This window comes from Gallinula chloropus, assembly GCF_964237585.1.
Source record: "Gallinula chloropus genome assembly, chromosome: 5".
NCBI classification, from domain to species: Eukaryota; Metazoa; Chordata; class Aves; order Gruiformes; family Rallidae; genus Gallinula; species Gallinula chloropus.
Window position 1 is genome coordinate 55,532,067 of NC_140090.1, and position 64,598 is coordinate 55,596,664.

At 42.4% G+C, this 64,598-nt stretch overlaps 2 protein-coding genes across 2 annotated transcripts; one reads left to right on the forward strand and one right to left on the reverse strand.

The window, feature by feature from the left end:
* Window positions 1–9,462: 9,462 nt before the first annotated feature.
* Window positions 9,463–14,747, forward strand: TMEM254 (transmembrane protein 254; the record flags this gene model as incomplete). Its single annotated transcript, XM_084265117.1, has 4 exons — window positions 9,463–9,586; window positions 11,191–11,294; window positions 12,522–12,581; window positions 14,627–14,747. Exons 1-4 carry the CDS (start codon window positions 9,479–9,481, stop codon window positions 14,745–14,747), a joined length of 393 nt encoding a protein of 130 aa, XP_084121243.1. The 5' UTR covers window positions 9,463–9,478.
* Window positions 14,748–20,124: 5,377 nt separating this feature from the next.
* Window positions 20,125–52,276, reverse strand: LOC311192263 (L-threonine ammonia-lyase-like). The gene is made up of 12 exons (XM_084264703.1): window positions 52,059–52,276; window positions 47,990–48,016; window positions 44,890–45,232; window positions 40,458–40,574; window positions 39,340–39,581; window positions 34,671–34,836; window positions 34,113–34,209; window positions 33,112–33,187; window positions 32,283–32,408; window positions 30,889–31,056; window positions 30,518–30,575; window positions 20,125–22,767 (listed from the first exon to the last, which is right to left on the reverse strand). Exons 1-12 carry the CDS (start codon window positions 52,196–52,198, stop codon window positions 22,669–22,671), a joined length of 1,659 nt encoding a protein of 552 aa, XP_084120829.1. The 5' UTR covers window positions 52,199–52,276; the 3' UTR covers window positions 20,125–22,668.
* Between the last annotated feature and the right edge of the window lie 12,322 nt (window positions 52,277–64,598).

Genomic DNA, 64,598 nt, shown 5'->3' on the forward strand with positions numbered 1-64,598 from the left:
GCAATGCAGTTGTTAGACAGTGACTAGCCACAGTGGTCCTCAAAAACTCTAAAAAAAGGTTTGGATCTATCCTAATTCAGAATAGGGCATTGGGAGCTCCTCTCCTCTCTCCAGAGGTGGCCTAGTCTTAGGAGATGCAGAGGTGACCCCAAAATCACGCCAGCCTGAATGGGATGCTGAATTGTGCAGTACAGCAGAGGCTCTGTCACAGGCACAGCTTTCCAGAAATCCCTACAGCAAACGTTTTCTAGGGCAGTACAATGCTATTGATGTTTAAGCAGAACTTTCATCCTGAAGGAGGCAAGATCAATTTCACTAGTTGGTCTTCAGACATTAACACCTCATAAAAAGGATGTTCATTCCCTGCTTATCTGGAGTGCATCTTTAATTATCTTTCGGTACACCTTTCACAGCCCATTACTTACCAAGTCAACACTGCTTTAATTATGGGCTTGGCAATAAAAGCCAGCTCTTACATCACTGAAATAAAAATGCTACAAAGCAACCCCGGAGAAATAAGATTTCATATTCAAATGCAAGACTCTGAAAATCAGCAACACAGATTCTCTTCCACAAAGCTTTCTCCTTCTATGCAGTACTGTCATAGCCAGATGTGCCCAAGAACCTTCTGAAGAACACGAACAGACAACCGATGGTTCTGATCACACATGGTCTTCAGGAGAAAGAGCATTTACAGCAGCCTGTCATGTTTTGAAAATAATTCAGTGGCCAGACACACTTCCATGATGTATCAGGGCAAGCAGAATGGAGGCACATTTTCACCACTGAGCCTCCCCTTACAGTAAACGCCTTTATCATGCCCAAGCATTGCTCTACCCCTTTTTTTCCTACCCCAAATTAATGTTGTTTGTGACACCCAAGGGTGGAGGAAAACAACACAGTCCGTTAAATCTTGCTCTGCCTCAGTTTCCCATTAAAACAGCAGATTTTGAGGTGAAAGAGACATTGGGCCAGTTTCACATAACTTTCTAATAATCTCACATTTAAGATTTTCTTATATTTAACCCTTAAAATAATTAATGGCACTTATTTTAAGTATCTGGAATCTGGTGTAACTGTATAAAAAGTGCCATACCTGCTCAGACCAAATGTCTGGCTAGATTGATATTTAAGTCTTTCGCAATGGCCCAAAATGGATACCTGTCTAGGGAAGGGAGGTGTCTATAGCCAGCTTAGTTGGTGACTACTGGTACTTTTGCATAAGGAATTTTCAGCCCAGAGTCTTCTTGAGGTGGGTGAGAGTTTCCAAGTATAAAGAAAATACAATATGCTTCTGTTTTATTAATTTATCCAGTCTTTTTTTGAACCTATGTAAAATTATAGCTTCAAAAGCTTCTTCTAACATCATACTTCCACAGCTTCTACACGAAAAAAACAGCTTAGTTTTATTTGTTCTAAATGTGTTGCCTGCTAGAATAACTTCACGTTCACTGTCTCCCACACAAAAATGTGAAAAGACTTCCACTGGTTCCAGTGGTTTGTGCTGCCTGTTATTTCACTGAACCCCACCACTTTCCCCTTTAGCCACCTTTTTCCAGACTGAAGAACACCATCTTACTCACCATAGCTGGTCCACCATTACTCACCATCTGGTAATTGCTCCATAGCTTTGATAATTCATGTTGCCCTTTTCAGACCTTGGTCCGTTTCCACTGCGTTCTTCCTGAGATATGAAGCCTAGAATGACTCCCTATTTCAGATGTAAATGAATCCTGCTGTTTTAAGAATTATTATGGTGATAATGATTTTTTTTTCTTCATTGCTTTCTTAGTAACTCCTGATGTTTTGCTTTTTTGCCATCACCAAGTTCTCACAGAACTATCTATCAGACTCCAGGATATAATTTCCGAGTTGTAATGGTTATCTGTTGTCTGAACCTGAAAATGGGGCTTCACTTGTACTGTCATTACAGCCCTGAAATAAACTGTGATCCCTCTCAAAGACTGCCTTAACTTTTGAAAGAAATAATACCCAGGTAAAATTGAAGCCAAAACATTTGCAAACTTTGTGTCTTTTATTAAACAGTACTCTGGTGATGCTCACCACCATTCATTTTTCTTGTGAGCAGTATAAAAACATCTTGGGAGATGGCTGTAGGAAAGCACAGACTCGATGGTAAGGTGCTCCCATTCTTGCATATTAAAATGTCTCCTGCTCTGTTGGAGGGAAATCTCTCTTCTTTGGCATGATCTGCCTCACACAGACACACAGAACACTGATCTAGGGTTTGGACAGCCTGAGTCTGAGCCTGTAAAGAGTTAGCATGACCACAGGGAAGGGCAAATCAGCAGAGCAGGGGCCAGACCAGTGCAGGAATGGGCTAGAATAGTATTTCCATTTTTAATAAGCTTAGTGCATAGATTATCAGTATTCTCTGACCCCTTTGAATGCTGAGTAGAAAAGCTGCACAGGAGCCCACGTGATGGCAAAACAGTGTTCACTAAATCCTGCCTCAAGAAACATCCACAAACTGTGCACAAAATACCCTCCTGCAATCCAGCCTGGACCCCTGGAGAATTACCAAGTGTGGTTCAGTCTGGCAAGTCCTCACTTGCTCCAGCACGACCAAGATAAATACCACTTCGTTTAAATGCAGCAGTACTTCATGCCCAGTATGGTCAGGTCCACAATCTGCACTACTTTATGGTAATCCTTTCCCTTGTCCTCCCTGCTGTCTCCGTCCCTGTCTCCTTTCCTTTGTAAGAGACTGCCTGTCATCATCGTCACCTCTGTGCATAATGTAACTAGCCCATGCCATGTGACTGATTAGCTCCAGAAAAACTTGTGGACTCTTAGCACCTCAGAGGATCAGACTTATGTGCTGCAGATGTTTTAGGACAAGGACTATATCTTTTTCTTGTGCTAGCAGAATACAAACACACCCACCTAATACTATAGAAATACTACAAGTCACAACATCATAGTCTGCCGAACTTGATTACGATAACTAGTCACCTAAAGATCAGTGAATTTGGCCTTAAGGCTAGTCTGTTGGGACTGGAGACAAGTTGTCTGGAGTCCCCTCCTCCCTGTTCAAAGAACTATTGCTCTAACCTCCCTTGTCAGTCCTACTCCTCCTCATCTCCCAAGTAACATCCCCACCCGCATGTTGGAATGAAATGTGCTTCCCACCCATCTCACCCATCTGCCAGTGACCCATATCTTTGCTAGGTTTGTGCTGGCTTTTTTATACTGCAGTTAACTTTTCCATCACAATATTCCTATTCCAGACATGTAGGAGCTAGAAAACTATACCAATTGTCATGACTGGTTAATTAAATACAATAAAGATACATTAGTTGGTCCCACTAGACCCTCAAGAACAGTGAACTGATTGAAAACATTTCCTTTTTCCCAACCCTGCACTCCTGTGTTTACTTTCATGCATGCGGAGAACTTGGCAACCTAATCATAGAATCATAGAATGGTCTGGGTTGGAAGGGACCCCAAGGATCATAGAGCTCCAACCCCCCTGCCATAGGCAGGGACACCAACCTCCAGGTCTGTATCAACACAAGGCTGCCCAGGGCCCCATCCAGCCTGGCCTTGAACACCTCCAGGGACCTCTAAGGCAGTGTCTTCCCAAAAAGGAAGCAAAAATAAAGATTTAGGAATTCCTTCAGAGAGAAACAATTGAGATCAGATACCAAGCATGATGTATTAAAATACACATGCATCAAGTGGTTAAGAACAAAGCATCAAAATACTGATGGTTTGCCAGTGACTTACTCCTTTGACCTGTCTCATCCACTTTGCAGGATGCTGCAGGATGCTGCTATGCAGTCATGGCCCCTTACCTGTACGCAATACAGTTTTGAACAGTCTAAAGTACTCGTTTTTTTCCAGCGTCACCAACATGAACAGGGCTGTTTGGTTACATTTAATTAATCCTTGCAAGGTACACTCAGTATCCTTAAATAGCCTCCCCAAATGACATAAAATACTTCTTTTTTTTTCCCCATGTACCTTTACAAAAATCCTGTGGCGTATATACAACTTAAAGCCCACAGAATACTTGTAGCAGAAGTCCAACCTTTTTAAAACGAGATTACAAATGGATGTCACTTGTTGCCTCTTTAATTTTTTACCTCACACAATAGAAAAGTCATCAGAGTTGTCACAAAATAATTTTCATAGGACTAAAGTTATTGACCTCCAGCAGACATCGGTAAAAACAAATACAGAACTGTAAAACACCCAACTGTGATCAAAACAGAAGCTCTCTGTGCAACCTGGACTGCAGAGTGGTGAGTTTGACTGTCTATTTAGAAGGGCTTACCAATGCAACACTGGCCGAAGTGCATCAGGAGGAAAAAGTCTGTTTCACCTGTCTGTTCCTTTCTAGAAACAAAACCTCTCACAGTGATAGTGTTCAAATGAACATAGTGAACTCTGACATAAATTAATCTCTAAAAGACACAATCTGGATTTGCAGTAAAATCAACAAAAAATTCATACCTTTATAGCTTATAGGTATTACCTAGTTCTTAATGTTCACAAATAATACAGTATTCAGCTGGGACCTTTGTCTGTCAATTTCCAAGACTTGAATTATGCTCCCAATTGTGTTTAAAAATGTGATAGAAGAGAATTAGTTGTATCAAACATCCATGGAATCCATTTACCTATGAAAACAGTACACTACAGCACAGGTCTGTGCAAAGGTTTATTTACTTCCAGTCACAAAGGATATTCATTACAACAATAAGCAGAGTCACTATACCTTATATTGCTTCTTCTTATGCACATCTCATTACTCCTTCATTTTTTTATAAATACAGGAATCTGCTGAAGTTCTCGACCATTAACATCAAAACTGTAATGCTTGTCAAACTGCAACATGAAATATTTTTCAAGAGTGTAATTTTCCTTAGCTTCTCTAATCTTAGAAGATTAAAGTGAAATAATTTTAAAATCCCCGTTAGAAATGAAAAATGACAGAGGAAGAGTCACATGTTAACTAGTTACATTAGAATCAGACATTGCTTGCAATAGTTTCATTACAGCATTGTGTCATTTAAACATGATTAAAAATGTTTTATTGGTAACTCCGTCTCCTTAGGTAACTTTCACTGAATGCATCCCATCTCTTTCAAGCGAGCTTCAAATCCAGTTTAAAGTTCATTTCCAAGTAACTTCCTAAAAGAAGCCTAGTCCCTTAATCCTTACTTACACAGAGAGTTGCTGTTTACCCAAGTCATATCACTGACTCCAGTAAGGTGACTCATGCCATAAAGGTTGGTCTGAATTAGACTAATTCCACCACCACCACTCCCCTTTTTTTAAAAAGACACAGAAGAGCTAATGTGTCTCTATCTAGTCTCTGGCATCTACCAGGAACACCAAACAAAAGAGGCAGACTACCTGGCAAATACCCTTTGTACTTCCAGATGAAAGTGAGATAATCAATATCTCCGAGTTAGAGATAGCAAATGTTTCTGAACTGAAGGGAGAACTACTAGTTTTCTCCACTACAAGGGACAAGAGAAACTTTAGTATTTGTCAAATTTAAGAAGGTGATATACTGACACAAACTAGCTATGTCTTGGGGATTAGGAAGGGAGAATGCATAGGTCTGTTGTATTGTTTCAGTAGAACTAACCCATCTCCGTTTACATACCCAGTCACCAGGGAAAGCTCCGTGTGCTCTGGACACACCTTCAGTGGAAAAAACCCTTGTTAAAGTCTACTGTAGTTGTCTTTGAAATCTCAAAGAGGATCATAGTCCCTTTCTCATGTAACTGGTTAGTAACCTTACCTGCTGATCATCTCTTTTTGTCTCAGATTCTTAAAAAGTACTTGTGGCTTTAATTACCAGCCTACTTTGAAATTTAAACCAAGTGATGCCCATGGAAGTAAAAAATGTTTGTATGCAATTATGAGTGACTATTTTTTTCTTTACTATTTATTTTTAAAATTATGGTTTCACTGTCTTTGCTATGGCCTTGACTACTATAAAATAGATCCAGCCTGAAGCAGGGTAAACTGGATTAACTCATCTTCCTTAAATGCTTACAGAGCCCTGTCAGCCTGATGGCAGCTGTGCTGACTGCTGGCTACCAATATCTGCATGTTCTCTAATAAAGTGTGGCTGGAGCAGCTGGAGCTGGCCAGCTGCACTCGATATTTTTGGTGTGTAGTGTAGAAGCCACAGAGGTAGGTAACCTATTGGTCCAAAATATGAAGGCATAAATACAAATGTTTTGCAAAACATGACCAACTAGCTAGACTCCAGAGAATTACTCCCTCAAAATCATTTGTTATGTACATACTAAGAACACCTAAGAAACACAAGAAGAATTAATTGAAAGCAGCAGATTGTCTGCCTTTTGACATCTTCAAAGATAGAATACACTTTGAAAAGTATGCTTTAAGAAAGTACAAGTTACAGAGCTCAGTACAGAGAAATAAGGTAATATTTAATGGCCTGTGCTGGCCAGACTTGATGATACTTCAGGACTTCTGTCTTTAGATTATGAAAATTGGAACTATATTCAGCTTCCTAAATACTCCTTTGCCAAGAGAAACAGCCTTTTTTAAAAAAGGCAGGTCAAAGACAGTGCCCTGGATTAGAAATAGAACCGCAGAAAGTCCACTCCTACAAAAGGTCTGAGCAAGGACTTATCTTCATTAACTCTTTCACTTCCAAGTGCAAGGCTGGGGAGGTGCCCAGAGTTGGCAGAATTACCTGTGTCACCACAGCTGGCAGAGAGAGGGGGTCACACATGAAGACTTGTCCCTTTTGGTGAGCCACATGCCAGGCTTGCTGTTTTTGTGGTCTGTCTGGGCCGTGAAGAATATTGCTTGCTGTTAATGAAAAGGTAAATCAGTTATTGTTTGCACAAGAGAAAGAAGAGCAAGCCAGCTACCCCTCCGAGGTGACACAGCGTGGGCAGTCTTCTCGGGAGTGTGGCAGAAGGGGCAACATTGACCTCACCTGGCTGCTTTGGCCACCAAAGCCAATCTAACAAAGCAAAAGTCCACAGAGCAGCAGAGACGCGCGTGTCCCAAAGGGCAGCAAGAGGGATTTGACTCCCCGACCCCAGCTGCGGGTCACGCACCCCGCGCCCGAGAGAGCAGCACCCCGTAGCCCCCCGCCCGCCCCGGCCCCAGCACTATCCGGCTGCTGTCAGCCCGTCGCGTCCCGCAGCCCGCGGCCGCCCCCTCCCGCCCACTCCCCGCAGCAGCACGGACAGCCTTTTTCTGTCGTTTTTCGTACGAAGCCGGTGGCGTTTTGTTTACACCCCAACGCCCCGGTTCGGCCGTGCCCCAGCAGTGCCTGCGGGTGCGCGGGCAGAGCTCCTGGCGTGGGGCGCTCGGTGGCACTGCTGTCGCAGAGCTCGGGCCTCCGCAGCATCTCGGCGCTACTTCTGGGCGCGGGTTTACATCAGACAGAAACAGTGCTGCGGATAATGTCGTAAAGATTAAGCAACGGGCTACCAAAATAGGTTGAGTCTTATACATTTCTGCCAGGTATCAAGCCCTTGTAGGTAGAGCCACGCACATTTTCCCCCTGCATCAGCAAAGCAGCGCAGGTCGCCACATCATGCAGGTGGTACTCTGTGTGTAGCCAACCACAATGGTTTTAATAAATGGTCTCCCAGCAACAGTTTTACCATGGCAGGAATTCCTTCCCAAAATCTCCTGTCATCTCCAAGAACACCTTTGGGCAGGAATAGCTGGGAATGAAATACAGACACAGCGAAACAACAGTCTCGGGATGGAACAAAACTAACCCAGATGAACGTAAAGTCAAACCCCTCTGTAGCGACCCTTTTCTCCAACACAGTGCTCGTGCTGGGGAAATGTCAGCACTTGCATTAGCTGTTGAAGGAAACAGCTTTACAGGCATGTCATTAACCCATAGTGAAAAGAGCAGCTGTTTTTAGCCATCAGTCAAGGCAAGAGAACAGTCAACATTTCTCACCATATTTATCCGCTACCCTGTCAAAATGACTGTCAAGCAAGCGGGTAGCAAACCTCTAAGGGAAGCATGAGACACTTCCCCCCAACACTTCTGTCTGTGGGCACCTTTCCCAAGGCCCTAGTGACTTCTTTGAGCAAGTTTATCACAAAGCCCAAGGACCCAAAATGGCATAGAATAGAAAATACTGGATTTAATATGCTGTAAGTTGGTAGTTTTCAAACAAGAAGGTATTATGTGGTGTTCCAGGACTGTATCATATTTATACACTTATATTACGGTGAGGCCCTGGCACAGGGTGCCCAGAGAAGCTGTGGCTACCACCTCCCTGGCAGTGTTCAAGGCCAGGCTGGATGGGGCTTTGGGCAACCTGGGCTAGTGGAGGGTGTGCCTGCCCATGACAGGGGGGTGGAACTAGATGATCTCTAAGGTCCTTACCAACCCAAACCATTCTGTGATAATGTAACATTGTACTTATGCATACTCATACATATATAATTTTAGTAGTAGTTCAAATTATTTATTTTACACAAAGGATGGATCTCAACGTGCTTTATAACCCGTTGAATCTCATAACCGCAGTTGAAATTAACTTCATCCCTTTCGGCACCGTCCTAGGGCATGACGTGTTGGCTCGGGCCTCCCCAGCTCGGCTGAGACCCTCTGGACCGCCAGGAAATCTTCCGGGCTCCTCAGCCCTTTGGGTGCCCCCAAAGATGGGACTGCTGCTCACCGACAGCCACGCCACGACTCGCCCAGCGGCGAGGAGGACTGCGGGTTTGTAGCACGGGGGCGGGCTGCCGGTGACAGGGCGCACACCTGCCCCAGACGCGGTCTCTGCACCTCCCCGGGACCCGCGGCGCCCCTCAGAAGCCGCCTTTCAACCCCAGCGTCCGGGCCCTGCGGCCGCTCCGCCTCCGCGCCCCAAGCAGCGCCTCCGCGCCCCAAGCAGCGCCCCCGCGCGGCCCGGCTCCGGCATGAGGGACAAGGGGCGGCCCGCAGCGGGGAGGGCCCGGGCGCGAAGGGTGTTCGCCCCGCAGCACAGGCTGCGCCAAGAGTGGCACCTGTTGTACCCGTCCCGTTCCCTACGCTTTCTGCCCTTCCTCAGGCAGATCGGCGTACTTCGTTCCTAAGGGCTTTCATCACCGCGCTTCGTCGGCTGCGGCTCTTCCGTGCCAGGGGCAGGGCCGCCCCCGGGGAGTGGCTCTTTCCTGACGGGACACCTGCACGACACTGCTCGGAGCGCCGGCGGCCGCCGCCGGCACCGGCCGCATACCGCGGCGGGGAGAGGCCGCTCACCGGAAGGAAGTGACGGGGCGCTGGTGCCCTGCTAATGTCCGCCGCACCCGGAGGCATCCGCCACCCCGCCCAGGGGCGAACGGGGCCGACACACTCAGTCACACACACCCCCGCCAAGCGCAGTGGCACCGCCGGCCCGTCACCGGCGGGGCGGCCCCGGCCCCGCCCCCCCGCGCCGCGGCCTTAGCGGCGGCGGCGACACCTGAGGCGCAGAGCAGCAGTGTCCTCGGCGGGATGACGGCGGTGACGGGCGCGGAGCGACTCCGCGATGGCAGCTGCCACTTCCAGCGCTCCCGGCTCATCTGGATGATCGCCATCACCTTCGGCATGATCCTCCTCGGCGTAAGGAGCGGCGGGTGGGCGCGGGGCGGGGGGGACCCCGCGGACCTGCAGCAGCTCCCCGGCACCCGCGGAGCTGGAGCCGCGGCGCTCGCGGACCGGACCGGACCGGGACCGGGACGGCCGGGGGTCGGCTCCCTGAGCCGTCCCGGCGCCCGCGGGACGAAATAAACGGGAGAAAAAGGAAACCGAACGCGGTGCCGCGGCCAGGGCAGATTGCGAGGGAGCTGAACGCCCCCGCGAAGGAGGCTCAGAGGGAGGAAGGAACGAGCGCGCTCACTGTGATCCGAGCGGAGCCGGGCAGCGGTGCTGAGCGCAGCCCGCGTCCCCGGGGCGGGCCCGCTTGCGGGGCGGCAGGCTGCGCGGGCCTCCAGCGCTCACGCACTGCGCCGGGCGAGAATGAAACTCGCTCTGGGGCGGTACGGGCAGCGGCAGGTGCCCTGACAAGCGATGGCTTCAGGTGCAGACTGTGTTAGCTGGTGGCGCTGGTGGGAAGCAGATGGCTTCGGTCACTGTGTGGTCTTAGCTTCTAAAACTGGACATCAGATAAGACGGATCAGATTACTGGAGCGGGGAGATTAATGACAGTTTGGAGGTATCTGGCAAGTTGATGAAGGTCATCCATTGACTTCCGTGCGTGGTGGTTTCTCTGTTACTTGCGTGGGTTTTCTACATGACTGGAAGAGTGGCAGTCAAGGCCAGACAGCTTGCAGGACAGCTTTTGTACCACCTCAAGAAACAGGATGAGCTTTAAGCAGATTCCCTGTTTAAATCCACCACCTTCCCACAACCATGGCACAATCAAGTTTACATTTAGCTAGGAACTGCAGCATTGGTACCAGGGGAAATACACATGAGCTTTGGCCCGGCACAGTGTTTATCTTACATCCCCAGTGGACTCTGAAGCACACAGCTCTCCCACTCTCTGCCTCTCCTCCACAGCTTGGTAAAAAAGAAGGTAGACTGTGATAAACACAGAGGATGACTCAGTGACAGGAAAGATACCTGAACACTGCCTGCATTTTTGGTCTTGGGTTTTACACTCAATTATCTTGTGCGCCCTGCTCAAGCTAGGAGAAAACCTGACATTTGCTCTCCTACGAGACAGGAGAAGAAAGACTGATCCCCTGGTTATAGATAAAGGATTATTTCTCCCTCTCAGTCTAGTCATTGTTTGAATTCTTCAGGTCACTTTCATCAGATTAACTTCTTTAGGACAGAGACAACGTGGGGTTTGCTATTGTGCGTAATAGGTAATGAGCTTACAACTTAAATACCATTTAATGTGCAGGTGCACTCTTGGTACACAGCCAGCAACCTTAAACTTACCACCTTGGTGTCTCGGGTGTCAAGGAAAAAAAATTTCATAGGTTTGAATCTCCTTAAGCAAGTATGCTTTAGTGGGGTGGCCGTCTTCTTGAAGAATCTGGGTCTTGGACAAGGTTAATGGAATGATAGAGTTGAAATACTATGAATAGATGAGACCTACAGAATGTTAGATCAACATGGGGGGCGGGAGTAGCAAAAAGAAAGATAATTTGAAGGTTAAATTGATAATAATTCTACTTAAAGTGAGCTAACTCTTTTTTTTTTTTTTTTTTTCCAAGTGGGTAACACTTTGGCCTTCAACTATACCATATAGTTATTTGGGAATATTTGGTACCTTCCTTAATTATTTAGTGCAAAACCACCACAAATGGGTATGCTATGGGTAAGTTATATTTGACTGTATAATTATAATTATTTTGCATCTCTCCTGTTTCCTCTGTTTAGTCTGTGTTAACAAGCTTTCCTGTAACCCAGCTGTTAATTACATTTAAAGAGCTCTCCTTTCGAGCTTATTACAATTAAGGGTGTGGGGTATAAGTATGTAGAAAACTAGACAGGCAAAGACCAGTATGAAAATTTTAAAATTCCAATTAGAATTTGGTATCTGTGTTTTTATAGTGAAAAGAGGGGGAGGGGGGAGAACCCCAACAATGTACTACTTTTGGAGACAGTTACTAGTCCGTATGCCAAGTAACATTTGTCACCCCTCCAAAAACTGGTTGTTTTGTCAAATTGTTGCTCAAGTAGTCTAATGCTGGCTTTAGGAGTCTTTTCCAGCTTCAATTAAAGAACTGCTACTAACTTATCTTGAACCTTTCTATGTGAGAAATAACCTCCTGAAGGAACTGCACAGTGCTGAATTTTGCTGGGGTACAACACTTAGGTTTTGTTATTTTAATTAGCAGAAAAAAGAAAAAAAAAACAGGTGGAAAATGCTTCCTTGTAACCAGATGTCTCACAGCAAGACATTATTTTATCAGGCATCATGTAGAATATAAGCATTTACCTTTGCTCAGAGGATCTTTTGCTTAGAAAGGGACTGAATTGATCCTAACTGTATAGCCTGTGTTATGTGTTTTAAAAAAAAATCCTATATGAAAATTTTTAGACTAAGTTTTGGCAGATAATGTATTCTGAATCTGTACCCACAGTTGTTTTCATAGAACTAAACCTGTAAACACTTCTGTAACTCATTAGGACCACTAAATGTACTGGTGTAAGTAAAAAGATAGATTTTACATGCTTAATTATTAACCTGTGCTGCTTTCCCTAAGCATTCAGCTTTTTGGCTAAATCTAAGTGTTGACAGTTTTGGAAATGTGCAGTGGATACACAAAGCAGCAGGTACAGGCATGTTGCACAAGTTACAGTTACTCTGGCTACCTGGCTCTCTCAGTGGACTTCAGTCTTTCGTCCACTGGAGTGGACTTTTAATACTACACCTTTTTTTTTCCCCCTCTCATAAGATAAGAAACATGTCTCTCTTTCTAGCATAAAGTGATATGTCTCTGCTGTGCTTCCTATTTTACATTCTCTGCATAATGTAGCTTGGATACAACAGTCTAATCCCTAATTTTCAACAAAATAAAGCATGTTTTCTTTTTATTAGGTTCTGGGTATCCTGGTTGATTCATGTAGTAGAAGCCTTCTACGGTGTTAAGATATGCCAGTAAGTTGGTCTCTCCCCTCAACCCAACACAGATTCTCTGAAAAGGGTCTCTGATACCAGTAACAAAAGGCACAGACTGACTTTGGTTGTTCTCAGCAGCCACATGAGTTTCAGAGGATAGTGATGAAATTCTCTTTGCAGTGGTAGTCCGCTCTCTTGTGCAAGAGGGTGCTGCAGATTTTGCTGGTGGTTACTCTGCACAGGGTGACAAAAGCAAGGGAGGGCAGAACTGGCAGCAGCATCAAGGTTTGGCAGAGCTTGTCTGTCTGCCTCCAAGCTCGCTGGGTAGCATTGGGAAGCAAAGTGTAGAAATAGTCTGATAAGTTGAGGTGTTATAACTGCCTCAGATCTTATCATATCTCATCAGAACTGATTGTGTCTGTATCGTGAGATTACAATCAGACACTTCTATTTGGGACTGTTTGAGATCTACTTGTATCTGCAGGTTTGTGGGATAAAGCACCAACTAATCTGACTATAATCATAAGGCCAACTAAGCCTCACATTAGGATAACAAATAGTTTGGAAAGGTATGGTGTCTAAACATGCCGTCTTTGTGTTCCTTCCAATTTTGTTTGTGTAATAATTGAGAAGAACACTGGGTTTCATACTTTACAGAGTAGATGTCCGGTCTTGTTTGTGGTTTTCTCCTTAACTTAGGTCAGTTCACAGCTGTCTGTCACAGGCTTCTTAGGTAACATCTCTTAGAGGCAAAGGGATTTTGTTCCATGGAAAGTTAAAGGTGGTTCTTGAAATAAGAGATTATGGATTAGTATTTTCTGCCTTCAGAATGGGGGAGAGTAATGCATTTCTTCACCAGGCTCCAGTTTTAAGTTTTGTAGCTGTAAAGTTAAAACTGAACAGCTGTGCTTTACCCGAAGCACCAAATGCCATATACTTTTTACTGGTGTAAAAGTGACATCTGGTTACAAGTGTCATAAAGGAGGCATGAGGAGTAACTAGTGAGGAAGCGGGTAAGAACTGGTTAATCAGTAATAGTACTGTCATTGACTGTTGGCCTGTATTTCTCTGTATAGTCTCTTCAAGTAAGCTTGCTTTGTATAAACAGGGAAATTTGTTAATCCGCAGGTTTACAGTCTCTGCACTTGTTTGGAAGCAGTGCGGCAGGGATTTTATATGTATATGTATATATATATATATCTAAAGGTTTTCACAGCTGTTAAGACAATTAAAGAATGAACATTAAGAAATGTGTCAGTCAGCACTTGGTAGGCTACAGATCATTCTGTAGGTGTAGAGGCTGTGGAACAATTAACAGTGGAACTGTTCTAGCAAAAGTCTGCAGAGGGAGCTCCCTTGTAAACTAGTGAGCTGGAGCATAGTTGTGCTTGACAGTTTACTGGAAATGGGAAATCTGTTGGTTTTGCTATCATATTTATATTTATTCTTCTCTCTGAAAATTCATTAGCATTTCTCAACAACAATGAGGTGGAGGAAAAAGTGACATTTTCTGTCATACACTGAAACATTCACATATGCTAGGTCAAACCTAACTGACATAGGAAGGTCTCTGCTTCATCAATTATAAAGCCCTGTACCTGTATTTTTCTAGCCACAAATTCAGGTAAGAGTGCTTCTCCACATTGCATCATACAGTATTTGTCAGGCCTCTCTGGCCTGCCAGCACACAGCCTGAGTTCGATGTCTGTAGTCAGCAGCAAGTTACATACAGACTTCTGTATTAAGATCAGTATTATGCTTAATTTTTTTGTTCTTTGTACATAAACTTCTAGTGTAAGTCATTTTAAAAAGCATAGACTGAGATTGCAGTTTGTATATCATTGTATGCATGAGATCTGAAAGAAACCCTTGTTCTGTAGGTAGCTAAAAATATGCTAAAAATCACAGGAACCAGTATGTTTCGTTTGAAAAGGAACTAAGTCTCAGTAGGCTGAAATTAGTGTTCTAAGCTATAATGTTCTAATCAAGGATGGGAAGAAATATCTAAACCTACTTTGTAAGTATCACAGCATAGTTTGCCAGCAGTTTTTTTGATACATTTTATACTTTTGTTAATGTTACAGATCTAAAGGAATCACTGACCCAGCAATTCAGTTTCAATGGTTCCTTCAGACACTTTTATTTGGGTATGCTTCCTTTGGTCTTCTGGTGTCTTACAAACCTCCAGCCAAGAAGCACTACTAGAAGACAACGAAAGAAGTCACTTCTCAGAGTCTTCATCCTTGTTTTTCGGAAGATATCCTCACATGTCTAGGTGCTGTAATTAGCTAAATTACATTCCTGCTATGTGATGCAGTGTCCTTCTACCCAAGTAACTCTCCCCTTACTAAACAAGACAATTAAAATTCACAGGGCCCTTTGGATAGCTCAGTAGAGATTCAGCCCTTTGGTCATGGCACCAGCAAAGTTTAATCCCATTTATGATACGAGAAGCCAGAAGTTGCATCTCTGCAGTTTCTGACCTAGGCAGTATCCTGTTTGTCACTGAAAAGTCCCTGACAGCTGGTAGTACTGGTTGATAAATTACCTTTTGTGTGGAGGAATTTTCCTCTGCAGCAGGGAGTTAGTTTACAACTACAAGACAACTGCCACCTGTTCTGTGACAGGTTATATAAGTTTACCTATATTTTCTCTACAGGACATTTTACTGGCTTTGTTGTTAGTGTTAGAGCCTGGTCCTTATATTTTTTTTTCCCCACAAAGGGCAGATCACTGTAATTGCTGCAGGCACATTTAAAAGACCAAGTCTTAGTTCAGGTTGAGGTGCAGTGATGAGCTTGGATACATAAAGCACTTCAACTTGATTTAATACACGTGCCTTAAGTTTCATGCAGCAAGACTTCATCTTTTGAGCAAAAATTTTAGTCTTTGTTAGTGTGTCCTAATTTAGTGATCCTACAGCTCTGAGGGCAGCTTTTCAAAGAAGTAATTTTTTATCCAAGAAAAAAAATCAATTAGCATTCCAAAACCTATCTGAAAACTTTATATTTGTGAATGTTAGTTGGAAAGTTAGATGAGGTGAGCAAACATACACTACTGCTTTCCCAGATGCTGTTGTCCTGAAATCTGTGGTTGAGAGACCATCCTAAGCACCCCTCACCGTACTTACTGTATGCATCATGAGCCTTTTCTTACCTTGTCTCTTACTCTTGAATATTGGACAAGAGTTTAGCCTGTCTGGTTTTAGCACTTTTAAAAGTAGTAACTATTTAAAATACTAACTATGGTGTGGGGAGAAGTTTTACCACGCCACGTGTGGTGCTACTGTTCTGGAAGGATGGACAACGGAAGGTTGTTGTTCCTCCTCCTAACAAAGAGCTCCACGAGGCAGTAACAAACTTACTTATGCCTTGTGCACTACCTGAGGACCATCACACTGCTGACAGAGAAGTCTTATTTCAGCACAGGCACCTAAAGTTTTTGCTTTTCAGTAAGTAATAAAAGCACAGAGAACTGAAGGGTTTCAAATGGTGGTTGAATTTTGGTGAGTCTTTCTTTTTTTGGTGTTCTGGATTTTATTTTTTATTTTTTTAATGGAAACTGGTAAAATTAACACTTTGTAGTGAGGTAGCAACTCATGTTTAGTGTTTAGAAGTCCAACAGGAAAGTCAAGAGTCTGAGCTATGTTTTACTGTGTAACCTGTCTTAGTCTGTTACCCCAGAATAAAGATTAAAAAAAAAAAAGTGAGTTGTTGTTCTTGTTTAATTTATACTGGAAATAAATGTCTGTGCAAAAGATCATCTTCCCACCAGTATCAGTATTCACACTCGGAACATACCAAAGCAGCCGGCTGTGTGCTTTCCAGAGGGAGTCCCACAGAAGTCTAATATTTCTAACAGGGCAAGGTTTTGATGTGACTTGTCTCTAAAAAGAAAAAAATTCATTCTGCATGGCACTGAAACATGTAGAGGAATACTACTTCATGGTTCGAGACCAATAACGCTTAATGAGCACGGACTTCAAACATGCAAGGGGATATAAGGAATAACTTTGGTTCAACATTTTCATGACAATGTCCCTGTACAGAGGAAAAGGTGTAACAGTAACACCAAGGCTAGTTGAAGATTTGGGAAAGGTGGCAAAGGACTTTTTTCTTCTTAACAGATGTGTTTGTCCTTGTTGCGGGTATTCACCTTCCATCAGTGGAGCCCTAAAAACCTGCTTATCAAACTTTTTAGAAATGCAGCTACATTGCATGCATCTACCTTCAAACACTTTTTCTTCCCTAGCCACCCTTTGCAGCAGTTCAGGTTTTCCACTTTTTTCTTCCTTTTTTTTTAAAAAAAAAAAAAAAGGAAGAGAGAAAACAAGTGTTTTACTCTCAGCCTCTGCCCTGGAGCTGTAAGCAGCCTGGCTGTCTGTTTTCTGGTGCTTTTGAAGCCCCTGACATCCCCAGGAGGCATGGGATGAGCAACAGTGAGTAGCTTTCAAAGCAAAATAGCCTTGAGGAAAAGTAAGAAACCTGCAGAATGCAAAGTTTGAAAACAACATCCCTAACATAGCAGCAAGATACACATACCATAATGCTCTGCAAAATCCCTAGTTACAGACAGCCCACAGCAGCATGAGTCCAGGTTGGCAACTCAGTAAGCCCAGAGAGAGGCAGGTGTTGTGGCTGCGACAGGATCCTCAGCAGCAGCAGCGCTGGTTACACCAGGCACAAGCGTTTCTCCAGGCTATCCTGACAGCAACAAGAAAGGATTGCTTGTAATCACGTCGAGCGAGTCTTTCTGCTGCAATCAAAATACCCTTTCCACAACAGGGGAAAGCAAACTAAGTGCACCTTGTATTCTTATAGCAGCTCAAAGATGTGGCTGAGCTTCAAACCTTCTCCCATGTCAATGCCCAGCTCACCTGCCTGCCAGAAGAACACATCTGCAAATGTTAATGCTTCACTGTAAAAAAAAAAATATTTAAAAATCTCAAAATATTACCTCCCAGCAAAGGGAAAAACAAATCAAACCTACAGAAGGGCTTTTACCATTAAAGAACACCCCTGAATAGGAAGGTAAATCACCAAGAAAGCTACACTGATATCAAGGAAAGTTTTTTCAGAAAGGATATTTCTACTAACTAGGCCACTGACCATACCAAAGACATATAAATACCATCTAGCCATTCATTCCAATTGAAAGTGTAAGAAAAATATATTTGCTATGAAAGCCTATATGCAAAACTGGGTGTACTCTATGATAATAAAGTAGATGCCAAGAACATTTAAAACAGCAAGCCCTGTCTTTTCTAGGCATATATAAAATATTTGACCTGAATTTGTGATCAAATGAAATAACTTCAGACAAGTCACAAATAACCACATCACTTACAGAAGCACTTTCATGCTGTGCCTGCGTGGTAACCTTGTCGCAGGGGAAAAGTCAGCTATGTAGATCCATTTTCTTCTTTATATCATAATATATTGGAATATATGGAAATGAGCATGATGGACATAAGGCAAGCAATCCAGTGCACATGTTTGGTAAATCAGTGCTCAAATCAAGCTCTGTTGATGAGAACCTAGATCAGGAAATGCAGCATCCGCTCAGAAACTTTGCTGAGCCCGAACAGAGACAATGAGATGTCTCCCATATGTTTCCAAGAAGTATTTCTAAAACCGTAGCTCATTTCTGCCAGGGAGTTATGAAAAACCTCTCTCAGGTTCACAAGACACTGTCTTGCTTTGCCTCTCTTTTATGCTGACCTAGATTTTTCTGAACAGAGGAGTCAACTGGGCCAGCCTTTGGAAACAGCCAAGTGTTGGTTTATTAAGGACCTTTAATTTGCCCTGGGTCTGGGCAGCTGGTCTCCTGGATGGCAACAGAGCACAGGGGGAAGTGGGGAATGGCTTCCCTGGCTGTTCTCTGAGAGTCTGCAGGAAGTTTGACCACTATAGGCAAAGTCTTGAAAGTCCTGCTGTCTGCTGCTTGCAGGCTTTCTGCCAAGATCTCTGGGGTGGGATGGGTGTTCAGAAATTGCAGACCTTCCACAGAAGTACAGTGGATTTTAGAAGAACGCATAATGGAAAGGAACTTTTTTGTTGCTTATGTGTTCCAGGAAGCTCACAGATTTTAAGGCTTCCCGGCAAGTAACCTTTGCAAAGAAAAAGTACCTAACACAGTAATGTTTCCATGAATAAGAGAATCTGAACTATATGTTCCTTCTGTATTGATACTTCATGTTTGAATAGAGAGAGTGGAGCATAAAGCACATGTTTTAATTACTGTACTGTTGTACCTGAGCTCTCATTACTCAGCAGTCAGCCTCACTTCACTATTTACAATACTATGCAGTTTAAAAGAAACCTTTGCTTTTTTACTTGTTAATTACAAACTGTATGTTTTCATTCCCTTGCCTCCCAGGAGGTGATCTCCACATGGAAAATAAAGACATTTTTCTAGAAGTTTTTTTAATGGCTACACTCATTTGAGGGCTTAATGGAAACATTTGTCCAACAACCTATATATTCAGTTTACCTTGTCAGCAACACGTTTACTCAGACTGGTGCCTGTCTGCAAGACCTGCAGGGCCAGCTCAAGGAATTGCCATGTCTTGTCAAAAGCAAAAGAAACAACAACCCCCTCAGCATTTCCTCTGCTGTTGCTCTCCAGAGGAGCAGCAGTAACATGGCACAGTCCGCAGGCTGTACTAGAGCTTACAAGCCCCCTGCAACTCCAAGCACAACTCCAGCACATGCACAACAGGGAAAGAAGAGGAGAGAGAAGGAAAGAGAAGTATAAGGAACACCATAGTAACATTTACCAGCGCCGGTCTTCAAGACTTCTCTTGAAACAAAACCTCATAAGTGTCCCTTGAGGGAATAGAGAGACCAATATAAAAACTTAAAAAAACCCCACAAAAGTTAAAATCCCCTCCTAAAAATACTCTAGGCTTTTTATCAAAAGAATACACGCACACAAACAACACATATTCCACGCATTTCAGAAGCACAAAGGATTAAAAAGTTCATAGCTGCAAAGAGAAGAAAAAAAGGCACAAAAGAGTACCTGCATCTTGAAGATCTTTCAGAGGACAGCACAGCTGAAGCCCCTCACAAGCCAGTCCTTCCCCCAGCTGGCCCCTCATATCCCTCCCGTGCAGGCCCTCAGGTGTAGCTGGTCTGGCTCTGCCCCGTAAGGACTTGCCCAGCTCTTACCTTCTTTCAGAGACAGGTTGCATGGGTTTAGGAGCCCAGTTTTTATGGGTAATTGCCAGGGAATTACTCTAAAACACTCAGATTTTATTAGAATGCTTTCCAACCACATCCACCAATTTTTGCTGTAGCCTTACTTTAAATAAATCAAGTGTTTCTGGACAAGGGGAAATTAATCAACTCGGGAGGGTGTGACATTCAGTAGGACTCCCCCTCCATTAGGATGTAGCAAAATGTTGGGAGGGCATGAAAGCAAAAGTTTGTAACAGAAAAAACCTGCAATATCCTATACGCCCCAGATCCCTTAAACAGCAAAGAATGTGACAGGAGAACTGAGACCATCCAATAAATGAATGGCAGAAATTACAGCCTGAATGTTTAATGCAAGGCTGCTATCAATACTACGTGAGAGAATGAAAAATCTTTCATTGCAGAGGTGGCATAGAGTAATTTTAATTATTTTTCAAATAAATACAATGCCTAGGTTTATATTTTGCTGATTTAACTGTTTGTGAAAATTTTACATAATCAAAGTGGGTTTTTTCGAAGTGTATAAGAACAGTCTTATGTACAAATACTTCTTAAAATGAAACATTTAAAACATTATTAGATCTTTGAAATGCCATAATAAATTATATTTCATAATGTGAAAATGTTAGCAGCACAGATACTTCAGTATATTTTCCAGTTGCATATGTTCATTTCAATGTTTATTTTTTTTCCTTAGAAGCATTTCTGCTTAGCTTTAAAACCAATGGACTCCACAAAAGCAATACAGAATGCAAATAAACTCTGGTATCATTATGCTCACATGTAAAGTGTTTACCACTGAAGACTGATTTACAATTTATGCTTATACAAAAATAAACTCAAAACGCATATATAATGTTTGACATTTTAAGTAACTTCTGGATATCATGTCACTTTTTGGGGGGGGGGTGTTCATTTTTTTTGCCCCCAAAACACATTTGCAAAATCATGCTGGGATTTTGAGTGTATTGATTTTTTTTGGCTGCTCTATCTGCTACTTCTCTTGTCCCAGTTTTGTGAAGACTTGCTAAATGCAATTCCCATCAATTAGAAAAGTTGTTAATGCTCTGAGCATCTAAAAAACTAAAATCCAGGATAATGCAGGACAATAGACCAAGAACTCAGACAGAAGAATATGTTGGCCACTACTGAGAACACTGGTTCTTAAAGTCCTGTTTTCTTCTCAGATACATGAGACGTGCAAAATTTCTGGAGAGCTTTGCCAAAAGAGATGAGAGGATAATTAGATCTTTATTTATATTGGGTTTTACATCCCCAAATCTGCTCTTTGATGGAGTGGTTCATTGCTTCTTTCACTGTAAGTAGCACATACACAGTATATAGTCTGTTATCGCATATTTCTGTACAGATTTCTTAAACACTTCTGACCATGAGGGAAGGAGCTGTGACTGGCAGGCTGTGATTTACAGGACACATTCTGGAGTGCAAGCCCTATAGCCATCACTCTGGACGGCAATAAGGGAAAGAAACTAACCATCAGTTGGTTTTCAGAGACATCTAACAACAGGTCACCCAGCTCTGCATGTGGGAAGTGGAGACTTGATCTCATGCAGCCCGTGGAGATACCTGCTCTGCCCTTTGCTGGATTTTTAGCTGGGCTCTGCTAGGGCATAGCTAAATAGTTATTTTATATACTTAATTATCAGCTTGATACATTAGAGGCAGGAATAAGACCTCTCATTAAAATACCTACACCCAAAATTTGGGTCAATCCTGGTTATATTCAGTGAAGTGGAACAGTTGGCTCTGTTGCAGCTGGCCTTACACAGAATTTTGCGCAAGTGGGAAGGCGACTGTTGTCACACACTCAGAAGCAGGCCTGGATTTCTCTTACATTTCTTGCCATCCCACTCTGTCCCCTTATGCGCTGGCCTGTGCTTGTAGTGATGAAAATGGTATTTAGGTCAATGTGTTCTTTGTTAATTGCATTAACCATGAGCCTAAGACTCAGGCTTCCTCTTCTCCCGGCACTGCCTTCGGCTATTAACATGTGGTCTTTAAATATATTTCACTCTTAACAGTGTACTTAATCTGTCAGGTGAGATGGATAGAGTCTGTTTTAGGAAGACTAAGATGATCAGTGGAATGCTAATTACAAAATTCATATGAGTGGAGGGACCCCTTCTACACACAAGCCATTTTATATGCTACTTTTTATACCAAGTCCCCAAAAGCAAATGGAAGAATTATATTTGGGTTCTGCATATGAGGTCTAATTATATTCAGAATATATTTTGTTACTGTCACAATATCTTTTGGAACCTTATTTTAGAAATAGGATCATTTTCCCTTGGCAGGGGTGGGGGGGAAGGCAGCAGTATTGTTTTTTTGATCTTCCAAGGTTTTTGTTTGTTTGCTTTTAACTCATAGTTTATTAGCATAATTTTTCCTCACATGATAACAAAGAACAGAAACGTGTGCAGACTCACACCTGCACACATGTATATATCTCCCAAAGCACATTTAGCAAATGGAGAACCTCTCCGGGCCTGGAAATGGAAAATTATGGCAAAGTCCAGCGGAAGGAGCTGTGTTACTTTAAGTAGGGGCATCAAACCCAGATTACCTTTGAGAGGTCAGATGTAAAGAAAAACACCTTCTCCCTGTTTATTTATTGAATGCCATTGGGTGCTACATGACAGCCAAAATCCAGCCAGCCAGCTGATTATGAATTACTGAATTGCAACACCAGCAGAGACTAGAAGTTTCCCTTAGCTAAGCTAAAGTTTTGAGTTTGACTTTATTCTCAAGGACATTTGCTACAATTTGAGCAGGAAATAAATATCATGAAACTATTCACTAACTGTTCAGCTTTGAAAGATAATATTTGTTCTGAATGTCTCAAGACTAGGGTTCAGTAAAATACTTGTCAGGGGACCTCGTCCCTTTCCCTCGTGCTGTGCCCATCACCGCTCCACCCAGGCAGCTGTGGGGTATCGTTCCAGGAGTGCATTCCTCAGCTGGGCTGTGTGGATCTTGTCTCTGGTCTCCACGGTGCAGGTGACCTGGGAAAAGAATTAGGAACGCTCCTGACAGCGTGGCAGCAATCTCAGACAAAGGCATTTCCAACACAATCCTGAAATATGCTCGTAAAAGCAAAATGATCAGTTCAGCATAAAAACTGTGGACCTTGCCTCCCTATCTATGCAGGTAAGGAAACTGACACTGCAGGCATCTGGGGCTCTTCCAGCCCTTCTGCACAGTCTTAAAAAAGCATCCAACAGCCCTACTTTTTATTACCTTTACAGTCTGAAGAAGACTGACTCATCCTCTGCTGGGTCCTGGGCAAGTACTTATCTCCCTGAAGTCCCCTGTTAGCAGCTTCCCTTTTTCATTGCGTGGGGTATGTACATGGCACTGCTGCTAGCTCTCCCAGCCCCGATTCTTGCCTTGTCCAATTTCCCCTGTTTCTGGCAGTGTTTGTTCCCTCCTTCAAGCTTTTTCTATTCTCCTCCTCTCTCATGGAGTTACCCCCCAGTCCTTTGTTGTCTCTGCAGTATCCTGGCTGGTTTTACTGATGCATCTTTTTGCTTTATTCTGACATTGATTCACTTCTAGTTTTCTGTTAGTGTTTTTCTGCTGCTAAATCATATTAAACCCAGACAAACCTCATCTTGATAGCTTACTTTTTATTCTTCACATGCCTCCACAAGTATTATTGTCAGTCCTGTCATGCAGATGCTGAAGACAATAATTTCAATGTAATTTTTAAAAATTCTTCTTTAATCCTTCTTTTCTACACACATCCCTACTGCATCATTTGAAAATCTGGGTACTGCCAAAGGTGAGGCACCAATGCAGAAGTACAGAAGGACAATTGTACGTCACAATTTTAGACTGTTAACTTCCATCACCACTGACTCTCTGCTAGAATTATCATTGATGCTGAAAGTGCCACATGGAAAAAAAGACCTCACAGAGACATGGAAATCTTGTGAGGAAAGGATCCAAGATGAGTCATGGTGCAACAACAGCGAGTTTGTTGTAACAGGCAAATCTACAGAGAATAGAGACAAAACTGGTCATGGTAACCTTAAGGTGGACTAGTAGAGACAGATGCCATGTATGATGTTACTGTCAGAGCTGCAACCTTTACAGAAAGCAACAACACAAGAAATACAACTGTCTCTACTTAAATATGTTTATGAGGCCATTTTTAAAGGAGAATTTTGTGAATTCAGCTTTACGGGAATGAGCTGAAAATACCAACAAAACTAATTCAGCAAAACAATTGAATGAGAAGATAAAAATTTTACTCTAGGTTATTCTAAAAAAACATGTTAATTAGAAAAGTGGCTATAGCTTCTTAAGTATCCATCATGAAATAAGCCACAGTTCTGGTCTGTTTCCATAATTCTTCACCTCTTATCCTGAACACAGTTCTGGTTTCGTTTGGTTCTGTGGAACACAAACTAGATGCTAATTTGTTTCTCCTCTGAAAAAGTGGGATTTAGTCTCGAGAAGACCAGCCATAGAAGATAGTAATGAGGGAAGAGGAGAGAACACGAAGATTGGGAGAAATATCTAAAGGATATTTAGACACCCAAGTACCAAATATCCATTATCTGCTCCATGGCTTGTGTAAAATCCCTAAAGTGTTGTAGCCGTATCTTCAAGACCACACGCTCATCTCTCACTGAGTCTGTAATTAGACAAAGCAAACGTTTTCCCGTTCCACAGCAGTCATGCCTGTTTTGTCCCCAGCAAATCCATTGCTGCACTCAGAACCAGTCTGGACTTGCCAGGTTCAGCTTCAAATACTTGGCAGCAAGCAGCTGCTCTGCCCTGGGAGCATACATGGGAAAGAATTTTGATTTATGGAGCTAACTATCCTCCTCTCCGCCCTTTTCTTTCTGCTTATGATTGAAGCCAGACAGACTTGGATAGATTGGAGCCAGAGATCTTGCAAACAGCACGGATAAATGCTGCCTTTTTGTTCTGTGCATGCACAGCATCCAACATGTGATATGGCCATTAATATGCCATAGTGTACAATAAAAGTAGTAACAACTGCAGCAGTGGTAATAAACCACTCCAGAAATTTACCTGATTGATTATTATTTTTTAGGTTTTTTTACATTTGTCAACTAGAGGAAGGGAGACCCTTTCTTCATGGCAGGAGTGAGCAGAGAATCACACTAGGTTTCACAGCAGCATTAAACAGCAAGGCAGGAAGGCATTTTCTTTCTTGTGCAGATTAAGCTGCTTTCTGCTGCAGTTTTACCTTCACAGCACTCCTCTCTTCCACTTGCTTCACACAGGATGCATGACTTACAGGAGTGCCTGACAGGGCAATGCTCACGCTCTTGGGGAGGTATGTGAGGATGGTATTTATCTAGAATGAATAGGTTGCGTGCCTACAGAGGAACTAAGAGTAAGTGCCCCAAATTAGTCTTATTTTAGAACAAATGACAAAGCCTATTGCTCGATGTTTCTTATACTCCATGCAAGATAACCCACGACAGCTAGAGAAGGCTTCAAACTCGTTTCAAACCTGTAAGCCCTCGGTACTGGACACAGGCCTTTTGATCTCACAGAGCTCTCTGACTGCAGGACCATATTTGCACAGCAGACCATTCTTTTCTGTGTATCAAAACACCCCACAAAACCCCCAAACCAACAATGAGTATATTTTATGCTTTTTTCTTCTGCATATTACATCCTTGCAGGATTTAAAAAAAAAAAATCTGCTCATGTAAGACCAGCCAGACCTTCTGCAGCATTTACAGTCCCGCCCTCTGTGGCAGGTAATCTAAAGATTGATTTCAGCCCAAGGGTTCATTCAGCCTTCTGGGTTATTTTAAAGCTGTCCTTCAAGTTACGGAACACAGAACAGTACTCACTGAATATTGTGGAGTTTATTTAATGATTAGAAATAATTGAGGGAACAGGACAAAAACTGAAAGAAAGACAAAGGAAAAACTAATCACAAGTTCTTACTCTGTGCAGTGTCAAAATCAGGATACATAAATTTAAATATTCATAAGAATTAATTCAATTTCAAAGAGAAGAAATAACTTGGGCAACAGGATGGGCACCTCTGCTCCCCTTTAACTGCAGGTCCCACACTTTGCCTGTTAGCTCATATTTTCCTTAATATTAAAAATTAATTTGGTGTGCCTCTCAGCTCCCTGATGCCTGGTGTCTGTAGGTTGTGTTGTTATCTACAAATAAATATGCTGGGTGGATATGCCAAGCCAGTGCTACAGAGCAGAAGAAATGTGAGTAGCATTTCCCAAAGCAAAGTATTTCACTTTTGTGCTTTTCCAGGCTCTGTGTAAAGATAGGTCATAACCAGCTAGTTCAATTCCTTATGTCCCTGGCTTATCCACTGAGCCTTTGTATTCCACTTCTTTAGCCCTATATTCAACCACCTTCTTCTAAGTTGTTGGTCTCAGAGGACTCACATAACTTAATACTCATGACACACCATGCTCAGCAACAGTATAGGTTTGTTTGCAGAAAAATCACTGGAGTTAGAAATGAAAACTTTATTGATATATCCTAGTTCCAGTGTTATAAATAAAGCAAGATTTTTAATTTCTATTAAAAAGTAATCAACAACCAGGCAGTTTTCTGAATTATTCAGTAAACACTCAGTGTAAATTGGTGTACATTATGGATTATTTGGCAACAATACTCCAGTTTAAGTTATGGGGATCAGATAGTGCCAAGTCCAGTGCAATGCAATGCTTGAGAAAGAGCACAACAGCTGCCACAGCTGTTGCTTGGTTGTGCAACCTGAGCCCTTACCTTTTGGCATGCTCTTGCATTCAGGTCGGTAAGCCTGAGCACAAACAAGTTACTGTGGCATTGCTCAAGTCAGATAATAATACAACAGGTCTACTCCAAGCCTCACTGAAGTCAGGATCTTATTTCTACAACTAGGGCAGGCTGTTGTGTACAGTTTTAGTCTGCTGGGGAATGCTGTTAAAGAAAATGACCAAATTCTTCTGGGAAGCCTCACAAGAAATGTATTGTTGAACTTCCCACTCCAAACATCTCTGTTTTGCAGATGGGGAACTGAAGCATGGAAACAGTGCCCAGGTCATGCGGGAAGCACTTTAAGAATGATAGCATCCTTCCTGTGGTTGGACAGCTGAGTGCTCCTCTGTGTTCTCACAGGACAATAATAAGGAATATGCTAGCAATTGGGGACTCTAATCTGAAATATTCTCCTCTGGCCTTTCACAAAATGCAAGTTGTCCCAAAGGAGTTTACTCAAATTGATCAGAGCAGACTAAAATAATGCAATGAGTTCTGGCCTGAGATCAATAAACTATATGGAAAAAACAGGTTTTACACCACACAAAATGATACAGGAAACTCAGGACCACTGGGACAACATGTAATGTTATCTTAAAGAAAAAGCAACATTTGATTCATGAATTAGTATTTTGTTGCACAGTCAGATGGAGAAGTAAGGTGATGGATATTCTTTTTACAGGCGGTCTCTACTTTGTTATTTAAAACAACAGCAGAGTTAAACTCCTGAGAGGTTTAAAGTGAACAGACCAGACAACCCCATGACGTCAAAGACGGCCAAGGGCAGAGGGAAAACCCACCAGAGCCACTTCTCTCTGTAAAGCTGCCAAAGTACCTCAAGACCTTGCAGGCCCTCACTGCCCTATACCTTCCAGTCTGATTATGCTGCAGTTTGAGTGGTGAAGAGACTTTTCTAGAAACCTGATGAGCAAAAAGATCTTTTTCTTTCAGCTGAGTTGCCTGTGTCCAAATATGAGACAATAATTAAGCAGGCAAGCTGCTGATCTACAGCAGAGCCTTGCGTGGCATCATAGCAAAGACAGCTCTTACCTTATTAAGTTGCTTATTGATTTTGCTCATTGACTTCTCTCTGAGTCAATTATAATATGAAATTAAAGGGGTTGAAATGGTTATAAAGGAGTTTGCAGGTGAAAGCAATTGAAGCAATAAATCATCCCACACTGAATCTGAGGAAAACTACCGATAAAGAACAGGGAAAGTTCACAGCAGTAAATTGTAGCTTCCTCCCACAGACTGGGTAATCCTTTAACTCTCTAGTTAGCTGGTTACCTAGTTAGCTGGTGATACTAGATGATGTTTTCCTCAGCTCTGACCTTTATTTCTGTTTAGATATTTTTGGCCATCTAGCCTGCTTCAAAAACTGTGAAATGTGGAGCCTGCCAGACTGGTTGGTTGTACAATTTTCTAGGGGTTATCTATAGCAATACTGGGATTTTGGAAGGCATTTCCAAACCGCTCAGGTACAAGTGAATTAGGGTGTAGTCCTCTGCAAGGCAGAAATCCAGTATGGACCAAGGAAGAGAATCTAAACTGGAGGTGTGAGCAGCATCCAAAAGAAACTCCTGTATTGTTCCAAGGTGTCCAGCCAATTTCACTGCACAAGGCACTTCACTAAGAACCAGCAGAATATGATGTAGCCATGTATATGTATTTTTCTTAATAAAAAAGCCCACCTCTTATTTTGCCAGTAGAAATGTTTCAAAACTTCTTTTTCCATAAGTGTAGTTTGAACATAAAGCTTCCTTTCAGAAAGTCCTTGCTACTCTGTGCAACCAGATTATCAGCAAGGATCTTCCCACGGCCTGTTCCAAGCGTGTGCCAGATGCATAAACACTAACCCAGCAAGGCATTTCTTTAGAGGGAAGAAAAATGCTCTCTCTCTGTGACACGCAGTGACTAGAAGCCAAGTTTCTCTCCTTTGAAAATGAAGGGGTAAATCTAAAAGGATGATTAAATACTGAGATGACAACCCTGACAGGACTGATTTAATGTTTCAAATAAGCCACTGCACTCGCTGCTCTGTTCTGTCAAACATTTCACCTATATCCACAGTCTAAAGCGTGTGCTAAAGTTAGAGTGGAGTGGGTATAGCTGTAATGCCTTTCTTATTATTACTGCCACTTTAACACAGGAGAATTTTGGTTCTTGATCTGGATTTAAATCCATGCTTAAAGTAATGTGCTGTGATGTACACTGATGAAAATTATACAGAGTTCTTTGCAGGTCTGCTTGAGTGGAAAATACTTGAATTGCTTTGCTGACATGGGCTTTGGACCTCACCAAGCCACAAAGAAAAAAACAAAACCTCCCCCATGTGTATTAGCTTCTGTATGAAAATATGTACGCCTTTCTGTACCTGGTTAGAGCAAATTCATTTTGATACTTAAAGTCAATATTCTACTCCTTTTGATTACCCTTGATTTAGTTTTCAAAGAAAAGCTTCATGATTCAGCAGATGTCACCAGATAGACCTGCCTCCAAAATCACTGAGGTCTTATAAATCTGGATTGCTATTTTGTACTTCACATCTAAGTACCCAATAGCTTTTCCCAGCCTGATTAAATGTCATCATGCAAATCCAATATGCAACTAAATTATTCAGGGATGCAGGTTCCTCCCTTCAACCCCCTTGTAGTACAACACTGTCAGGTTCTTGAAGCGAATGGTCATTGAAAATACAGTGTTTAAAGTGCAGGCAACAGCGCATGGCCCTTTTCTATCCAAGGACTGTATTTACTACAGACTCTGATAAAACTGCCTCATTGTGAGAGGTTGCAAGAGGCACGGAAAATTGTTCTAACATTCTCAGTCAGAAACTAAGAGAGTGGATTTTAGTTCATTTTCTTAGTAACATTAATAAAAATTACAAACCTTACTTCATAAAAATAGTATTGAAAACTTTGGAAAAGTGACAGGGTTAGTCGAATCCAGCCTTCAGTAAGGTTTTTCAGAGCTAAGTTAGTCACTGAAATCAGAGGGTTTTGCCTACCCCATGCAGTGTCACATTGTCTTCAAGCTCCCCAAACCAGTGAGACGGCCTATGGTTACGGCAAACTGCAGAACAATGTTGGTTCAGGCCTAGACACTTGAGAAAACTGATAACTGTGAACTTCTTTGTAGTGTTTTGCTATAGTCATCTTTAATCTAACCTGTTCTTTATATCCCCAAGTGAAAACACTGAGCAGATTTTTGCATCCAGGTGAGAAATGAGATTTAAATGCCAAAATGGCAGAACTTGCTGGCTCAAAAGCATTGCCGAATTCCAGTTAGCAGCCCTTTTAGCCAAGATCCTTAATTTGACTTCCACCTCTGATTTCACAAACTAAGCCAGGTTGGACTCAGACAGCTGTGGCATGAAATCAGGGGAACCACACCTTTGCCAAACGAGTTGAAATAAGAGATAAGTTGAAATAAGAGACAAATGATCCTTTAAAGAGATGCCACTAACTGATAACACCTCCTCCCTGCTATTGTATCAAATACTTAACAAAAGAATAGCAATTCTACTTTGTGCCCTTAGTGGCTAAGGTACAAAAGTGAGTTAAAAATGAGGATTCCTTAAGAGTAAGGGTGTTCTCTGCATTGCTTTAAGGCAAATTGATCACAGATAGTCACAGCCAGCCTACACAGCTGGCTCTTCAGGTTTTGGATAGATGCCACAGCTGGCTCACCACCTCCAGCACACCACCACGCACGGAAGGAGGTTTGCAATAGTAACAGCTTGAGTATTTTGCCCCTGGTGTCACAATAGCAGGTAAAACAGGTCCTATATTATTTGTATGCCTGCTGAGTGTTTGGTGAGGCAAGATGCTGTATAACACAGAAGAAATTATCTATCATACTGCTCCCCAAATCACTGAGCACACTCTATTGGACTTCTTCAACACAGTCACATAGCAACACAGGAAGCCAGAATAAACCAGGGAAGGCTAGAACTGCTAGAGAAACTGAAACCACAACTCATCTTACCTCAACAGTGAAGAGCTCACATGTCACAAATATGCGTTCTTGTTTGATATCCAAAACTCTAGATCAAATAAGGCATAAATTAGAGATCACAACAATCCTTTGCCATTCTAAAATAGTTTCTGTAAGCATTTGGACAGTAGTCATATTTATTACTTTCTGTATGAGACGTTTGTTCTGCTCATAATGCTGCAAATTGCTCACACCTTGGAACAAAGCAATAAAAGCTTTTTCTGAAATATAACAAGAAAACCCCTTTGATTAATTAGTTACCTATGGACTTACCTTCAGAGAACATCCAGAAACATGTACAAATCTTGAATAATCTTTGTGATATTCTGTGGTTATATTTCCTTACTAGTAGTCTGATTTACCTTGCTTCTTCCCGAGCCAAAATCTCCAGTAGCTTTGAAATGTCTCCTGGGCTGTCCGAAAGCACAAGGGAAAACCTGCACACTCTGTTATCGAGGGTGAGGGCACGAGCTATGCACTGATGCAGCAAATGTAGCTCCAAGTTCCCACTGCATATAACAATTGCCACTCTAAAAACAGAGAGAAAACAGAATTTTTGATTAGGGCTTGTCTGTGTGAAGGGACTGTAAAGCACAAACACTGCATTCAGTGTCCGCTTCCAATCCACTAGGCCCATCCTTTGATAAATGCATATTACATGTCAGAGGGGCTCCTGGCTCCCAGCATCAGTTGTGGGCAGGCAGTGGGAGCCTGGAAACTGCCTACAGTTGTTGGTCTGAAACTCTGCTTTAGGTTTGCATTTGCTGGAGGCTTTAGTCCTGTTAGAGATAATTAGCTGGAGAATCCTAGGGATGATTCAGATTTTAAAAAAAAGACATAACTTTCCTCTGGAAATCCTGAGTCTCAGACTACTAACAATTGTATCACAGGTATGTTCATGGCCTTCAGTAAGCATTAGCCAAACCCACCTCAACCCTACAAAATGAGTACAGACGTGTTTGAAGTGCAAGTGAAGAGATCCATGATAATTCTCTCTTTGTAGAGTCACCCCTTGTCCCTTTAAGTTCAAACCTTCCCATTTTCCCTTTTACTTCAGCTGTACTGAATTGCACTTTGTTGCTGCTCTGCATGTACTCTGTCAGCTGCTTCTGAAGAACTGCCTCCGCAGCATTTTAGCATACAATGCTGTACATTGGGAATTTCCTCTTGAGGGCATGTGTGTTTGAATAAATTCTGGGCTATGTCCTGAGCTGAGGCTCAATCCAATTAAGTACCGAGTGCTCAAGCCCAGATGCAGGGTGGCACTTATTCACAGGTTTCATGCTAAACACAAGGGTAATCCCGTCGGCTATCTGGCCAGGAGGTCTCAGGGCCAGGAAGTGGTTGTCACTGAGCCACTGCAGGAGGCAGCCTAGCTCCTGTCTCACCACAGACAGGGCTGACTTCCACAAGCAGAATGAGAGAATGCAGCCAGCTGGCCAAAGCAGGATGCTCTCCTTGCAGATGTGACTGTGCCTCGTGGAGCTGCGTGTAACTGCCTGACCCCCAACCATTTGAGAATACAAGAAAATAACAAGATTTGTCAGGTCTCCAGGCTGACATTTGTCCTGTTCAACATTGTCTTCTGACCTCTGAATGGTCCCTTTGGCCTGAAGTAGATGCCACAGACAAGCCCATTGCCAGGTCAGGGGCAGGAACTGCCTCTTCACCCATAAAACAATTGTCTTCCCTCTGTGGCCACGGAACTCAACCCCACAATTTTTCCATGCCTCCCTGTTTGCAATAACCACTGTACCTTTTGCCCTTCAACTCGGGGAGCTTCCCTGCAACCAGTGCTGCAAATCCAATGGCCCCTTCCGCATCGACTGTTGCTCGCTCATACTCCAGCAGTCTCAGCATTGAAACGAGGACATCCTCCTCCCTGAAGGCAAAAGAGTTGTGCCAAAACAAAACAAAGCAAGCTACCAGAAGCAGAGACAACACATTTATGTACAACTGGATTTCTTCCATCCACCCAGGTACATACATAGGACCCCAAGGTGATGTTACAGGAAGCTCTGCTGCTATATCAATCTTGTTATTCATTGAAAGATAAAATGGCATTTTTAAATAGAACCATTGTGCTAGCTAAACCCTAGAGGTAAGTATATTCTGCCAACTTGGCCTTCCTATGAAGATTTAAAAGAGCTTTATCAAAGACTGCCTTCAAGTGTTGTAGAATACAACGGGGACAAGTTTACACTCAGAATGTGACCAGATAACTAGCAGCAGGTGAAGTTTTGGCCGAAAAGGTCAGTCTAGACAATGCTCATATAATTCAGTTTTGGGTAGTCCTGTGAGGAAGATGGAGTTGGACTTGATGATCCTTTATGGACATCTTCCAACATGAGATATTCTATGAGTCTGTGATATGTGGGATTGGTTTCAGCGTCCTTCAGTGCCCCTCTTGGAAGGAAAGGCACCCCACCACCACCATGCTCTCACAGCGTGTGCGTAAGGCCAGCTCTTGACAAAATGCTCTCCACTGTACATGAAGAACCACTATACCCTGGTGGCATGGCACATTTTTCATATACAACAATGTTCACCATGTATTATTTGTTTCATTGCTTTTCTTCACTTACCTCACAGCAACAACTTTATCCACAAGTTTCCCAGTCAGCTGCAAAGAATTGCTGCCAAAGCAAAGCCCACTCACATCTGCAGATTTTAAAAGAAAAAAATATGAAGCTGGCTGCTTTAGACAAGTTCAACACTTTTTAGAGTCCTGACTGTTTAGTGCCCTTAATGAGCACAGATCATGGCTGTTATATGATATCAAGTTACTTGATTTTTTTTTTTTAATATGACAAAAGTTTATATGGCAATGAAAGACCAAATAAATGCCTCAGGAGGACTTTGCCATTTTCATCACCTTTAAGAAAATGATGATTCTTCACAGGCATACTGGCACTGCAAGACTGACCCTGCAGCCCAGTGCTTTTCACTGTTGAATGAGGCTCGAAAGAGAGAAAACCCAATCGTGACACTGGCTTTGTTAGCTACAACAGGACAGCTAGCAAAGGAGTGCTGAGACAGAGTTTATTGAGAGAGTTAAGGAGCTGTTGGTTTACAGAACTCCCATTTAACCCAAACCTTCCAGGGATTTGTGTATCAGGTAAACAGGATATTCTTAGATTGCTTAACAGCTGAGGGGGTTTTGAGAAAACGATGTGGAAACAACTGTATTGTTTATAAACACTGTTGTTCCAAGATCAGTTTTGTGAGTAAATATTTCAGCATTTTGTTTTCCTGCCTATTCATAGATCAGTCTTTCACACAAGAATCTTCCCATCGATTTCACTGATGAAGATGCTGCTTGTGAGCTTAATGTTTAGAAAAATAGTCTCAAATTTCTAAGTATTCACCTGAACATTTCACGTGCACTGGAAATGGTAGTACACCCCAGAGTGGTGGTAGTGGTGGTGGGAATGTCTCAAAAGTTGCTTTTACAGTATGAATTACATTCTAACTCTGGAACTTTCACTTAAAGTATATCTGAACTGAATAAATTAGAAAATAATATGGTTGGAGAAGTCAATGAAAAACCTTTATTTTACCTCAAATGAATAATCCATTTTCTTACCTCCATAAAAGTGATGATTGCTGCAAGCCTGGTCTTCAATTGGGTGGCCAGCCTTTAAGGACTGTTGCAATACAGGGAAATTTTCAGATTCAACCCCCTGGGGAGAACAAGTGTTGTCACTCTTTTATTGATTCAGTTATAATAGAAATCACCTCCAAAGTGGAGACCAAACAGGTTACACAGTTTCGTCTTAGAATTAGCAATTAGTTTCAAATTGCATGGTAACTGTGCTATCACTACATTTATCCTGCCGCTTATTTAGAGCTAAGCTTTTCTAGTAAGACATTATTTCAAAACACAAAACTAGATTTCATTTGCTTTGGAAGAGTCTTCCCACATTTTTTTTTCTCATCTACCCAAACAGCCAAGGGACAGGAAGCTTCCCAGGCTCCGAGTGGCTCTTCTCCTCGGTGAAGCCCACAGGATCAGATATCCCTTGTCCCCAGCATACGCAGCCTCTGTCAGCACATCACTAGATACTAGAGACCAGTGCCTTTGGAAAATAGCTGCGATGAAAGCCATCAAAATGCAATGCCTCATAGGTGAGTGGAAACTTACGATTACAGAAATATGTGGGTTGAGGTGTTTGAGTGCAGCAGCCGACCCTGCCAGCAAGCCGCAGTGGCCTCCGGCAGGGAAAATCACCGCATCCAGCTTTGGCACCTGCTCGTAGACCTCCAGCCCCACGGTTCCCAGGCCTGACAGGTAGACAGCACTGTCCTCCCTGCAGGAAGGAAGGACACAGCTCAGCCAGGCTCATAGTTGTCCACACAATATTCTGGTACGGCCGAAAAACATAAGTGTGAGAGTAAATCATCGAGGGCAGGAGGTGATACAACAGGCCACTGCTGTCAGACAGACCATAGTGTGCTGTGTGAAGTGTGATGTTACCTACTGGGAGAAAACTTGTGCTGTTGACAGCCCTCCAAATAACCTTCAGGGTGAAGAGCATGTATCTCTGTCCTTACCTGTATCATGTGTTTACAGAGCTGGTAAGACAGAAGTAATTTCTCCGTTGCTGTCAGTACCTTGTGCTGCATAAATTTTAAATGCAGCAGTCCCAACCAAAACCAGTCTCAGAAGGAGATCTCCTTTTCTGTTTTTATGAGTGGAATTTAGTGTTTGTGACAAACGGGAATTTTCATAAAATCTAAGCACTGTGTTCAACCTCACAAATACCAAACAGATTGCTAACAGAGTTAAGTCTTTCCACAGTCAAGGGCCAATATCTGATACCTTCACATTACTCTGGAAGGGTAAGAGAAGCATTTAGTTGTGCCAAAATACGCGCTGGTAAAACACTTTGGGGCAAAGGCAATTTAATGAGCAGAACAAGGGCAAACAGTCAAAAACTGAGAACAAGTCCAGTGTATAGTCATAGATTGACTTGGATCCATTTCTAAAAGCTGCTTTGTGTTTTATTTAAAATTACCAGTGATGAAATGTAGGATGATATATGTGAATGAAAAACATTAGACCTCTGCATGCCTGTATGTTCTGTTTTTCCTGGCAAACAGATAGGCAAACAGAATTATAGATCCAATGACTTCACTTGATTTACTTGACTCAGGTTGTTCGGGTACTGGGAAGCGATGCTGTTATTACTCATAAACACACACAGAGAGGCTCAGCAGAGGAGCACAGAACGCCTGCGAGGTAGAGAGCACAGCCCTCCTGAGAGGTTACCTCATGTATGTAGCAAAACACAGCAAATTCCTAAGGGTGAGAGTCTATATAACTGCACAAGAAATGTTGGGAGGAAGGAAACTCCTCTAACACAGCTAAGACGAGAGCAAGAAATCACAGTGGGATGGGTAACTAAACCCTTGAATTTACTGTCTGTCAAGAGCAATGAAGAACCTCTCTTCTCCTCCTTATATGTGACAAAATTTATTACTGGGTTCCCGAACAATGCTTCTGGGCTATTATTTGCAAATAAGATTCAGAACTGATTTTACAGAGTTACCCCTGCCATGAATTTGCAGTCGTTGGAGAAATTTAACTTCTAATTTGAATACCCAATTCTGTCCAAAGGAGACTGGTCTGGGCATGGAGATTTTTTAGCAATTTGAATGTTTCAGATACTCATGTTTTCCTTGCTAACATCTAGTTAGAACACCAGTCCGCTGCTCCACCTTCAGCTTTTTATTATTGAATGGGTTTTTTGCAGAGTGAATAATTACTTTTGCTTCGCCAAAGCAAACACACCTCTTTTGGTATCATATGCCATAAAAGGAAAAAAAAAAAGGCAGATAAATCTCAAGATGGTAGATATAAATAAGCATTTTTGAGTCATAACTAGAAATCTGGCCATTTGCCTTCTAAAAAGTGCTATACATCACCATCAAAGATGGGCTGTCAGGATTCAGTTTCCCAGTGAAATTTTCATGTGGCAGCTAGCAGGCTCTGTTCCCTGTTCTCCAAATAAAGGGCTTGAAAGCTATCAGTTGTCCTTCCTCAAGCTACAGACTAAGAAGATCACAAATGAACAAGGATCATGAATGATGATCAGTATTTGGATCCAGAGTTACACAAGAAAAAGTGGATTCTCAAGGAAGGCAGGCATGTAATTCAATCTGTAACATCCTTACCTCTCTGATTCACAAATCAGTCTCTCACATCATCCAGAGGTACTGTGTTCCTTACTGGCAGTCTCCTCATTGCTTTTACGATGAGGTCCTGAACTTCTCTAGTTATTAAAAATCCCACATTGCCTAAGCAGCAATTACACAGACTTCGTGATTGAATTCCAACTTGAAAAATCACGTTTCCTTCCTGGAATTTCACAGGAAGTTGCATTTGGATTAAAAGTTTCCTTCTTCTAATTGAACTCTTGTACGATCATTTTCATAACACAGTATTTTAATTGCATCCAAGAAATGGGAAGAAATTACATTGACACACCCAGCTACAAGACAGTAGCTGCGCAGGTAAAACCAAAGTCAGTCAGGTAATGTCTACTTAGGGAAGGAAAGAGTGAATTGTTTCTTAAGGAGATCCAGAGACCAAATTGCTAGGGATTTTGTCATGCTAAGAATTAAACTGAAATGAAATGACATTTCAGAAGTTCCATTGTAAAGCACAGAAGATCAGCTGATGTTTTACAGACAGCTTTGGCGAGCCGTGATGAACATATGTCAGACACATGTCGAGGAAGAGTGGCTATTCATACAGGCATACATCTCTCTGGGAAAGCTCTCCCAAAGTACACCTACCAAAAATCCATTTGGAGCATCCAAATTGTAAAAAGCCTCACAATTGCAGTGGGCTACTGTTTTTTCTGGTTTTTTTTTCCTCCATAGTGTGAAAATTTGCATCTGTGCTGTTTTAATAAAACACAGTAGCAGACTGAACAACTTTGTTTCTTGTAACGTGAAATAAAATAAACCAGAATGCTTTGGTATTATTAATGTATATAGAGTTCCTCTATGCTGGATGCTGAAGTTGTTCACATGCATTGTCCCTGGAGCTTCATGACCTTGAGAACACCTACCTTACGCAACGTACATAATTATTTGGGGAGGAGGGAAGACTAAACATGAAATTACAATAAAATAATGTAGTTCTTATGTGCAAACGTGAAAGCTGATGCAAGCCAGTTGGGAGTTAACAAATCAATTGAAAAATGGCTGACAGAAATTTGGAAATCACAAGGTTACAGATAGCTGTGGTTTTCCAAGAGAGCCTGAATGGGTTTAAAACTCAGTGGGACCTATGGCATCTCATTCCCATGGATTTCTGTGAAAGCCAGCCTGGGACAAGGTTGTGCCCAGGGTGATGGACAGGACACACCAAACATCACTGTGTGTCACTTGCTGTCTGCAGAGCCAACCATGCAGTTACAGAATACAGGTTTAATGACACCTTCCCAATAAACCAAGTCAGAAAGAAACGAGGACTTTCTCCATTCTGCTCTTTCTGGGACCCTCTTTCCAAGCAGCCTAACTCAGTATTACCAGCAGAGATGAGGAGTGGAAAGGGCATGGACTCTCACTGCAGTTGGTACCATACAAACACAAAGTGGTGGATAAAGCCTGCACAGAGACAGGAGGGAGACTGACATTCCAGTGCGGTGCATCAGAGGGACAGCCAACTACCTCATGCTAATGATTCACCTCTCTGTGCTTTTGGAAATCTTACTTGCTAAAAGGTAAAAAAAGAAGAGGGAAGAAAATGGTGGAAGAGACTGCAGAGAATAAATGAAAAAAAAGGGAAACTGTTCTAAATATTTTTGCCCATCTTATTCTATTTGTCTTAACACAATCAGGCTTGTTCAATGATAACAAATAGTTCAAACTTATATTCATCCTTAGCTCCATTAAATATATGTATAAAGTAGATTCTTAATCATATTTTTTCAAGGCAGAATCACAGCTTTGGCAGTCACACCAGATACGAGAAAACTTCTACACTCTGCTGCCAAAGCTTTTGCATTAAAGATTAGCTTTTACCCACCTTACAGACCAAAACAGAGGGACCAAAAATGGATGCTAGCCTTAATGCTTTCTGACAGGGTTCATAAAGAGTTAACACATGCCTATTTTATCATACTAGCCCATGTAATTCCTGTCCTGGTTTTGGTCAGGATGGAGTTAACTTCATTTGTAGCAGCGGATGGAATGCTGTGTTTGAGAGTTAAAATGGAATCAGTGCTGGTAACACCCTGATGTTTTTAGTTGCTGTCAGACAGTCAAGGACTTTCTCAGCTCTTCGTATTTCTCTATTCATGAGAAAGGAGGGGCGAAGCCAGGGCAGGTGACCCAAACTGGCCAAAGAGAGTATTCCATGCCAATTACGTCCTGCCCAGGATAACGGGGTGCTGTTGGGAGGAAGAACAGGGGCGGCTCCGGGACGCGCGGTTCTTGGGGGACGGTCGGGTTCTGGGACTGCTCTGGATGGCACGGCCTGAGTTGTGGGTTCGGTGAGAAACTGCATTGTGTATCAACAACTTCATATATTCTTTGGTCTAAAGTCCTGGGGTAAAACCACGACAATTCCAAAGCAGGAAGTTTGCCCAATTTGGGAGAAGAGTGTTTCTGTTCATTTTCAATCCCCAACTGCTACAGGAAGATACAGGATTGTGCCTGGGAATATGTAACTGTCCATACCCCAAGGTAATAGGTTAATTTTGATGACCCGTGATAAATTTGTCATGAAAATTATCATTTTTGCAGATCTGTGGAAATATTTCATCTAATTTTACTAATCACCCTGACTTTCCACTTACTCTTCAAGGTAAAGGTAACCATTCTCCTGCGCCAACCTTCTCGCGTGCGTCTGGGAATCCTTAGCTGTAGTGCCATAGGATATAACCATGGCACCGTACTCACGGCACATTTTCACTCTGGCAGGGGACGTGCTGGTTGACATGATGACAAACACTGGAATACGGAGCTCTGAGGCGTGGTAAGCAACAGCCATGGAAAAGTTACTGTCCGAAGCCACGATCACCCCCTTTCTTTGTTGATCCTAAAAGACAGGGTTCCTTATTGCACATTATATAGTGTCACAAAGTTGTCCCATATGATCATTCTACAGGTCTGACTTCCTTCTTTTCCTCTGCCAGCTGATCATACCATACACACGTGTTTGGTGTGATCTCAGGACTTACACACAGAGCTAAGACAGAACAAGATCAATTTCTGTTCCTGCACTCCTGCAAAACTCCAGCAGCTCCCAGAAAAGCCGATCTCTGGACCCTCAGAGCTGGTATCTGGTCCCTCTCCCCTGCTTGTGTGAAATTATTTCATTTCAGGTTTCCCTTTAACAGAAGGGTTTATTCTGATTGTTATGAAAGTGGAGGAGTAACCACTGTTTCAGGGCTGCTGTAGCATGTCCATTTTAACTATTACTGCTGAGAGACACAATAACCTCCTACAACAAATGATAAACAAGCTATTAATGTACTCATACTGAAATTAATTTCAAAATCAATTGGTGATCTAGATCCTTCACATCACCCACTGTAACTCAATTTCATCACCACTCCAAGCGTGGTGGTTTCAACGTCAGAGCCATAATATGCATACACATACTTTCATCAAAGTGCCACAGAGAAACCCGAATGTTTACATTTTGCAAGCTTCTTATTCAAGTATCTTTAAACATTTCACCAGCAGATCGGCCAAGCAGAGAGATAAAATATCTCACGTTCAGGTAGCTGTAGACCTATCTATGATGTTCAGCCCAACAATTCAAAAGGAAAGAAACACTGCCTACAGAAAACTGTAAATTTTAATATAACATATAATTAATAAAACATAACTAATAAATTATTATAATCTAATTAATGAACAGATAAAAAATTTTGATATTTTTGTTTTTTAACATTTACATTTTTTATACCTGAGGCAATGATGTCAGGAGGTAAAGTACACCTCGTTCCTTCACAGATCCTGTGTACTGGAGGAACTCTTTCTTTAGGTAGATGTCCATTCCATACAGCTTGGATAGCCTAGAATACTGGAGTAGAGAAATATTATTGTGGGGATGTATCTAAAATTAAGAAAATTCTTTCTACTGGGATGTACCTAAAATTAAGAAAAATCTTCCACACTCCATCAGGTCCCTGGGTAAGGCATGCATTCAACTGCTCCAAAAAGTAAATATCATTACCCATTTCTTTTGAAATACGTGACAGTCTGTAGTTAACTATCAGGTTCTTCTTGTTTCTGGAAGTCACTTTCAAGCTTGCAGCAATAAAATATTTATCACATGCCATTGTGAATTCTGAAAATAAGCTCATTTTGGTCTTACTGTTCAAATACAGAATTAGAATAAGTATTTTCAATTATTTAAAAACCCACCCTATGGTTTAATATTTTACACTTGCCAAAACTGGATATCATATTCCAAAAAAATAAGGTCATCTCCCCATAGACATTAGAAAATTCCTCCTTGAGTCCCATTATAATGTTGCTATGGTTTCTGCCACTGATTCTTTCACTGCTATCATCCATTTTACATCCTATGGCCAGTACAGCGTTAGTAAAGACACTACTTATTTGAAGAATGATGGGAGTAAAAAATATTTCCTAGGCTGGGAAACGTAAGCAGCAGCCATTTGAAAATGTTCGATGTTTGGAACAGAAAGGATCCCTGAGCTGAGAGGAATTAGCAAGCACAGTACATGTGACACAGTGTCCAAGTGCATGATTTTTTCATTTTTTTTCCTTTGTTTTAAAGGCAAACCCTTATCATTTTTATTGTAAGGCACAGCATGCCTCACCATATTCATTCCCTATTCCCATATAATCTAAAACGTACGTTTTAAACAAGACAACATAGGAAAGAGCTGCAGTAAACCCATGGGTCCCAGTTCCCTCCCTGGGCTTACTGCGTCTCTATTTTGTAATTGGCTCTATTTCTCCCATTGGATGCCAAAGCAAAGGGGGACCTAGGGATTTAGGGGATCAAGCCCTCATTTATTAGTAGTCGCAAAGAGAGACAGATTAAAAGACCATATGACAATAAATTTTAAATATTTATCTCAAAAAGTATATGGCAGTGTCATGCATATTGTGTATACTGTTCATAGTAATATGTACTGACATATTTTTCAGACTGTAGGAATTTTCAAAGCAAATTTATGTAAACTAAACACATCTAAAACAAATACTTGCATTAAGCTATACTATTAAACTAAGTATTTCAGATGTTTCAAGGCTTTTTAGTGGAATTACAAGCATACGTTAAGTTCCTTGCCCATAGGTGGGGCCAGATTCTCTATATTGCTTCTGAAAATCCTGCAATAGAAGCTACCACTTGTTGCCCCTTTGCAAATCTGGCTGCAGAATTGACAAAAATGGAAAGTTCTTAGCACACTAATAGGATAATAATTTCTATTCTAAACAGCCTAATTGATGGAGAATGTCTATGCAAACCAGAACAAGAACACTAGACAACACTACTTGACTGGTTCTTCACATACCGCACTAGGTTTATAATTTTTGCTTTTATAGAGGATCTTAGATTCCAGAGTGAACAATGAGAAAAAGGATTTAAGGAGATGAATGTGGTGACTTTATGGTTTCTAAGTCTCCTACATCTAAAAACAAATGTCATCAAGTCACTCAGTATCACAGAGACAAAGTACTTCAACTTATTACTCTTTTTCTTTGATTCTGATACTCAAGATTTTGACTATTTAGGTTATCTTTATCTTCTTCCTTTCACTGAGGGTTTTCTTTTCATGTGGCTTAAATATAGCAATTATTTCTAACACAGGAGATGTCAGTGCTGTTTTCAGATGCACTGACCTGATGCCTGACCTTGTATGATTCACTGAATCAGCCTTTAAGTTTTGCCTTTTGTCACCATGATCTTATCTAAGAGCTGCAGATACTGTGTCTAAAGTACAAGAGCAGCACAGCCTCCCTCTGGCATCCACAAAGCTAACACAAAACAACCCTTAAAGTTCCCACACCAGTAACCAAATTAAATTGGTGCCCAATTTAATGCTAATTCTTTGTTTTCCTATTCTTGCTACCTCTGTAATACCTGTTACAATCATTCACAATGCCATCTCTCAGCTCCAGGAAAACTCCTGCATAAGGATGCAGGATGGTCCATACATGATTTTACCTGCAGGCCCTGAAGGGAGCATACAAACAGGAGGGGAATCAACTTTTTAAAAGGGTAGACAATGGCAGGACAAGGGGGAACGTATTAAAGCTAAGGAAGGTTTAGATTAGATGTTAGGGAGAAGGTTTTTACAGAGAGAGTGGTGAGGTGCTGGAATGGGCTGCCCAGAGAGGTGGTGGATGCCCCATCCCTGGAGGTGTTCAAGGCCAGATTGGATGGGGCCCTGGACAACCTTGTTTAGATCCAGGCTGGGGTTTGATGGCCCTGCCTGTGGCAGGGAGGTTGGAGCTCTATGATCCTTGGGAACATGAGTTTAGGAAACATTTTGAATTACACTGGTGCCTGCAAGAGCAGAAGATGGACTCTGGTACAGTCCATTCATTAGGATGTGTTGGTTGGTTAATTTTCAGGGCAGGAGCCATACCTGGGGAGCAAGCAGATGGCCCAGGGGATGGGGCCAAGGTGGACTTCACTAGTTTTGAGCTGCTGGTTTGAACATCCAAGCTGAAGGTGTGGATGAGGTTCTTCATTGACCCACAGGGCTGGCGCCCCTGCAGTCTCACAGAACACACGTGCAGAGGCAGTATCCTCTAACTGTTTGGCAGAAGTTTGGCACGATGCCATGAGCCGCAGGGGAAGGATGATCTGGGCTATCAAAGGGTACAGAGCTAGCTAGTTCTGCTTTCTAAATTAAGCCACAACACTCTCTCACTCCCTGCCCATAGACCTGCCTTTGTACAGCAAGGCTAAAGCTGTCTAATGAATATGCCCAGAGCTAACAAATGCAGAGAAGTGCAGTGCTCACTCCCTGCAACATAAATGTGCATCTCTCCCTGAGACACTCTCTCCACAGAAGCAGAAGACTGACACTTCTGTCCAGAGCACTGTCTGTACTCTGAAGCAAGAAAGTCTGAGACTTTTGGTGACAAATGATGCAATGTGCAAAGTTTGGCACCCTCCCTCTGCTCTCCCAGGTGTTGGTGCCCTGACCACCCATGCTGCACATATGTTTGCCCACTGCCCTCATTTTCCCTTCCAAGCAAGCCAACTTTCCCACTCTGAAAGGAAATTCTGATTCAGCTGCAGGATGGTTTACTCCCCAGTCACTCTGAATACACAGTGTATGAGTGCAAAATCCATCCAGTTGTACTCTCTGCACTCCAGCCAACACTACTCTGCAAGGCTTCTGGTGCCACCTTGCAGCCCCTGTCTTGTACTGTGCCCTCTGTCACAAGGCACACTTCTTCAGCAGTATGCTACAAAAAGCGTATCCTTATTTGGGGAACAAACACTGAAAGTAATTATGACATCTCTCAATCAGCAGGCACCACATTGGAATGAGGAGCACTGCTGCACCTTGCAGACCCAAACACTTTGCTCCAGGGACTGTTAACCCCAAGCAGCAGCTCAGACACCAAGGTCCTTTCCCTGTGCAGGCCAGAACAACAGTCCAAAGCCGGTAAGGCTGGCGGGGTGCCCCAAGTCAGCAGAGAACAATCTGAGGCATTTGGAAACACCAGTCTTTTCACCCAGTGCAGGGCAAAGAGGAGATTACCCACAGCATGCCTACAGCAGCCTTCATGAAGAGCTCCCAACAGCAGAAATACACTACAAATTAAATAGCTTGACACCATACCTCTCTTAGGCTTTAGCAAATGCTTGTACATTTATGGGAGTGTCTCAGTCATTTTCATACCTAGGCTGATCGATAAGTCCATGCGTTTGTGTGTGTCTATCTTAATGCCCTGGTTTTGTTGAAGACCAGAAGCACGTGGTTACAGAACATATGTGGCCTTGCCAGGTTGGCCAGGCTAGGAGGGAAAATCTGTACCTTCAAAACCAGACCCTTCCACAAGACTTCTTACCCAAACATTGACAGCCTGCCTTTACCAACTCAGGTTCCTTGTAGCAAGAGTTTTTCACTGGGAGCATAATGCCACAGTGCATTAAGTCTGTGCCTAATGTGGTTTATCCTTTGTTTACTGGTCACCGCAATCTTTCAGGATTTAGGTTAGTGCAAACAAGTAAGAAGAAAATTATTACTGACAGTTAACAACAACATACACAAACACAAGTCATCTTACACAGATCTACCTGCTCAAACCCCCACATACTCTTCCTTCATTTCTGATCAACTTTTATAAAGAAAAGATAAAAAGATATTGAGAAATACAAAGCCATAAAGACTCCTTACCATGCAGGGGGTTTTCTGAACACCACACTGGATTTTGAAAGCTGCTGCACTAATATCTTCAAATCGAATCAGCTTGTTACTGCTTGACAGGCTGGTCCTACTGCTCGACTGAGGGATGCGGGAAAGGGCATCCCGAAGTAACTCCTCGTTGCGGCTCACTATCTTCATCTCCCAGGTCTTCACATCCCCATTCAGGTAATCCTCCTCACCAAAATCTTTTAGTCTCTCAGGGTTGATAGAGGGTGGCTTCTGCCCGATAAGGCCATTTCTGATTGGCCCATCCTTACAACAGTGAAGATCACAAAGTGCTGGGGCATCTTGTTTCTTTATTTTATTGTCATCCCTAAAAACAAGTAAAAGAAACTTGTTAGGAAAGCTTGACTGACTAAAGGCTTGGCATTCAGCACTTAAGAAGGATGCACATCTCAGTTACTCTCTGCAAGCCTTGAACAGACTGAATTATTACTGTCATATCACTTATCTTGTAGGTGGGTTGAAAGCTTTTAGAAAAGCCACACATAAGCTGACTTGAGGACAAACTGAGAAACCACCATACACAAGAAAATAAGATAGATAAAATCCATGCTGCCTGGGTAGCTAGACCTTCCTCAACACTCAGTGGGCAATGATCCCAGTTCAGTGCTCCCAGAAATTTTGGAATAGCTGCAATTGTACTTGCTGTCTGCAACAAAACGCTTTTCAAAACAACAACAACAACAAAAAGGCTTTAGCTTTATTTTCCAGAGCTCAGGAGCCAGGCCTGCTGATCTGCGAGTGAACGCTTCGCAGATACAAACACCTGTACATAAGGCAACACCGTGGGGCCACACAAGCCTCCTTCCCAAGGAGCTTTGGGCAGACAACACTTTGGTACAAAAACTCACAGGTATTCCTGCCTTAGCCTGTCTGTGGTCCACACTGTTCAGGTGTTGGCAAGGGATAATATACTACAGCATGGGATTTTGCAGCTCTATTCACAAATAAATGCAAAGCTTCCAGGAATTCTTGGAATTTGGAGAGTAACATGGGGGACAAGCAGCATTAAGCAGAAGACCAGTGATTTGGAAAAGAGCTGATATGACCTCCAGTCTGCATCTATGATTATACAGATGGTATAAGCCCCTCTGCATGAAGGACTCAATATTAATGTATCTGGAAGACAAGGCTTTCTAAAGGATATACATGTTAACTTATGTCAGCGATTTCAGCATCATCTCCAGCAAAAATATTTACTATTTTTCACAAAATAGTTTGGAATTAAGTTATGCAGTTATTCATCAGCAGGACTGGCTAAAGCAAACGGCCCTTTAGTTTTAAAGCAGTGATAACTACTGTAATAAGCACTGTAATAATTATAAAAAAACATTTTAAAAATATTTAGAAACAGATGGTTTTGGCAGTGCCATCCATATTCTTCATGGTCCCATAATCTGTGCCAATAGCTCTGTTTCCTGTTAGATAACCAGTTGTTCTACTGAGGACTTCACATAACAATATGGGCAGCGTAAGAGGTTTTGTTACTTGAATCAAGTGGTATACCCATAGCATCAGTCATTCTGCATATCCTTACAGGAGACAAAAAAGGACAGCTTTTGTAGGAAGGTCTCCTCTCTCCAAAATTAATGAGTTCAACACATTTTCTAAGATAAACAATTTACACGTCCACAACTTGTTCATGTTGACACGCTTGTGATTAAAATATTTTTCCAACAACGTATCTTAAAGCTGATACCCCCAAAGAGTGTATCAAACATTCTGTTTCCAATTTAAACAGCTTATCACATAGCTCTTTTCCACACTTTCCTGCATTTCTTCTCTTTTGGGGTTAGAAGGTTGCACCACTCTGTGAAGATGATTAGCTCCCAGCGTTAGTTCCCATGCATATTAGTTAGCTCAGTGCAAAGAGGAGAGTCAGACTAGACTGTCTTTGTGTGAACTTGTTCGGCACAGCCCATGGTTCTGGGAACCAAATAGGACTGCTACACAAGCAACACTTACCATCATCCAAGTGACCACATCTCTGCTAGGAGTTCGTTTCCTACTCTCTCCCCTCCCAAAAAGAAAACCCCACCACAATCCAACAGAGCTTCCATATCACAGTTGCCCATAACTCCTCCAAAAAGAGAAGAACATACACAACTTATCTGAAATGTTTAGCAAGCATTAGGTATGAATTGTATTTCATACATTGGCAATGGGCTAAGAGGGTTTATGTAAGGTAAAATATATAAGTAGGTCAAAAACCTGTGATTTTTCCCTAGGTCAATTTTATTTTTTTACTGAAGGATGAGGACAACTCCTTATGACCACTGGTAAAAAAAGAACAAAAAGGCAAACAGCTTGATATAGGTTCAAAGCAAAATATTACTGAAATATTACAAAATATTACCTGAAATATTACTATCTCAATATTTAATATGGAATCTATCCTCCATTCACATCCAAAAGGTCAGCAACGTCGTAACAAAAAGAAATATATACAAACTATTGTAGAGGTATGTATTGTGTTTATTTGTTTCAGAGTGATTTTTATTCTCCTTCCATGTACCTATTTTTAGTTTACATCAGCAAATAACACTTTTCATATTGAACCCATCTAGGCATGCCACAGAGCCACCAAGGGCTCTCAAACTCCCAAGGTAACTTGAGAGGCAACTAATAACCCCGTTGGGTCAGATGCATTTCTCTCCTCAAACACAGCTCGTATGCTTGGTGCAGATCACCTTGGGATGAATTTCTTTTGCAGGAACAGGCAAAGCAGGCAGCAAATCATGCAAGCACTCACAAAAAAGACAGCACGTGACTTCTCCAGCACAGTAAGAAAGTATGACCCTTGTCCTAGCAATCGTGCCTACCAGATGAAAATCTGAGCCAATATAAATACAAACCCCAGCATTGTAAAACATTGCTCCTTTCAAATGGATCGCTTTTCCTTTTTTGGAGCTTGTTAGGAAAGTTTTCATAAAATAGTCAGGTTTTTTTTTCCAGTCATAAAACAAATATCCAGCTGGCAAGCTTTGTTACATGGTTATAAATGATGACATTTTACCTTTAAAGTGATTAGTAAATGCAAACATGAAAATGCAGTTTATAAACCTACTTTTTCAAGAACAGCTGCTCAGCATAACTGCAAAAAATAAAAGAGAAGATCCGTATGCAGACATTCCAGGAATAATTAAGGAACTGGCAAAATTATCATTTGTTTTAGCTTTACATAGTTTAGTCTCAAAGCCAGTGCAAAGACTGGTGTGCTGAAACATAACTCTTCGAATGATAAAAAAAGCACCAGCACAGAATGAATGATTTTTCTGTTTCCAACTTGTTTTTTTAATATACTGATAATTTTCATCAAGTTAAATAGCACTGGGGAAAACACCTTTGGAAAAATAATAATATTGATAAACTAAGACATTAATAAAAGGCAACAAAAATAACGTTGGGAAGATAAAATGCAGTAGTTGTACATACTATACCTGGAGACCACAACTGTTGCCTCTGCTACAAGGAGAAAGAAATGCCCACACAGTTATCCTGCAACGATGGGACCACTGCCTGTTTCCATCAGATGAAGCGCGTGCAGATTGCACTCCTCAGGAGCCATGAAACAGGCTAAACAGATTAAACTGATATACTGGGTCTCTTCAGCTTCTAAAACTGGAGGTAAAATCTGCAGTCACATATGTCCAGCAAACAGCAAACTGCAAAGTTTGTCATCATTTCACCCAGTATAGATGTTAGGAGAGCTCACATGAAAGTACCAGGTAGAAAATCTAGAAGCTCCTTTCATACAGAAAATAACTAACCCACAGAATTCGTTGCCACAGGACGCTATGAAGGACAATGGTATAAATGGGTTCCTAAAAAAAACCTTGCAACTATATAGAAGCAAATCTAATAGTGAACACATCATTCAAGACAATCTGTGGTTCAGAAACCCCCTAAGCATTTACTTGGGAGACTCCACAAAAGCATATGAAAAAAAGCATCTTAGGTGGCTTTTGGTTTTCTCATAGTCCCTGTTACTGGCCACCACAGCAGAGAAGACACAGAGGTACACTGCTCTCCAGTATGCCCCAGTGTACCCATTTGGGCAGCTTTTACACCTCTTCCAAAATGATTCACAGCAACATGTTTTGAGACAGAAATGAAGTTGGAATTATGGACACATGTTCCCACGTTACTGCGCTGCTTCACACATGGAAGTCCAAGAGCCACAAAAGGAAATCAATTTTAGTATAAGGCAGAAAACTCAGCGTGTCTCTCATTTCCCCAGCAGTCGTTACCCCCTGCATCCACACTGATGCACACTCACCACGAAGAGGTACTGACAGTGCAGGGCAAGTCCTGCAGGACTCGGACTGATGGGTGGTACAGTGAAGCCAGCAAACTGTTAAGCTTCAATATCACTTCGAACCACCCCATCGGATCGGGGCTAGCCTGTAATTAACCTGTCAGCACACACACACACACACACACACACACACACACACACACGGCCTTTATGTGTGCATTTTTTATTTAATTCTTTTTTCATGTTTTGGGGGGTGTGTGTTTCTTAAGCGCATATGTACATGCTGCCACCATCTTCAGGCTCCCTGAACACACTGTTCCTGGAGCACACCCAGCACCAGGCAGTGGTGTGGCAGAGTTTTAGACATACTTTTCACCTGATATCTGGGTAAAAGGGCTCAGGTCTTATGCCTGCAATTTGGGAATAGTTATTACAGCAAAAAGTGACTTAAAGTCACTTCTACCTCATTCCTCAAAGCGTTGAGCAGAGATGGGTCACGTACTGGGGGGGTAGGGCAGGGGGAGCGGCTGCTGCGAGTAGCAGTCTGCTTGGTTTATGACTGAGATGTGACTAGACCTCTGATTTCTTCTCAAAGGAGTGAGAAAGAGGTAATCCCAGGGTATGGGAGGGTCCTCCAGAGAGGACCCTTTCCCTCATCCAAGCCCCTTTTACCCATAACCTCCCAAGCTCCATTAATCCTTCTTATTCCATGTCCCCAGCCCTGTTTCCTCTGACCTTTCTGAAAGCCTGAGCCTTCCACACCCCTCTGATGCCTTCCCTGTTTGTTGCAATCCCCTTTCCCAATAGCTCTTAAACCCTCCTGCTCCATCACAACTCCTTTTGGCAGCATAGATCACCATGAGCTTCCCTACTTTTTCAAAATCCCCACTGACCCCACCCTATCCTCTTCTACATTTTCCCCCACCCAAACACACCCAAAAAGCTGCAATAGAAGCAGTCCTTAAAAGCATCTCAACAGCTTGAGCAAGCTGGTCCTTTTGAAAGAGAAACAATAGAAATGTTGAGGTTTTACTGAGATACAAGTGGCAAGAAGCATCATAACATATGTCATCTTGACTGGTAGTAGTTCTTGGTTCCTGCACCATATAGTGTCTGAGTGTCCTCTACAAGGTGGCAAGTAAACTCCCCCAAGCATGGGGAAGGAACATGCTGCTTCTCTTTGACAATACCGCACTCAAGCACTACTTTCTCAAATTATCTCTATTTTGTATAACACTAGTACTGAGAAACCTCTGCCAGAGACTGTACCAGCCCGAATAGCAGCAATGGGACGATGGGCACTTAAAATGCATCTATGACATTTGGATACCCAAATCCCATACAGAGTAATTGTTCATCAATCACTTAGGAAACACCAGTATCTTCTCCTAAACAGAAAGACAAATTCAGTAAATATTGTCTGAACTTTATTGATAGAAACTGGGGCACAGACAGATCGAGTGACTTGCCTAAGACTTCTGCAGGAAGTTCACAGCAGGGCTACTTATCAGACTGTCTTAAAGACAAAGAGCTCAGGGCTTAGTAATGAGCCTGTACAACACAAACGTTAGGTGATGTTTGCACTGTGACTGTCCAGCATAGATAAGTACCCCCTCGTTTCAGTAACTCAGATTTACCAGAGCTGGAGCCTAGCACTACATCTGCCTTCATCTGTGGTCATAACCCACGGATAGTCTTCCAAATGCGCTGGTGAAATGTCATTGCCTACTGCTAGCAATAGCAACTGGGTATCAGCTGCTAAATAGACAACATGAGGAAAAGTAATTTGACAGCAAGAACTACTCAGAAGTTCACCCCTCTTGGTTACATCTGCTGCCACACCTTCCAAGTCCCCCTTTAACAGACCTGTCACTCTAAGCACTTCTTAACAGGGCATTCACAGCTGTGAATGTCAAATGATCATTATTAAACACTGCATACAGTTTGGCAATTAAAACTCTTCAAGTAATTAACATTTTTTGTCCTCTGGAAGTTAAATCTATTCTGAATGTAGAGGTTGTCTGGTGATTAACACAGATCCCTAATTCAACTGCAGTAAGAATGAATGACATAACCCAGATGAGAAGAAAGGACTGATTTAGGATTCTCCATGCTCTGCAGAACACACCACATCAGGTGTGACTTTGGACAAGCCATTTTTTCATGCAGAGTTGGGACCCTGTTTTCTCTTTTGGTGTTCCATGAGGGTTTAACACCATTGAGCCCACTGAAATAATTAATATTTTAAATATTACCAATGTGTATGACGATTGGCAGGATGTAGGAAATGAGGATTGCCCCTTGTTTATACTATATTTAGTGACACCAGGTTGTGGTCTTAATAGTGGTGTCCTGATAATGAAATTGGGGGAGAAAGCAACTATGGAAAAGGCTAAGAGCAAGGCTGTGCAAACACAACCCTACCACATGGGTGCACACCCCCAGCTGGTGCTGTGCAAGGGCACTCATCATCTAAATCCCCCCTGCACCAACCAAGCCTGAAAACAGGATTTCAAGGTGACCATAATGGACTTAATGACCTTGAAGGTCTTATCCAACCTTTATGATACTATGATTCTATAAGCACCAGAACAAAGACAACCACACAACATCTGTAACAGCAGGACCTGACACAGGCTCCTTCAAGGTACATTTTCAGCAGCCCATTGGCCTCTCTAGGGTTATTTCTAATGCTATAACTCATGGAGAAGTGAAAAAGCTGAACTCCACAGGCCTGAAGTACTCACAGCTCCACTGCTCCCAGTGGATGGCCCTGAGAACAACTGAACCACAGAACCCTGCAAGACATCAGAAATCTATAAACATTTTCCTTTTTTTTTTTTAAAAAAAAAAAAGTAAGGAAAGGAAAAAGCATTACCTATACAGCACAGCCACTAAATACACAGCGAGGTGAAGCAAAACTCCAACTACGACACCATAAGGAGGCAGGAGGGGTCCAGGGGTTGTCATGTCCATGGGCCTGGGCCTGGCCCTGGGTGAACCCCGAGGGCTGACCATGGCCCCTGAAGGGGAGAAAGGAGCGCTCTAGCTCTAAGTCAGACAGCAATAGTCTCCAACCTTTGCCAGAAAGGATCGTAGTCTTCATCTTCCCTGGAACGGTCCCTGGGACTTCTGTTTTTTAACACCCTGGAGTAGATAAACTGTGCTGCAAAATTCATTGCAATTCCTGGTGCAAAGCAAAGCTGGGAGACTGCGGGCAGGGGACACACTTGCCTGTCAGGAGTGCCCACTGAGCAATAGTGGGTGACGTGCTGTAAGCAGCTCTCCAGTGCTGGCTGGGGGAGGGAAGCTCCTGAGAGACATGGCTGCTGCTATTTAAAGAGATTATTTCAGAGCCCAACCTGTCCTTGTCAATTTGAGTCAGGGCCTGGATTATGCTTGGGTGACACTCTGTTAGCAGGACACTTGAAGCTTTAGTTACTTACTGCTTAGCTGTGGAGCATGATCTAGAGCTGCCGTAGGGCCTGCGATTTGACGGCATGCACTTGGGTAGGCAGAAGCAGCAAGACTGAGATGCGTTTTTGTGGAGATGGAGGCACTTGCAGGGATCCTTTAAAGTAGTACACCAAGGGACATGGGTCTTTGTGACTGAGGCAGAGGTCACTGATTACTATTTTTGGGTCTTCTCTTGGCACAAACCCTGGTAGCAGAAAAACAGAGCTGGATCACACAGATAGGAAAGATCATATAAGGAAAAGACCACAGCAACAGATATAAAAATCCCCTACTGAAACCTGCTCTCCATTGCCCTGAGGGACCATTAGCAAATGCACTACCAGGTTTGCAGGCACAGGAAGGCTGTGCAGTGGGACAAGAGCAGGGGGTCCTTCTGCGTCTCCTTCCTTCTGGAATACAGCCCAGTGGAGCACAGGCTGTAGACTGCTCCTGAACCGACCAGCTGTCCCTTCCCAGGTGCTAGTGGTCCCTCAGCACCATCTGTTTTCTGTAACAAATACAGAATCTCAACTTCTAAGACAAAGAAGAGGCACACCACAAAGTTTAACACAAATTGTGACCTAACCCTCCCCACAGAGTCCTGCAAGAAATACTGTAAACTAACTCATTTACTTGGGAGAGTGAGAATAAATGATCAAATAAAACTTCTGAGCTCAGAGCTCTGAGCTCAGAAGTTTTATTTGAACTTCTAGGAAGCTCTGAGCTGTGCTGGTGGAGCCTCCCTGATGCTGGTGTGGCAGACAGGTCTGTGCTCTCCCAGCTTCATTAGTACAGATGAAGCTCTGGATTCACCAGTTTTTCCTGTGTCTCCCACCCAGACGCCCTTTACCCTTCCCTTTCCCGGCAGCAGTTGTGCAGGCTGTGGAGGTGGCCCCTGCTACATGTGGCCACAGACTACCAGCATGCTGCTGCCAGAAACAAGAGGCAGAAAGGCAGCCAGCTACTGCCAGCACTTGCAGCTCTGAGACACAGTGAAGTTCAGGCCAACTTTGCTGGTGCCTTGAAGCACCAGGAGAAGGCAGGCAGAGTTTTAACTTGGCTCATAACACATCTGATGTGCAATGGTGGGCAGGAAAGTGAACTCAAAAGCAGTGAAAATCACAATGCATAGCTTTTGGGTGCCCAGGAGTCTGGACCAGCGTCCTGAAGTATTGACATGAATTCAGCTCCCCACAAAATGATCAGCACTTGTGGACCACACAACAGTTTGTCCAGGCTGTTGGAAATAAGTTCACTAAGTTGTTTCAGGACAGAAGTACATGAAGCATTCAATTGTTGTCCTTCTAAAACACTCCCAAATTAGTAGCCTACTAGGGAAAAAGGTTATTTGGAAATTTCTGCTGTAGATTTAGGCCCACGTCAAACATTCATGCAAAGCCCTTGCCTAAGTGTGTGCTGGAAACGCTGACTGTGCGGTGTCTTAGAAGGTACTGCATCACTGTTAATTGCTCTAAGTTAACTATGACCGTTTTCTGAGCTGCTTATTTCCTTAATGAGAGATAAACGATTAAACACACACTATTATTAGATGTGTCTTCCTTTCATTCTTCCCTGTCAAACTTCATTGTCCTTACAAGCTTCTTAATGTTTTGTCTGTCGCTTCACATAGCCACCTTCACTATTTGTACACAGAGAGGGGATGGTCCTACAGCAGTCCTGCTTTCTCTTTCTAGAGCAATTGTAATCTTTCACAGGCACCAGTTTTTAGTGTCCATGTGTCTTCTCCGAGATGTGTCCCTGTTGTTACTTGAATCCTTTAAATAATTCAGCCACCTTCATCCAAGAAATTAATCTGGTGTCCTCCCCCTAATACTCGTCTCCACAGAATATTCCTATTTATTTCTTTGTCCTTATTAATGTAATCATTAGCAGGAATTGGCATGTCTGCAGCTGCTGTCCAAGTACCAGAAGTCTCTAGCAGAAGGCAATATTCCTGTAAACGACATTTTTTAGGGGCAGTCTCACATCTAAATACTTGCAGATGAACTTATTTCATGCTTTTTGACTCAAGAGTTAATACAGTTGAATTAGATTAACCCATAGTTTAAAATAGCTATTATGAAAGTGGTATGACAGATCTCACAGCTCCCTCCAGATTTCATTGCCTTTTCAGACATTTTTTCCAAGTTGAGTGCTGTGGTTGTTAGAGGACCTGTATACCTGACAAGGTGGAAGCAAACAGAAAAAGTCCCAGCAGCAGGGTGTCCCACAGCCTCCTTCCCACTGCCACCAAGAGCATCCCGTCAGGTGTGGGGTGGTACTCCTCCCCCTGTTACCTACGGTGCTGTGTACTTCGTAAATCATGCTGGCTATGGTAGACCAGTTACACATTTGAATTAGAAGGTTATAAAGGCTCCATCCTATTTCCCTGATACCGTCTTTGGTCAATTCCTTTTTCAGACAGCGTGCCTTTGGGCTGACTGTCTGCACGGGGCTGTTGTCCGCTGCACCTGAAATCCCCAGGCTGCCCTTATTTCTCTCTGGTTATGCTCTTAATCAGCAAAACACTTCTTTAGCGTGTTGCCTTTTAACAACTGATCCTGCAAACCTCTCATGTCATCTCACTCTTGGAGCTTAGCTTTGAAAAAACCAAATACTTCTTAGCTAACAGACTGAAAGACATTATGTTCATTTAGTTTCTTCATCTCAAATAGGGTCAAGCCAATCACTAGCTGCAGGCCACAGCATATGGCAAATGAACAAGTTGCCCAACTATCTAGGGATTGGTCCACTAACTGCTTGAAGATTTAAACCTTAAGATTTAGACTTTAAGACTAACCAAAGGATTAAAACATGAACAACAAAGTAGCTGTTCTGAGGTAGGCTGGGTTTGACTTTTCTGCGCCTTTTGCATTGATTGGATTTGAGCTATAGCCTATCTGGAGACCTGTTATCTAACTTCCAAACAAGCAAAACTCTTCAAATAACCATTTTTCTACTTCTCTTAAACCATGATCTGGAATAATTCAATGTATTTAATATAGCCACTTCCAAACCGACTTACAGTGCTTCAAAAACCACCACAACTGCCACAGAAAGGAAAAGCTTACTTTCATCTTTGACTTCTTCCTTCAAGGTCATCTCCAGATCACATTTATTTTCAAATCTAGAGTTTCTTACCTCCTCCCAGCTGCTCTGTGGTGGGTCCTAAGGGAAGAACGCCAGCACCTAAGTGCTGTACAGCTTTCTGAAGGTTTCATTTGCATTGTTCATACTGCCACTACTCACACTTCTTGTAAGAGAAAATCATCATTCATATCTGCAAGGCTTTAGGCATGCCTAAGTGAGACCTCAGTAAAACCAGCCTCTACCAGGAGCACTGCATATATCTGAACTGGCAGTTCTTGAGAAGTCTTCATATCCATATCAGTATACAATATTATTATCTTGTACTTGGATATTTTGGGCCAAGGAAAAGAAAGCAAACTGCTTTAACCAAGGGACAGAATTGAAATTCAGTGCCCATGTGCTAGTGTGTAAAAATCAAGGATTAGGACTGGAAAGAAGTGGAAAATCCAAATCTGAGAATGCACTCGTCAGGGTGTACATGACTGCCTGCCTTCCTCTCTCCCCAGCACAAAAGCTGTTAAAAGAGAGCAAAATGAAGAAAGCAACAGCCGCTTCTTTTTCTAGAAAACCTTCTAAACAAGGTCATGCTGCTTCTTCCCCCAAACTGGAAAATAAAATAGGACCATTTTGCCATGAAATTGTAAAACAGTGCTTCATTTTCTTCTAACCAGAGAGAACTCAGTTTGGCCAGTGCTGAGAAAAACAGCTATTACCATTGTAAATAAAGTCTTCATTGAATTATAGGACTTGAAAGATGGTTTTAAAGAGTTTGCCAAGATTTTCCCCACACTAAATAAAGTTAATAACATTTCCAACCTCAGTGAGAACAGCATGGGTGGGAAGCGATAGTCTATCCAAAGCAGAGAATTCTTTGCAGAACATGATCAGTTGCAGAAGGGAAGAGGGTGGGGACAGTCTGCAGTTAAGCCAAGAAAAACAACAAAAGTTGTTCAGAGTGTAGCAACGCAGAAAACTAAAACGATAATTTAGGATTATGCAATGCATTGATGCAAAGGTGCTGGTAAACCACTGCAATAATCAGCATGAATAAATAAATACAGACAATTCAAAAAGCATCACCATAAAAAAAAGACTAGACATCAAATAGCTTCACATATCTTTGTATTTCAGCATACAAACTGAACTTCTACCTTCTATCACTATTTATAGAGCAGACCAGAGTTTCATCCCCCTGTGTTTTGTCTGATAGCGGGTGACCCATGGCAGCAAAATGCCATGTTCCTGTTTGTTATCTTCAGGGAGCCAAGACTGACAAGGTAGATGGAAATCAGTAGAAACATATGGAGATTCCTCAAGCTATACTTGGTAGCGACTGAGGGAAAGGACAGGCATCAATCATAGAATCATAAAATGGCCTGGGTTGAAAGGGACCCCAAGGATCATATAGTTCCAACCCCCTGCCACAGGCAGGGCCTTCAACCTCCAGGCCTGGATCTACACAAGGTTGCCCAGGGCCCCATCCAACCTGGCCTTGAACACCTCCAGGGATGGAGCATCCACCATCTCTCTGGGCAGCCCATTCCAGCACCTCACCGCTCTTTCTGTAAAGAACTGCTGCCATAAGAGGCTAGAGGGAAGCCTGGGGGTGCTTTGTGGGAAGTTACTATGCAGGACAGACTGTATCTGCTCTGCTTATTGGGCAAACATTTTGGAGAAAGGATGAGAAATTTCTCAAGTCTGAAAACATATCTTTACATTAGCGCTCCAAAAGTTATCTCCCCAAAAGAGTATTTGTAGCAGTAGGAGGTCTAATTCTAAGGTGCTGAACCAATATATTTCAACAGCTAGACAAACACTGGGAACTCCCACAAAAAGCTTGTGCTGTGCCATTACAAAAAAGCACAGACTCTAGTAAAGAGACTAAATAACTGATAAGAACCAACAAAAACATTCCGCACTACTATTTGGGATATTTAGCACCTTGATGTCCTGTTTATTTCAATTCCCATTTGTAGGATAACATTTTAATATATGCAGAGGCAGATTTGTATCTCAGAACATGAAAGTATCCAATAATCTATTCAAAGCCACCTCAGAGAATGACATTAATCAGCAAAGACTGTATCTAGGTATCTCTGGGTAATGTGATACACCTTATGTTACCACTGACTCCAGGCTTTTTGTCCTTCTGGCTCTACAGAATTGTGCATGCTGTGTTCACGTTAGAGGAGAAGTGCCCATATAGTGAAACCCTGAAAATACATACCTGTGTGTGTGGAGCACAGCAGCTGTGATCAGCACCTTCCCCTCCTGCATTTCACACAGCATTAGAACATCACAACAGCACCATATAATTTCAAAGCACTGCTACAATCATTAACGTTATTTTCACTAATGAAGTTCACAGGGCATTCAAAAGGCAAGTGAACGTGAGCTGAAGGGTAATTACCACCTTTTATTTTTTTTCAGCAGATTTACTCTCCAAGGGAATCTGATTTGCCACAGTTTGTGGGTAACTACTACAGGGTGCTTGCAGAGGCTTCAGAAGCCTTCGAAGATATTTGACAGGTTGGTGCTTCTGTACCCAACAGCAGCAAAGACCAGATGATGGTTTCTGCTGGGCATAAGCAAATGCTTTGCCGGGGTGCTGTACACCGGCTGCTCTCAGCATGGGCACTTGGGTGAACTCCTCTGCCCCCCCGCCAGCCTAAGCTCACTCAAGGTCAAGTACGTAAGAGTTCGGGGTCTGTTACTTTGGCCTAGACTCTCATTGATCTAAATCCGCTTCCCTCCCCTCCCGCGGTGTCTAATTAAGACGCTGAACTCTCGGTTGCAGTTCCCGCTGAGCTGGAGATCAGCTCACCCCGCAGCTTTGCCGAGTGCCACCGTGGGAAGAGGGAAACGGCCTGCACTGAGCACGGGGTGGGAGAGGGAGCAGCTCCCGGGGCAACCCGGTGGCCACAGGGACAGGAACGGCTCCCCTTGCCAGCCCCGGGAGGCAGCTCCCTCCCTGCCAGCTGATGGGTACCTGCCTTTGCCAGCCTGCTCTGCTCCTCACCTGTCCCTGCCCTTCTGCTGGGCTAGTCCTGACCACCTCACCTCGCCCCTGCATGGTCTTATGCTCTCTTCCTACTGCTTCCATCGAGGCTGTGCAATCAAGTCAATGCCAGGGGGTGTTTCCTGGTCTAATGATCTTAAAACATGTTCTGCACCATGGACTGGAGCGATTTCTTCTCCTAAATTCAAACCACAGTCTTTTTCCTATCAGCCTCTCCTAATTCACTTTCCTAATGATAGTTTAAAGGAAAGAGATTACCTTGGAATTATTTATAGCATCCTGATGATTCACATGACTTCTCTATCCTCACTTCTGATGCTTCCTATTCCTTGAACACACATTCCTTGACCTCCCATTCCCCTTCCACTTTTTTAATCCTCTAATCTTCCATTTCCTCTTTTCTCAGTGTTTATTAGAAGAGACCTTAGATAGTCACCTCTGTGAAACAGAAAATTACCCCTTCGTTATTGTGTAGATGGTGAAAAAGAGTACTCGAGAAGGAAAAACAGAAAGCACTTACAGAAATAAAAATGGAAAATTACAACAGATTTATACGTGAATTAAGAAATAATATTTCTGTTATTCTTACAATGAGTTCCAGTGGTGGGTTTGAGTTAAGGAACTGTTGGGACAGATAACCAAAAGCATTTTACTACATCTCGACAGAGCATCAGAACAGATATTTTAATACGCTTAGAGCCAACTGGTCCCTTAAAGCAAAGTAGATGTCCTAAAATCTAGCATTAGAAACACACCCATGCTATCCTGATTTCCTGCAAGGACTTGGTTTCAGGGGGTAATTCTTGTTCATATTTGTTTAATTCTTAACACTAACTAGAATGTCCGTGCAGATGCAGCAAACCAATAGCAGGTGTAACCACCATCGCCTCCCCCCTTAACAGATACGGAACTGGTCGTGCTTCAAGGATCTCATTAGAAAACAATTCACAGTAAGGGGTGGAGGACAAGAATCCAGATTCCACATCTGTTTTCTAACAATCTGAAATCATGCCTGGCCTCCAGAGCTTGTGGTGCACACTAATCTTGTTAATCTATTAATTTGTTCATACTGTCCCCTAAGGTTTTTCATGCGCTGGATCAACTTTTAACAAGAATTTTTTCATGGGCACTTCTCATTCATGATTACACAATTTCCCTGTGGCAACTACCACAAATTCTCCCATTAAATAGTGGCATTGTGAAAGTATTTAAGTTGTTTTTTAATGCATTTTTGCAGCTGGAATTAAAGAGGTGAGAAGCCAGCACCACACAGTAATGACTAGCTGTACAGTTGGGGAATCTTGCTGGACAGGATTCATCACGAGATTTCATCCGCAGGCAGCAGGATGAAAAAGCTCCTACAGATTCTTGTTCAGTCTCTGCCTAGAAGCTTGTGTTGGAAGCACGCTTGAAGAAAAAAATGCAGCTAAAGATGTGAGAGATCTGCAATACCAAAGGAACTACTACCGTCCTGCTCCAATATTATATTTCCTCTGACACGTGTATTTTAAAAGGAGTCTTAACCCAGGTTTTTTTCTATATCAGCTGTAAAATAATACACATAACATACATGTTGAGAGGAACAGCAGTGGGCCAATTAGCTTGGCTTCTCCCAATCTGTACTTCAGAAGTCACTCACATGGTAAATATTACACAGGCTTCATATACATAGCTGATGCATTGCCTAATGGAGAAAGGCATACAGATGTTAAGTAACACAGACCTCTGCTTTACTGCTGTTGGTCATGACTTGTGTTCAGCAAGGTGCTATTCAACAGATGAATAGCTTCTCAAATATCAGCTGCTCCTTCACAGGATGAAAATGCCGGGGCAGTTCCAAGTAATTATCTCATTTAATTGGTGTGGTTTGCAGTATTGATCTGCTGAGTAATTCTAATTTGGGAATAATCAAGTACTTCCCCCATGAGCAGTATTGCGAGAATATTATCTGCCATGGACTCACAGATCTATTTCACATTTTGCATGACTCAAATGGGTGGCCATAAAGTTACGACAGCAAAGGGACACTGCCTTGTGTAATAGAAAATACAGGACATACATCAGATCACCACGTGTGTAATAAAGAGTCTATTCCTGAATCACTAATTTAGCTAGGAATATAGTTAAACCTAGCTTTGTGAGGACAAAGTTTCCCCCTTTCTAAAATGGGCAGGCACACCACCTACCATATCTCACAGGGTTTTCTGAGGCATGGCCAGGCTTTGTAAAATGCATAAAATCTGTCAGATCTAACATGTGGTTAAAAGCACAAAACAAAGGGCATCATTCACTAATATTCCATGTGACCCACCTTTTCCTTCAGCTTTCTGATTCAGTTTCCTCGCAGATGATTGCTCAGGAAGCTGAAGCCACAGATGCAAAACAGCCTGAAGCCATTGGATGCTTACCTAATGTCAGCAAGCAGAATCCAGCCCAGTGTGTTGGCACTGAGATGACACGAGAGAGTCAATTCCTGGGGCTGACTCACTGCTGGCTTTAGGCGTAGTACAAAATGCATTGTTTTGAAGAAGGCTGGATCAGAGTTGCCTGTTCCATGACACGTAAGTTTGTTAACTTCTCCAGGGAGGGTACAATTAGAGACAGAGCTGATCTTGACTGTACCTCATACTGTCAATCACGTGATATATTTTCTTAACAGTGTCAAAGATTGTGTCTTTATGACAATAGCAGGAGAATTTCACACTTTTTGATGTCCCTTTATACTACTGTTTATCATCTTGATTTGCAAGTTGATATATAACGGAATAGACTGGAGAGGGGATGGCACTGGCTCAGAACCTGAAGGTGTTCATACATTGAAAGTTGCAGCCCACAAGGCCTCTATAAACAAGGCTGCTCTGTGAACAGCAGAGACATGTAGATTCAGTGGAGGCTGCCAAGGATGTGGTGTTTAGAGTTGCTACTATCAAAAGCTTTAAATGCCAATTTCTACTTCATTCTGTTGAGACCACTGCTGCAAGAGGCCTTTGATCTGTTCACCAAACAGATGTACTGATTGCAGAGCAAGCTTCTGTTTCCCTCAGAAGCAGCCCACAAGCTGCACACCTGGGCTGTGGAAATCAACCACTCCAGGTAACAACATGTTGCTTCCACATCCATCCAACTGCTGTTTCAACCCCACAGCCAAAAATGCAGAAAATTAAGAGTGCAAAAATAACTGATCCCTTCTAAAAGGATCATGGATCAAGCCTCATTTTTACATCAGGTGCTCAACAGCCTCTAAGGAGCAAGGACTTCTGGTCACGAGCAGCTAGCGGATATTAAGCTTGAGACAAGAGTGCAAGGAATTTCCACACTCCCCAATGGATGCAAATCTTTTACCAGGGCCATAGGCAGAACACAGGAGCCTTGTGCTGATTTCATCATCCACCAGTGTTAAATCCAGGATAGAGATTATTCTATTTCATTCTCTGCGGTGTAAGGTACTTTCCTCTCCCTACAAGGATGGGTTTTTAACCATATTTTTGTTCCCTGAAGTAATCTCCATTTAATTTTCTCCCTGTCTCATTTAAATTCCCAGGGGACTGCAGTACAGTGCACTCCAATTTTTGCCAAGTGCATGCTCAGCTATATCCTCCATCAGTCCATGCTGCAGGGTTTTGTGCCCAGTAACAATAGCATCTTTTTCATGTAGCACCTATGTCCTTTGCTGACACACACCCTTTGTTTATTCTGTCTTCTTTCCCTCTGCACCCAGTGGAATCTCTGTGCACTTATTTATCACTGTTGCCAAGTGTTTGACTAGTCCAAGAAAGGGATACAGAAAGACTGTACAAAATACCCTCAACTTCCAGAATAGACTTAATCCTTATGTTTTCTCTCCCTTTCACCAGAGTGCCTGCTGGCAAAAAATCACATCCCTATTCACTGGTATGCTTTTTTTGGCTGCTGGTATCTTGGGAACATCTCAACAGCTGGATTTTGTGCAAACCTATATTCATATGATCTCATCATATTCTCATACATGGACACTTCCAAGATGAATGCGCTGAAGTGTACTTTCTCTGTTGGTAATCAGTTACTAACTTTTCAGAGGATAAATCTGTTGGTATCATATTCTTTCTGCTGCTCTCAAATCTTCTGTCTTGCACTGAAAAACCTGCTTTGTCATATAACAGTTTCTGTCACACCTTGGATATTTCCTACTTCACATTGCTAGTTAAACTGTCTTCATCTGTAGCTTCATTCTAAGTATTTACAAATATAAAAAGTCACCTTAGGTAATTAATCAGGATCATCAAAATTCTCAGGACAGGTAGTGCTACTGAAAACCAGAATCCCGCTTGGCAGAAGTATCATTTCTGGATGCATTTCCTTGCCTTGGAAAAACTCTCATTACAGAAACAAGCCCTGGAGTGTGATACTAGAGTAAACACTCACCACTTTTGTTCAGCTCCTCACGGCTGCCAGACCAACACCATGGCAAACACAACACAATAGGTTAAAAGAAGAAGCAAATGCCTCGGAGGGGCTGAACTGCTCCAGGAGCCTGAGAGCAATTCAGCAGGAGTCTCAAGGAAATGTGCTGTGAAGGGGATGAGGGACTTCAGCAGAGGTGGTCTGGAATGGAAACCACGTTATTTTTTATAATGTGTTGAAGGGAAAACTCGTTCAATAAATGTTCATTGGCTTTTAAAAGTATGGCATAGGGGACAGCAGGAGCATGAAAAAGAGCATCTGCTAACAGGCTCCCTTTGCAATAGAGAGAACGTATTGGGTGATTCTGCTTAAGAAAGAACAAAGGTAAAGGACAATCGTGTTCAGAAAACAGCAGCCAAGTATTCATCAATATTCTTCTTCTATCCCTCAGTCTTCTCTCTCTGAAGTGCAGACAAGGCAGACATCTCTCACTTCAAGAATCGTAGCCTACCATATCAGCATCTCGTATTCAAACACAGAATAAATCAGAGAGCAGACTCACTGTTACCAGTTGTAGTGCCTCTCTAAAGACCTGGTTACAACAAAATCTGAATTTAAGTACATTTTCAGCAGGAATGATCAGATTTGTTTTCAAAGCAAGACTCTGTAAACACTGCAGTATTGATATGCAGTGATTTAACCCCAAACACCCAGAAAAACATCGACACTCAAATTCTCCTAGACACTTCCACCTCCATTCCATAGAAACACTATCTTACTAGCCCCAGCCCTGAGGGCTCGATACACACCAAGGTTGAGCTGTACCCTGTTTTGCTCAGTACCTCAATGAATTTACCAACTAAATTCCAATCATGGGATCAGTGACTCCTGCGTCTATCTTGCCTTGCAATTGAGCTTACAATCTAACTAGATTTGGAAGTCACTGAGGATGTTTATACTTTGAACTCTATAATAGCATCTCTACAGGCTCACTATAATAAGGTATCTCATTTGAAGAACTTGATTTTCTGATAGCTAGAGAAGTGGTAAAAACTGAAGAAATCTGTTCTAGTTTGCAGGCTTAATTTTCAATAGCTAGAACACTGTTTATACCCTGGACAACAGCCTTTAGGATTAAGTAGGACACTGTTAATGGCCTTTATTTGCAATAGTTTGAAAAGGTAGCTCAAACAAATATGAGGAATACCAGGAAGGTGATACCTTAAGTCTTTGAATGCCAGTCTAGTGGGGCCAAAGATTGATCCTTATCCCGTCAGCACCCATGATCTGTCAAGACAAACAGTAGCAGGATCTTAATTAAACGTTAGAATTACATGTTGTCAGAATACCATTAGCAGCACTCTTTTTGCATGTGATACTACCAAGTCTAACTGATTTCAAAAGCCTGCCAAACTGAAAAGGGCTCAAAGGGCTTTTCTGGAGCTCCTATGATACCATCCAAACATAAAGCAC

What these genes read in the sequence shown, in the direction of transcription:
- LOC311192263 (XM_084264703.1), bottom strand. Translation starts at nt 52,198, where the DNA reads ATGGTCAGCCCTCGGGGTTCACCCAGGGCCAGGCCCAGGCCCATGGAC. An exon ending in GAGCAGCTGTTCTTGAAAAA is followed by an intron (nt 45,233 to 47,989) that starts GTAGGTTTATAA and finishes ACTTGTTTTTAG; the next exon opens with GGATGACAATAAAATAAAGA. An exon ending in CAATCATCACTTTTATGGAG is followed by an intron (nt 33,188 to 34,112) that starts GTAAGAAAATGG and finishes TAAAATCTGCAG; the next exon opens with ATGTGAGTGGGCTTTGCTTT.